Below are 60948 nucleotides of genomic sequence, written 5' to 3'. Positions count from 1 at the left end.
GAAATATAAAACATCCTACTCTCCTACTTTCTAAATTAAAAGACAGTATGAAACTCCACTCGCTAAATACCCTGAAGTTAATTGCATGGGTTCAAATTCTACTTCTGCCACTTATTAGCTATGTGATCCTGGGATTAGTAACAATCTCCCTATGCATCAGTTTCTTTATTTGTAAAAGGAAATTAATAAACACAGTACCTGACAAATGACAGGTGTTGCATAAACATTACCTGTATTTATGATTATTCTTACATAGGTATCACATTATGGCCAGTTAATGTCTGACTGATTATGTTAATAACTTAGGTTTATACACCACTGTAGTCTACAGTACCCTTTCAATTATTTTATGACATCTGAACCATACCATAACCCTGTGAAAAACGACAACTATTATTATGTATAATTCAACTGTTGGAAGAAACTAGTAAGTAACCACACAGTATCACACAAATGGGAATAGAGCAAGAACTCAAACCTGGATTTCACTCTCCACCCCAACTGCCTAATTCTGTGTTTCTACTATATTAGACTGGTTAAAACAGAGAAAAAAGATTATTTTGGAAGACGGGAAATAGGCTATGTGATGAGCACTTTAGTGCTCTGCTACTCACAGGATTGTCTTCTGACCAGAATAATATGCAGAACTTGGGAGTTTGTTAAAACTGTAGAATCTCATGCTCCACCAAGGCTTACTAAATCAAAATCTGCATTCTGAAAAAAATCCTTAGGTGATTCACATACACACTAGCTTGAGCAGCACCGTTTCACTAATTGCTCTATGACACTCATTCTGGTCACTTAAACAGTATACATTAGCCCATTCATCACAGGCCTATTTCAGTTAATAGGTAATACTTTATTTTAACAAGAAAGAACTTGCTGCTTTTCTTTTCTTTTAATGTATATTTTAAAAACAAGCTTATATTTCTATTTAATTCTTTTAAATATCCACTTCGTTAAGTTAGAAAGGAATGTTAGAAAACTTTAAACAAGTCAGCACTTACCTTTATCCCATTTATTCATTTATTTATTGCCGTTCTTTATTCCTGAATGTCGTACTACCCTTTGCCTGAAGGACACACTAGAGAGCAAAACCACCATCTCCGTATTTTACACAAGGAAGATTAAAACAGGCCAATTCTATCTTTCTATTTCTGCCCCCCCCCTTATTTCAGTTGAGACCCCAAACTCTGATCTCTTGAGTTTTGCCAATTTTGTGGATCTGGAAAGTGAAACAGAGCAAAAAGAAGAAAAAGATATTTAGTCTATTCCCGTACCTCAATCTTGGCGGACCGTGAGAGGCAAATAAATACCCCGCCCCTATCTCCCCATCCTTCATGTTAATTCATAGTTGCATTTGATTTCCAGCCTGCTGTAATTCTGGGAAGGGCTACATGGGCCCACTCTTTTCAGTACTGACCTTCTAGGTCAGAAACGCGCTACATTCCGGCACGTGAGAGCGGTGATCAGCGGTCCACCAGGTTCTACTTAAAATGACTGTTACCATTTCGAAAGGTGCCTCCTCCTACTGGTTAACCAGCCCACACGGGCAAGCGAGTAAATACCGCTCACCTGCTTCACCGAAAACTTCAAAAGCCCGGATCAAGCATGACTAAAGGTATCTAGTAATTAGACCGTGGTACCGCCCACCGCACATTCCTGATTGGGTGCGTGAGAGACCGATGTGTCGGCGCGCGCTCTAACCAGTCGGGGGAATTCCATTTCCTCTCCCTCCCACCAGCATGACCATTCAGGGGCGGTGCTTCCAGGACACGGCCCGCCCCAACTCGAGCCGGCTCCTACAGCATCTCGCGAGAATTTGTGGGTTTGGGGGCGGGCCCCCATCCGGAAGAGCGCACAAAACTGCCCTTAAGTCATTGCAGAGTTATAGCTCCTGTTAGCCAGCCACGAGGTTCTCGCGAGATCCGCCGCCTCAATACCAAGTGAGGAAATTGGGGGACGCTGCTGGGAGGGGCCTGGGTCTCGACCGCGCAGCTGCCGCTTCCATTACCTTCCTCCCATGGTCTCCTTCCGGTTCTCGATGCTTCTCTGAGGCTGAGGGTTTCCGCCGCTCGTCCACCCTTCCCCCCCAAGCCCATGACCCGCCTCCGGCCCCCGCCCTCCCAGTCCAATCTCCGATCTATTTAGTAAGAAGGTGCTGTTCCGAAAAGGAGGAAAGGGGGGTAGCACGGATAACCTCGGCCGTGGACATAGGAAGTAAACCGTCCCCCTTCACCCTTAGATTCGTCCTGTGCTCGCGACGGCGGCGTTGGCGGACTGATACGCGGCGGTGAAGAGGCAGGAGGAGGGGGGAGGGGCGGAGCGTGGCAGCTGGCAGTAGTTCCGTCAGAGCGGACATCTTGTGGCTGTGTCGTGCGCGTGAGCCCCGTAGGGCCGGGGAGGCACCAGCTGCCGCGCGGGGAGGAGGCCGAGGCCGCAGCTTGAGGGAGGCCCCGGCCCCTCTGTACGCGTGGGTGTGGACGGCTAGGGGAAGGGAAGGGGGGGCCGGCCCACTGGCCGGCCGGGTAAGAGGGGAAATACAGGCCTGGGGTGGCTTGAGTGACCAGCTTGTTGGGTGGGGTGGGGTGGGAAGGCTGGGGAAGCCAGGGCCTCTCCTGTTTGAGGGGGTGGGGGAATGGGCGCGTCCTCGCGCCTAAGCCGGAGCCTCAGGGGCAGCACGGGCGCGTGGTGGCGGTGGCTGGGCGGGCGCGTGCGGGAGCGCGCTGGAAGGCGGAGTGTACGGTGGCGTCAGGGACCGACACAGAATAGCTCTAGTTGCGGGGACAGCAACATACATCAAGTCTCTTTATTATTTCTCTTCCCTTCCTGGCCGCACCTTTGAGCAGAAACCGAAAGAAGCCCGGCGTCAGTCCGGAGTCTCCTGTTTCCCCCTCCCCCCCCCAGCCTTTCTTTGCCCTAGTGACGCCGGCATAGCGCCGACTAGGCCCCGGCTCCTCCTCTGCTGGGCTCCGGACCCTGCCCCGCACCCACCCCTTTCTCCTACGCCTCTTCCTCTCCCACCCGGGTCTCTTCCTTTCGAGAGGCCGGGAAGTCAAACTTGTAGCCGCCCCTCTGCTCTTCCCGTCACCCTCGCCTCCTCTTCGGGCCGAAGCACGGCATAGAGGCTGTTGGTGGCTTTGCCACGCCACCCCACCCACCCCGGATCGCGACCGTTTTAAGGGACCTGGATTCATCAGGGTCTCTCCGGGGCCCTTGCGAGTGCTGATCTGCTCCGTTTTTGCAAAAGGCGCCTGTGTCTGGCAGAGCCGGTGTGAGACGAAGAGACAATCCTTCCCTGCCGCCCGGATAATCAAGAGTTTTGGCCGGACCTTTGAGCACACACCGAGAGAGTGAGGAGCCAGACGAAAAGCACAGACTATGGCGCTGAAACGGATTAATAAGGTAACCCGTGGGGCTGAAGGGAATGGGGTCGTGGGAGGAATGCAAGGCTCAGTTTCGGAGGAAAGCGTGGGGGTGGGGAGGAAGTATAATTATGAAAACGTCTCTCCTTGGGTCACTTCTGTTGGGGGATGGGAAACGCAGATGTACTTTAAAGAAATGATGCTTAAAGCTAGCAACAGAACACTTGTGGCAAGTGGGATGTTATCTTGAGTGTGTTTCACTGGAATCGGTTCAAATTAGGGGTGGGGGAGAGTGATTTCAGGCGGTTTGGTTCTGCTTCTGAAAGAAGATTTAGTCTTGTTTGAGGGTCAAATTTGTCGAGAACGCTCCAGCAAATGTCATGGCGCTCCCTAGTCTCGATGTTTAAAAACTTCAGTTGTAAGAGCAAGGCTCTTGGGTTTTCTAGGGGGAAGAACCATGGGAAACTCATAGGGGGAGAAGATCATTGATATTTGTCGGGTCCCGAACTTAATTGGGGGTCGGTGTAGAAGTCTCTTGGCGGCTAAAGAGTAGTCAATGAGCCTAGTCAAACTTCATCGACTTTGGGCAGGTTACACAAGAAAAAGTGGGTTTGGGAGGAGATGGGCTGACACTATGTTACCACTTCCTATGTTTTGTAGTTGAGACTTCTCACCCGAAAGTATTTATCAGAGGGACACTGGGAACTGATGTAAAAGGCTTCTGGAAGCTCCCTTCTTTTGGGGGGAGGGAGGACTAGGGGTGTGATGGCAGTAAGGGGAGGTTCAGTGTACGTATTTTTGCCTCATCTCATTTAATAACACTCTCGGAGAAGATTGTTTCGCTACTTAAAACGTGGTTTGATACTGAACTATCGATAGAAGTTGAAAAAATGGGATTTTTCGAGGCTCGAAGTAGGAGTGGGGTGAGCGGAACCTCCACCTCCGGTGGTTTAGTCTCATTTTCTTGCTCTAACTTCTATCCCGCATTTTAAGATGGCGGCTGCTTTAACTGGTTCAGGCTTTTTCCGGCATCTCCTTTCGTAATAATATGAAATAAAGTTCTTTGTTAAATGTTAACTTTGACATCAGATTGTATACAGCTCTTAAGACGTCATGCTCAAGACTTTATATTCAAACACTGAGACTATTTCCCTTTTTTGTAACTTGTGTATGTGTGGTGTGTTTGGTTCTTGCACAATCGAGGAGGGTGGAGTATTTACAGCTAACTTGAAAAAAATGTCATGGAATAAATTCGGCCTTACTAAAACTAGGAGACAGAGGAGGTTGTGGGTTAGAAACTTCGGCTTGGATGGATTACTTTTTTAAAAGGGGTTCTACGTGGAAGGAATGGCAAAGACTTGGCTTTACTAAGTAGACCTGATGGTGCCTAATTTTATTTAATACCTGTAACTTTGGAGTGTATTTGACCAAACTGGTATTATGAAAGATGATGGTTTAGATCTTCAGGCAATGGGGGGTATAGCTCAGGGGTAGAGCATTTGACTGCAGATCTTCAGGTGATGTGTTGAGGCTGAAATCTTGAACTTTGATTTAGTTCATCATTGCTTTGTCATTGTGTGTTTATGTGAAATATAAAAAATCTTTGTTTTTGAGAGAATGGGAAAGGAGAGGTACAAATTTTTAGGAGTTAAGATTTTAAGTCAAAAGGATTAAGCATCTCTGACCACTTCTGAGGCCAGCAATACAATTGGAGAAGCGTAGTCCTATTTTACAGTATAGTTAATATAAAGAATATAACATTTAGTACTGATCAAAATCTTTTATATATGAGAATTAGTTCAAGAAACTAAGATGTGGCGTAATCTCAAATCCATAGCTTTTTATGCGTGTGGAACAGCACACTTCAAAGGAAGGTCTCATTGATTTTTTTTTTCTTTTATAGGTGATACCCAGCTGCTGTGACACCACTTAATGATTTAAAAGCTCTAGAGAGGCAATATAATAGTTAAGAATGTGAACTTTGGGGTAGAAATGCCCCAGTTAGAGTTCTAGGAGTGGGCAAATTATTTGTATGCCTCTATGAAACAAATACTTGTTATGTATGAACAATGGTTGAGTGCCTAGTATGTTCTAGACACTAGGGATGCAGCAGTGAGCAAAAACGGGTTTAGGTTTCTAGATTTTGTTTATTTTAGGATTAAAGAGGTTAACCTGTGGCTTTGAACAGGCCCCTGGCACATGGCACTCAGATTATTATTACTGCTATTTTATATCACTATTTTTAATCTTCAGAAACTTTAAAGAACTTTCCTGGTTTAGTTGTTTTCATTAGTACCAGATTGACTTCTGTTGGAAATATTTTGAAGGTATGTGTAATACAGAAACTGGACATAATACTTTACAAATTGGAAGAACCAGTGTTTATGTGGGACGGTTCATTCAACCTATACAAAGTTTTTGAAAGGCATATGGCTTGGTGCTTAGCTGTTAATATCAGAATCACATGATGAAACTTGGGGGGAAAAATCCAAGATCCAAACAGAATTTCAGTGAGTAGATAGTTAATGGGAGATGGCTCTTTTAGGATCCTGTGTTCTAGAAATACAAGGTCAAGTAGGCATTGATGTTAGTGTGGTATTTCTTGTGTCATGTACCTGTTTGGATTTTTGCGTTTTTTTGTTTTGTTTTGTTTTTTTTAAGATTTTATTTATTTATTTGACAGAGAGATCACAAGGTAGGCAGAGAGGCAGGCGAGGGGGGGGGGACAGGCTCCCCACCGAGCAGAGAGCCCGATGCGATGCGGGGCTCGATCCCAGGACCCTGAGATCATGACTGGAGGTGAAGGCAGAGGCTTAACCCCCTGAGCCACGCAGGTGCCCCTGCCTGTTTGTTTTTAATTTACAGTCTGAAGCCCCCAAATTCCAAATACTAAGATATCTGTATTCCTTGTTGATACTTTATTGAAATGGTAGCGTTGGGATATTTTTAGCCATTAGTAGTTTATTTGATCAAGGCTCTGGATTTGTTTTTTTCTAAAGCTACATTATAATATTTTGAGTATTTCTTAGACCAGGCAGCCTTATCATATAATCTTAACTTGGTTTTCTTCTGTATTATTTATTTAATAAGTTGTAGTATGGTTTTACGGGGCTGTTTATTAAACAACAAGAATAAAAAATGGGAACTCCCAAGTTGATTAGTGGTTGAGGACCACAGACAATTTTACTACTGTTATTAAAATAACTATAGTGCTTGTGTTTTGGGGACGTTTAGAAAGAACTACATAAAATATGTGAGCCAAGCCTAGAAGAATAACTAATGTTTTGAGTGTTTGCAATGTGTCAGAACTATTTGAGACACCTGCATTAACTCATTTAATATTACAACAACTCCAGGAAGTAGTTACAATTAAATTGTTATCCCCATTTGAGATTAGAAACCTGAGGCACAGAAAGGCAGAACTGGGATTAGAACCTGGACAGTGTGGCTCCACAATGTGTCTTAACTGTTACATCATCCTTTCGGTTTTTGGTAATCAAAAAGGTTTTCTTGTGCATTATTGTACTGCTAATAGTAGCTAGGACTTAGCATTTACTATATACCCAGCACTGTTCATAAGCCCTTTATAAGAATCAGTTCATTTAATCCTCACAATTCTCTTGAGACAGAGTCACTTTATCACTCAGTGATACGTAAAGAAACAGGCACAGAGAGGTTAAGTTCCTTATCCAGTCGCACAGTTAGTAAGAGACTGAGATTCAGATCAGATAATCTGCCTCGGGAGCTTACACTCTTAAACATCATACTGTTCTGCTATTTCGAATCATTTCAGTTTCTGTCTTATCCAGTGAATGTTACTTGGTCTTGCTATCTGGAATAAGCTGTTCTCCTCTCCCAGGCCACATTTAAATAATTGGGATTTGACTTTACTCTTACATGCAGGTTATAGTTAATTTGTGAACTAAGCTGTTCACGAACCTAAGTTTTGAAAGCAGGAGTGAGTTCCTTTTTGATTAGTCTCTTCAAAGACTCTGGGAACTACCATGTGCCAACTAATTGTTAGGGTAGGGGTATCTTAAAATACACTTGTCCCCAAAGAGCCTATAGGCCAGATTCATGGTTTTGCAGGTGTTTCTTTAAGATTCCCAAGGTGCTTCTGTAGCCAGCTAAATTTGTGTGATGGTTGTGTGACTCTTGGATGCTGATCATGGTGACCTTGGTGTTTAATTTTATTAAGAGTGACTTACTTTGACATTGCTTTCATCATCCTGCTTATCTGCAGTATTCTAGTTGTCGTTACTTCTAGGAATACAAAGTTGAATACTCTTACTAGCACTAGAGGAAAACTACTTACAAGGTAGCTTATATGTTATTTAACTCAAGGATTCAGTACCCCTTGTTAGTTTTAAGGTACAGTCAGTACTTGAAGATTTTCCAAATCCTTTGGACTATAATGATCCCTTTCTAGTAAAGAAGATAATAGGTTCCTACTACTGACGTGAAAGTTTTCAGATTGAAATCTCAAGTCTTAGATTGGGTTTTGCCTTCTATAGAATATGTTACGGTTTGTGGGGTTCTGTGTTTTTTTTTTTTTTTTAAGATTTTATTTATTTATTTGACAGAGATCACAAGCAGGCAGAGAGAGAGGGAAGCAGGCTCCCCGCTGAGCAGAGAGCCCGATATGGGGCTCGATCCTAGGACTCTGGGATCATGACCTGAGCGAAAGGCAGAGGCTTTAACCCACTGAGCCACCCAGGCGCCCCTGGTTTGTGGGTTTTGACATGAGTTGCATTTATATATCAGGATATTGAGCAGAGATCTTAAAGAATATGGTATATGGGAACTAAGCATATTTATGGAATCATTTTCTCTGGGATCAGGCATAATTTTGAAATTACCCAGATGATTCTGAGGCCTCCCTCTGGTTAAGATCCACAGACCTAGCGATAATCATTTAATCAATACTTACTGAGGTTTTACTCTGTTTGGCACAGTAGTCTAGTCCCAGGAGATAAAAAAAATGAGGAAGCCTTGTCATTACCCATGAGAGTCTCTGCTTTGAGTGGAAGAAACAAGTATATAAACACACAAATAGGTGTTTGTCACGTTGTGCAACTTACCTTTTAAGAACATAAATCAAGTATGAGAAACACCTGTTGAAAAGAAAGAAAGGGAAATCTTTATTCATATATCAGATTTACCCATTATTATTGAAGATAGTTTATCTAAATATTTTACCTATACTATGTTTTGTCATCTCAAGGTGGTTTTTCTAACTGTAGTTAATTCTCAGTGTCAAAATTTTGAAATTAGCAAAGTTAAAGGATTTTCATTCTTTAACTGGAAAATTTTGTATTCTTTTTGGTTTTGCTACAATAGCAATGATCTTATTTGAAAATTGAATAGTGTAATTAAGAACAGATGAATTTACTGAATAACTTACTAGCCAAGTTAACCTTGGTATGTAAGAGTCTCAAAACTACCCTCTGCCTTTGGGGAAAGGAAAAATTCAATGAAGTGTTTCATACTTTCCCTTAACATCTGATTTTTATCTCTAACGATACCTTCAGCGTAATTTTGTTTCATTCAGGCTTTCAACTTTTCATTGCTGGATTTGTCATATTTGGCCTTGTAGGTTTCAGTTGTCAATCAGTACTTGGTTACTGGTTCATTTTTAGAATGGAGTACTTGTTCACATTCACCTGAGCCTTGTTATCATTTCAAAGCTAATTTATAATTGGATGTGTTCCACCACTGGACTGCTGTTGATTTTGGTTTTTATGTCTATGAAATGTCTTGTATGCTTTTATATATCAAAGCTGAGAACCTAAATTTGGCTGGTTTTGCTCATTTAGATAGTGCTTACAGAAGAATAGCTTTGAATAATTTTAAGTGACTTAAGTGGTGATTTAAAGAAAGAAAATTGTAGTATTATTCAACCCGTTCTTTATATCTTGTCTAATTAGGCAAACTAGCACACTGTCTAACCTGTAATTACAACTAAACAGGAAATTAATGTAGTGTCAGTGATACAATGAGACATGGTTTGTAGCACCTACCTACCTGTTAATCCTTAAGGTAAAAGAAATTTTAAGGATTTCTCAAATTCTGAATTCCAAGCTATAATGATTTTAAAGTGACTATTCCTTCTTATGAGTCTATAGCTCCATGAAATTGTTCAGATCCCAAAATATTTTGCTAAGCTTCCTTGTTAAATACCTTATGGTAAGGATACCTCTCTGAAATGTATGCTGTTTCCTTCCTTACCATTTGTGTCTACACATGGTATGTAAAAATTTCAGAGCATTAAATGTAATATAAATTTTTACTTCATGGTAAACCTGATCTTTATAAGAACAACTAGAGCAGTTCTCATCTGCCTAATTAGGCAATTAATTGTACTGTATTTCATCCTGACACTGGTCTGAATATGTATCTTTATATTTTGCTAGGTTGTAAAGGCTCCTTGAGGGTGATTCTTACCTCAAAATTTCTTGTAAAGGCTCTCTTCTTGCCTTCCACCTCATGGCCTCATCTCATCCAGCCCCCAAGGTAGTATTTTCTGTTGCTCAGTATAGGTTTTAAAAGGCAAGGACTGTATGACACTGATTCGCATAGTTACACACATCTTGTCTTTAAGTCAGAAGTTTTTAAAGAAATGGACTCTTCAATACAAGAAATTACCTTGCGGTAATGGCATGAACTTCTCAGTTTTCCCAAAAGTGATCATGGGAATTGTATTTATGATACTACTATCGTTGTGACCTTTGTGTAATAATGTGCAAGATGAATGGTGGAGTGTGGGATAACAAATGGTTGTGAACATGGTGGTCCTAATTACTCAAGGATGGAACCTGTGAACTTGGTGTTACTATAGCAATCATCTTTGTTTTCATAAATGCTGACTTTGGTTATGTTAATCTAACATAAGTAGAGGCTATCATTGGAAGAACGATTAGCAGAATGCTTGAACAATTATTCCTAGAGGTATTAACTTACTGGACACTGATCTGACATGGCTACTGTATCGCTTCATCATTCATAAATAGTTCTTACATTTCCAATTTATAAGTTCATTAAAGGCAGAGACCATGTTTTATATGTCTCTATCACTTCTATATACCTTTGTGTTTAATACCTTGGTTTCCTGTTTTTCATAGTCTGTGGTTCGTCCTTTCACTTCTTTGAAGTGAGCAACACGTAATGAGAGAAGCAAGAAGCAAATATTTAGCAGTATGCTTAGACTTCTAAGCCAGTGTCTTAGCCTTTTCATGATTTACTGCTAACAGTCAACTGTCAAAGAGATCTGTGTGCTATAATGATCAAAGCAAAGATCTTACTCAAGATAAACTGTAGACTTTCTCTTATGAGTCCCAGAAAAGGAATGGTCAGACTCTTTACTGTTTAATTACATACTTCCAGATGAGAACGCTCAGTGGCTTAAGCTGTACCTTTTGGTTTCCTTACAGAGAGATTTGCTTGACTCCTTACGAGTCTGTTTAGGCTTTTAAATGGGAAGGAGAAGCGTATTTCTAAGTGAGAAGAGGCCTGGAATCTCATGCTAGCCAGGTGTTGTGCAGGAAGGTTTTAGGAGAAGCAGTTCATAGGAAGATGATCCAAAAGGAAAATACCCTCCAGAAGAACACACCATGGCAAAGAGATGTCTAACTTTGGTGAGGTTTTATTTTTCTTTATGTCCTTGTATGCCCTTGGTCAGTTTTAGTGTCGCTTCACTGTGAGTGGAGCCATTAGCAACTCCTCGTGTGTGCCAGTCTCCCTGCCAGCCTCTTTGCTATTTTAGTGGTCTTAATAGTTGGCCAAGAGACAACCTTAGTAATGCTGTTCTTGGGGGAAAGGGATGGTCAACAGTATGAACACTTTATAGGTACTGTATGTGAGCTGTTCTCTTTGGTCCTTGCCACTGTCCCTCCCTGCTAGGAAGCAAAGAGCTAATGGTTTCAGTTCTTCATATAATTTTACAAACTGTTTTTGTCCCTAAAGCCTATGAAAATTTAGGGTTTAAAGTCATTTCATAAAGTTAAAACCAAGACAAAATTACTTTTGAATAATCTTTGAGTAGGTGCTTCATTGAAAATTTATCTTAAGTCCAATAAATATACCTTGAGTAGAATAGAGACTTGAGTTGGTACAGTTGAAATTTTTTTTTTCAGTTTTCCAAATGCCGTATCAAATTTTTAAACTACCTTTTTGATGTAAGGACACCCTTTTGAAAAAGCAGCCATTTGGAAATCCATCCTTAGACCTCTAATTTTCAAGTGTCTAGTAGATACACCAAAGCATAGTATGTCCTACGCTTTGAATGCATTCTTTTCTCTAGTAAGGGGTTCTGATGTAAAGTAGAAATAAGGCCTATTTCTATAAGGTTGTTTTAAAAATAAAATGCTTGTTATTTAATTTATCATCCTCAGTGACTTAGTTCTCATGTTGTTCTGTCACCTGAATTACTGCTATAGCTTCCTTAATGTAGTTATCTACTTGTCTGTCCTCTGTATTAGGGATTCCTACAAAATGGGGATGGTCTTTGATAACCCACAAATTAAAATTTTGTGCAAGTATGTGTGTATTTGGGGGGATAGAAGGGCAGTAGTTAATCAGTCTTAGAAGTCCTTATTATAAAGTGTTAAGAGCCAATGTTCTGAATAGTATATATATGTAGATATAGGTCTTTGTGTAGATTCATAGTTTTTTATCTCTTAAAATTTGAAAACCTGCAAAACAATGCTATGTGTGAAAAGATACTTACCTAGTAGAGTGTAAAAATGTGGAGAAATAGTGGAAGCCAAATTTGGGATAATCTGTTACCTCCTGTGGGAGAAAGGAAATGGAATTTGAGGATCATCAATTATATCTGCAACATTTTCTTTTTTTTAAATATGGAAGAAGTAGTAAAAATGTTAAGCTTTGCTTAACAGGTAGGGTACACAGATTTATGGGTACTTTCAGGATATGACCTAGTAAGTTAAAAAATTGAAAGAATCCCTCCTAGTCTACTATTTGTCCATACATATAAAAAAATAGTAAAAACCAAATTTGATTGATCTTATTCTTGCTTAAAAACTATCCATGTTCAGGGCACCTGGGTGGCTCAGTTGGGCTTCTGACTCTTGGTTTCAGCTTGGGTCATGATCTCATGAGTTGGTGAGATTGAGCCCCATGTAGGGTGCCCTCTGCATGGCCCCCCATCGTGCTTGCTCTCTCAAGTAAGTAAATCTTTAAAACTAAAACTGTCTGTTTCCCATTGCCTTTGGGATAGTCTGACATACTCAGACTCATGGAAGATCCTAGCCATGGTTAACCTTTCTGGCCACATGTGTTACTTCCTTACCTATACCCTGTTGTGTTTCTGGTATGTAAGACTATAAGCAAATTTTTACAGCCTTGTGTTCTTTCACACCCTCAACTTTGAATGAGTTTCTCTGTTTGGAATGCTTATCCCTCTCCATCAAGACCCAGCTCAGTTGTCACTGTTTTTAAACCCAAGCAAGGTTAGTGGTTACCTTTTTAAGATTCACAAAGTATTTGAATGCCTTTATTTTAAGCACTTAAGTTGTTGAAATGTAGTTTTTTGTTTTTGTATTGTGCTTATTTTATATTACCTCAGTCTGTTGGGAAAGTCATTCATGTTTTATCTTGGTATTATTCAAACCTAACCTGCTGGATACCAAAAATGCAGCCTTCCTATAAGTGAATAAATGTTTTGATAGTGAAACTTTAGTAGATATTGCACTTTTCATTTTAGAAATGGATTTAAATTAACCTCTGGGTTCTGTGATTAGACTAAAAGTTGCTAGACAGGACACATAACTGCTCCTTCTAGCTTAATTTTAAGACTGCTTCACTTAGATTTCTTTCTTACATGTTTTTTCAAGAAAACAAGACTTGAGCATTACATTGTGCTTTAGTGGATAAAGTCTGTGTGGGTCCCAGTAGCTCTCTGCTTAGAATGGGTCTCCTCACTCTTGGGGTTTTTCCCCCTTTAGATTTATTAGAAGGAAAACTGGAGTGGTTAACAATCAAAGGAAATAGCTATAGGAACCCAGAACAAGCTACAACCCTCGGACTAAAATTGCATGTGTATATGCCAAGTCAGCTCTTATTATCTCCACTGCTCAGTGTGATCTCTTTTTCTTTGGATTCACGATGTAATTTCAGGGCACATGGCTGCCAACAGCTCTAGGTCACAACCATACAGCTTCTGATTTAGAGAAGGAAAAAGTGTTCCAGCTTCAGTTTGAAAAACCAGGCAGAGATGGATGGACTTGATTAGGTCAGGTCCTGGCTTGGGTTGCTTTGCAACCCTTTGAGCTAATCACAGGCCGAAGGAACAAAATTCTGTGATTAGCCCTGTCTGAGTAACAGGTGATTGTCAGCCACCGTTAACCAAACACTACAATCACAAGTTTGGAGGGAAAAACATTTTCATGAAAGTGGGGTAAGATTATGGAGTAGACAAAATGTTTCATATATATAGAACGTCTAAAATGACTTGTTACTATGCTTTCTCTCGTATTTTTTCCTTGCTAAGTTATTATTCTGTAATCTTATTTGTTTATGCTATAGGCATAATAATGTCACGAGAATTACTTGTTATCTTAGAGTTGAGGGCTGGTACATGATTTAAAAGACCTGTTTGGTTTTTTTTTTTAAGATTTTATTTATTTGATAGAGAAATCACAAGTAGGCAGAGAGGCAGGCAGAGAAAAAGAGGGAGAAGCAGGCTCCCTGCTGAGCAGAGAGCCCCATGCGGGGCTTGATCCCAAGACCCTGAGATCATGACCTGAGCCGAAGACAGAGGCTTAACCCACTGAGCCACCCAGGTGCCCCTAAAAGACCTGTTTTGATCCTTAAAATAAGTTAGGTCATTTTTTCAGTGTTGCATTTAAAGTAGATTTTATAGTACGTAAAGTAATTGGCCTAATTTTAGATCTCGGATGATTACTTCAGAGGTGTCTCGGTCATGGATAACTTGAAAAATAAGGCACTTTGAAATTATTTGAGAATAAGATTCTGAAATTATGGGAGGGAAAAGCTGAAATTAGACCTTCACTGTAGAGTAATAATGCCAGTATATAAAGGCTTAATGATTTATAAATACTGTGCCTAAAAACTTGTTATTCTATAAGAAATATTTTCTTAAATTCTTCATAATTAAAATGTAATTTTCAAATCAGTGTTGATGTATTCTAGATCAACTTTATAGATTCCTGCAGTTGTATTTAGAATGAAGTTGTTTCAAGGTCACTTGGGTATTTTGTTAGATCAACCAACAGTAGATTGGTTTTTATTTTAAAATAACAGATTTCTTTTCAGGTTTAAACAAGTACATAATTTGGGGTAGATCACTGTAAGAAACTAGGAGGTAAATCTTTGTGGAAAAAAGGGGGGGTAACTTGGAACAGGTAAGTTGTGGGGGTTTTTTGGAGGGATTTTTTGTTTGTTTTGAACCCTTATGTTCTGAAGGAAAGAGGGAATTTGACTCCATAAATTAACTTTTGGTATCTTTTTTCTGATGGGCCAGTTAAACAAAAGAACTTATTATATAAGCTCTGGAACATGGGAGAATTGTCTATTCACATCAGTTAAACTAGACTATTTAATTTTTTTTTTTTTAAGATTAATTTATTTGACAGAGATCACAAGTAGGCAGAGAGGCAGGCAGAGAGAGAGAGGAGGAAGCAGGCTCCCTGCAGAGCAGAGAGCCCGATGTAGGGCTCGATCCCAAGACCCTGAGATCATGACCTGAGCTGAAGGCAGAGGCTTTAACCCACTGAGCCACCCAGGCGTAGACTATTTAATTCTTATGTACAGTAAAATTTTTATGCCTTGAGATGGTGTTAGATTTCCATTATAATAAAAGTGGCTGATTATGGGATCCAAGTAAATTCCATATGAAAACTTACCTGGCCTATGAAAAAGTAATTTGCTTCATAATGGATAGTTCAAGTTGTAAGTACATTTCTTTTTTTTTTTTTTTTTTAAGATTTTATTTACTTACTTGACAGAGATCACAAGTAGGCAGAGAGGCAGGCAGAGAGAGGGGGGAAGCAGGCTCCCTGCTGAGCAGAGAGTCCGATTCAGGGCTCGATCCAAGGACCCTGGGATCATGACCTGAGCCAGAGGCAGAGGCTTTTTAACCCACTGAACCACCCAGGTGCCCCTACATTTCTATTTTTATTCAAAAAAGGAATAGTTTTCAAAAACTTACTGTGGTTCAGAATCATTTGATACTTTGTAAGGGTGTTTGTTTTTATTTTTAAGCCAAAACCATACATAGTTTCCTTTAACCATTTGTTTAATTTCTGGTCAAGAGTTTCTGTAATTCCTATTATCAGGATCAAAAGTGGTCAAAATGAATTTTCTCCCATTTTTACATATGCTGAACACGTGAAGGTATATTTAAAAGGCAAGCAGAAATTATCTGATCTTCCGTTATCCTGAGATTGTGAATCTTGGCATATCTGGCTGTTTTGATAATCTTAAAAGCAAAGGTGGTATGAGTTTTCAGAAGCAAGATAGAGTATATCAGAGCAACCCTCCCACCCCAGTTTTATTGAAATATAATTGACTTGTAATGTTTTTAGTTTTAGATACAACATAATGTTCTGATATTTCGTGAAATGATTACCACAAGGACAATTCTTCTGCATTGATTTTTCATTGATTTTTTTTTTTTAAATGGAGTGAAATCTAGATTGATCACTCCCGAACAATTGGTCATTTCCTAAAGTGCATTTTGACCGTATAACAGAGGCAGATACTTGCTCTCGTTATCTTCCTGCAGCATTGTGTATTCCCTTTTTTTTTTTTTTTTTTTTAGAAGCCCACTATTACCTCATGGGTCTGTCTGTAAATCCCTATAAAGATGTATATATAGGTGTATATGTATATAGATAAAGTTCCATCATCTTAAATTTTTAAACAGTGAAGAAACTATTTTCTTACTGCATTATCCATATGTGTTACATACAAGTCGTGGAAGAGCTAAGTATATGTTTGTAAATACAAGGTGAGGTGGACTTTTGGAAACTGCATGTTTTTACCATGAGCAAATTTCAGGTTCTTCCAGAGTTGTAATTTTACTCAGCATTGTCTAAAAGACATGGTTGAGTTGCAGGAATAAGATCAAACAAAAAAGAATACCTACCTAGCCCCATGAGAGATTTTTCAAGTGGAAAATGAGGTCTGTGGAGAGTGTGGTTTGGAAATAGCAGGATTTGAGATGGTAGAAACTCTGAGATGTCAAGGAAGTTCATCAGACAACATGAGTATTGAGAATATTGAGAACTGCTTTGTCTAAGTTCTTAAGCCATGAAAGTATCTGATAGAACTTTTTTGGTTTGCACAGCTTTTGTTGGTGTAACAAAAATTTTCATATTTATACCTGCTGTGTCCCAGGATCTGGACTGGCTACTTATGCTTTCTCTCTTTTACTAGAACGTATTAATGTGAACTGATTGTATGTTCCTTAAAGAATGGGGTGAAAATAAACAGTTGACTTTCTTTGCTTGCTTATGTTTTTTATTATGGTTACATGACCCATCATTTTCTGTTTTGGTGTAGGAACTTAGTGATTTGGCCCGTGACCCTCCAGCACAATGTTCTGCAGGTCCAGTTGGGGATGATAGTAAGTAACTCTCAAGTTGATTTTAATGGCTAATTTCAAAAAAACTTGTATGTGTTTAGATAACAACAGTTTTGTTTTGTATTTCCCTAGTGTTTCATTGGCAAGCCACAATTATGGGACCTGTAAGTATTAAGAATTAAAACATTCTGCTTTTAATTAAAGGTTCAGCATTGACCGAGTTGTATTTAACTTAGTCTTATGTTTATTTTATTACATTGTAGTACTTTTTTGGAATTACCATAGTTGTACTGTTCTTGAAAGGCATAACAATTCAATGAATAGTAATTTGTTACATGTGCTATGTGTCTGTCTGTGTACTCAGGTTCTAGAATATAGCATCTCTGGCCTATCAGATACTTTTTCACTTTATCCTAGTTTTCTTTCATAGGAATGTAAAGCGTTGTCATAGAGCTTCCTTTTACTTATAGAGCCAATTAATTTAACTGGCTCTACCATGGTGTTACTCAAAGATCTTATTCCTGTTGCTGCTGAAAATCTAAGTTTTTATTGTATTATTTTGATACTTGATTCTTCCTTAGTTTTTTACAAAATTTGAATATTTTTAGGTAGAAAGTGGTATTTTGAATACAGCAAAATTCCTTTCTATCCTGGGTAGATAAGAAACTGTATATGCTGGATAATTGAATATTCAGAATTATGGATACCATCTAAGAATTTCACAGAATTAGAGCGCAGTAAAACAACCTGGGGTAAGACTGTATCTTGCACAATACTTAATATTTTTTTGACTTGGAAGGCACTTTAAGATTTCTGTTCTAAGGTATATGTATGTCTTAATCTGCACCCCTCCCTTTGGTGGTTTAATCTCAGCATAAATGTCAATAATGTTCTTGGTGAGTTAGTGATCTATAGATAGATGTCTGTCATTCTTAAAGGAGAAATGCTCTTGGAAAAGTTAGTAAGTTTTTATTCCGTAGTTCTGAGTTTGATAACTATAATCTTCATTGTGATCCCTCACTGTGTGCCAGCCATTAAGGATAGACATGGTCCCTCTCATTCTTTAGGGAACTTACCTACTGGGAGAGACAGACAGTTAAAACAGGTGTGATAACGTGGGAAGTAAGTGATACATAAATGAAGTGCTTAGTGGGAGAAATTTTATGGGAAATCCATAGCAGGAATGATTGAATTAGAGTAATTATGATGTTAGGACTTAAAGGTAAGGAGATTGTGAATCATAGTTAAACTTGGTGTAGTGTTAGTGGGGGATATTTGGGATATTTAGCTTCTTAATTTGAAATCTGCCTATATTCTAATTTAAGAAACTATTCAAAGTCAGAATTGTTCATTTCCAATTGTTTCAAGGCCTGTTTTTACTGTTGTAAATCTTACTTTGCTTTAAAAATGCTTCCTTTTATTTGGTAACAATTGTGATTTATCTTTTTTAAATACACATAGTTAACTCAGTGTGACTTTTAACCAATTTGGTCCTCAGAACATTTTAAATGTTGGCTAACTTCACATAAAAAGCCAGACTAGACCTTCATTCCACAGCAGTAATGGCTTGGGATGGAGTAGCAGCTACCTCCCTTTTTTATATGGAGCTTGTGTCTCAACACTATTTCTATCCACTCATTTTGCCTACCTTTTAGGCACTTGCATTTGTAATTTCTAGAATTTTCTCATTATAGATAACCCATTTTCAAAGCGTACGCAATAAAATATCCTAAAATTTGCACCAAATAAAAGCTCATCTTTGATCCAGATGGTGCTTTAAAATGACCTCATTATTAAAATTAGTTGTAAGGATTAATAAAGCACTAAAGTGTCTGCTTTCGGCTCAGGTCTTGATCCCAGGGTCCTGGGAATGAGTCCCACATCAGCTCCTTGTTCCTCAGGGAGCCTGCTTCTCCCTCTGCCTGCTATTCCCCTTGCTTACGTGTGCTCTGTTTGAGAAGTAAATAAATACAAATCTTATAAAAAGTAAATATTCCCTGATTAACAAAAGCAAAAACTATATTTAAGTAAGCACGTTTAGATGCCAGTTTGCGAATAGTTAATAGTTATCCTTGTAGAGTCAGTCATCAATGAAATAAATCATTCTTAGTTTGGCTTTTGATTGCATTTTGTGATAAAACATTACAGTTTGATTACATCACTAATTGCTTTATTTTGTTAGTATGTGACGTGAGCTAAAACATAAGGCCATTGGTCGTATAACAATCCATATATTTGCAGATTTGCTGAAAGAATAAATGGTGACAAAAGTACTTTTGCTTTGGAGTACTTCTTAGGTCAGTAAGAGTGATTGGCAGTGCCACATAAGTAAAGGTTCCTGACTAAGGACTGGAACATCTAATTTAAGTTTTGTACAGAGTCAACTATTGGATTTTAGCATTTTGTAGTCTCGAAATGTTCCCGATCATTAAATTTATGAGGCAGAATGCTTCTTTCTAATAACTGTTTGAACTGGCTTATTCTTTCCGAAGGTAGGGTACTTTGGAAGCACAAATACTAATAAAAATTAAACCTTCGAAGGAATTGACAGAGCACTGCTGGCTGTGGGGTTTTTAAACTGGTGGTTTTTAAGTTTTTGGTTTTTTGTCTTAAGGGCAGTTCCCACTTACAATTGATGCAGTTAGGAGAAATTAACTCCTTATGTGATAGTTAAAACACTTGATGTTTCTTTAATTGGAAATGGAACTGGCAGAAAGATAATTTGAAGTTACTTGGAGAACCACCCTGACTTCCACCTAATCTTTGATACACCCGTGGAAGAAGGTACCATTTTTGGGTAATATAACGTAACCAGCCAGAGGAGAATCACTTGCAAAAACCATCTGGTCAAATAATTGGTTCATAGGTATTGTCTTACTGGTCCATAAGGGTTATTTTTCAACTTATTTTAAGTGTATTATGTCAGTTCCTGCAGAGGCTAATGATGTGTGAAAACTTCCCCTTTCAGTACCTTTTTAAGGAACTTTGTAGTCTAGAGGAAGAGGAAAATATAAGTTATATAAGTATGTTGGGTACTGATAACTTGTATAGAAAGATATAGAAGAAGGGCAACAAGCATATTGAACTAAATAAAGAGTAGGCTGTATTATCTTTTTAAGGATATTTAAACTTGAGATGGATGGTACAGTGTAGGTTCAGTCCTAGAGATGAAGAAGATAAGGATACAGATAAGAATATCTCAAGTGGGAGAAAAAGGAGATGTGTGAATTATTTTAAGTCCAGTAGGGAGAACATATTCAGGAGAAGAGGTGGAAGATGAGACCAACTATATTGGTGGGAAGGAGACCATAAAGCACCTTTTGTGCTTAGGAGTTTGCACTTTATCTTGAAAGCTGTGCTAGATTTCAAGCAGGAATGTAACTTGTGTTTTAGGACAACTTCAGCATTAGGGTATGGGATAAATTAGGAAAAAAAAAAAAAAACCAGAGTGAAGGCAGGAATATCAAAAGTAAGCCATTGCTATAACATAAACAAAAGATTGTAAGATCTTGAACGAAGGGAGGTAGTGGCAGGCAGTGGGCATAAAAGAGAGGAAGCTAGTTTAAGAGATTTTAAGGATCTTTAAGATTAATAACTACTTTGATCAGTGATGAGTTACTGGTTTGTGGTTTGAGTTTTGGACACAGGAGACATCTAAGGATAAATATTTATAGGCATTTGTGTATATATGTCCTGGAATTAATAACTAGAGAATTAAATTAATAACTAAAGAAAAATTCAAGATTTAACCAAAATAAGTATGAGTCAGGAGATAGAAGCAAAAGATGGATCTGGGGGAATACCAAGACTTAATGATTGCCCTGGGGGAGGAATACTGACACCGAGAAGGAATGACTTTGGACTGATTGGAGTTAAAACCAGTAGAAGGTGTCTAAAGAGATCCGGTATAAATTGTGGATTTCTAAGACTTGGGTGAGGTTACAGATTAAAGTATTCTTCTTTGTTTTTCTTTTGTTGTTTTCTGTTTGCTTTCAGTTTATACTAAATATGATAATAGAGCTTCAGTTTTTTAGACAGCATACTTTGGTTTGGTTACCTCTGGATCTTGTGGTTTTACCAGTTTTTCCTCTTTGAGTTGATGAAATTGTAGTGTTAAATTGTAACACTGAAATATTTTCATCCCTGCGTTCTTTTTTGAATAAGTGAAATGAAATTTGGCTTTCCCTAAATCTTACCATCAGATTGCCTTTATTCAGAAGCAGTCAGATACGGTCCTTCTGATTATATGAAACTTGGAATGAAAACTCAGAACTTTGGTAATTTGGTTTTATAAAAACTTTTACTGTTTAGGAGTACCCTAAATGGTTCATTATACATTGTGTAAACATTTTCCATATTAGTCTGTTTTGTAAAACTATGCCATTTGAAGCATCTATTCCCAGTTAATGTAGCTGTTAACAAAGGAATGTTATTTAATTCAGATCATATTCTGTGCTTTATTTTTTCTATACTTTTTTTTTTTTTTTTTTTTAAGATTTTATTTATTTATTTGTCAGAGAGAGAGCGAGCGAGCACAGGCAGACAGAGGCAGAGAGAGAAGCAGGCTCCCTGCCGAGCAAGGAGCCCAATGTGGGACTCGATCCCAAGATGCCGGGATCATGACCTGAGCCGAAGGCAGCCGCTTAACCAACTGAGCCACCCAGGCGTCCCAACTGAGCCACCCAGGCGTCCCATATTTTTTCTATACTTTTTATATGCTGCTTTGCAGTCTTAGTTTTTTTAATTTAAATTTTGTAGGCAATATGAAAAGACTTTGGAGTAAGAAGGACTCAAGTTGTAGTTCTTTGAACTTCATTCTTAATCAGTAAATTGACATTTTTCCTTCAAGTTGCTGGTATGCCCTGTTCATTTTTCATAATGTTTGCAACATTTTATTGCACATCTCTTCACCAGAACACTTACCCATCAGTATAAGAAATTGTTCTCTGTGTCCCTTATACATACCTGATCTGTAGAACAATTAAGGTCTTTTTTTTTTTAAGATTTTATTTATCTGTTAGAATGAGCCAGCACGAGCAGGGTGAGGGACAGAGGGAGAAAAAAGCAGGCTCTCTGATGAGCAGGGAACCCGACGCAGGGCTCTCAGGGCTCCATTCCAGCACTCTAGGATCATGACCTGAGCCAAAAAGACGCTTACCAGACTGAGCCACCCAGGCGTCCTAAGAACTGAGTTAGATTAATTCAGTTATTGTTTAACAGTTTTACAGAGGGCTGGGAATTAAATGATCTGTATTAAAGTGTTAGATCTGGAAAAGTTTACTTTCCTGACATCCAGAATGGGCATAATAAAAGGCTTATAATTAGCACTATGTACATACTGTCTGTAATGGAGAGGAGTGGATGTTGGTAATAACTGAATTACTGTAAATTTTAAAAGACATCACCAGGTGGCTTCTTTGCATATCCAGAAGCAGGTATACAGTTATTATGTTTTACCCTAAAGGTTTTAATGAGGTCACTGTCTTTTGTCATCATTCACTGATCCATATTGACCAGTGATCTTCAAAAGACCTGGGTTCCAGTCTTGGTTCTTATACCACAAATTATTCAAGTCCCATTTGTATCTAGCTGTAAAATGGGAATACAATGTTACCTTTTTCCTGGTATTGGTTAAATTAAGTGTAAAATTCTAGCAAGTTACTTATGTACTAACATTGTATAATATTTATTAAGAGAGTTCTTCATACTCAGATTATATGATCAAAACAACAAAGGAGGAAGAGTGATGTGTTATAGCTTGAAAATTTCTGTTCTCTGTTGAAGTGGGAGAGCAGTCCACATTATTTTCCAAATTTGTAATCTTGTTTATTAATTTGTTGTGGAGAATTCAGTATGGTTTTGAAAAAAAATCTTCCATTGTTTTGGGGGCGCCTGGGTGACAATAGCTTGAACATCCAGCTCTTGGTTTCAGCTCAGGTAGTGATCTCAGGGTCGTGGGATCAAGTCCTCAGTCAGGCTTCATGCTCAGCAGTCTGCTTAAGACTCTTCCCTCCCTCCTGCGCTTGCATGCGCATACACACACTCACTCTCTCTCTCTCTCTCTCTCTCTCAAAACTTCAAAAAAAAATTGTGGCTTTTTTTTTTTTTTTTAAGATTTTATTTATTTATTTGACAGACAGATCACAAGTAGGCAGGCAGGCAGAGAGAGAGGGGAGGAAGCAGGCTCCCTGCCGAGCAGAGAACCCAATGTGGGACTCGATCCCAGGACCCCGGGACCATGACCTGAGCCGAAGACAGAGGCTTTAACCCACTGAGCCACCCAGGCGCCCAAATTGTGGTTTTAAATGAGAATTTTGAGGGATGGCTGGCTGAATCAGTTGGAAGAACATGTGACTCTCGATCTCAGCGTCATGAGTTTGAGCCCCATGCTGGGTGTAGAGATGATTTAAATAAATGTTTTTAAAAATGAAGCTTTTGAGGAGCCAGTTGGGAATTAAACTTGTTAAAAACCTATCTGGGGGCGCCTGGGTAGCTTAGTCGTTAAGCGTCTGCCTTCGGCTCAGGTCACATGTTTGTGTTCCCTCTCTCACTGTGTCTCTCTCTGTCAGATAAATAAACAAAAACAAACAAAATTATTTTGTTTCTGTTTTGCTTCTCCTGTTGAAGGTAGTTACAGGTTAACCTGCAATAGCCAACATTTTGGTTTGCCAAAGTGACCAGAGTGGTGTGTTGAGGTGCAAAGCCATATATGTGTATATGGCTGTCATTATCAGAAATAAATATAAGACCTTTTTTTCAAATTCAGGTATAATATATAATACTGTATGTAGACCTTATTGCTAAGTATACTTCTCCTTTGTGAAAATAAAGATCTAGAACATTTGGTTTCTAGTTAATTTTTCAGTTCTCTGGTCACTTAAATAAAATGGGATCTAAGTAAATAAGGGTTCATTGTTCTATAAGAAATTTTGATTGTGGTGTTTTAGTAATGTGAACTGAATTATAGAATGATTTGTATTCTCTCTTGCAGCATAAACAGGTAATCTTGTTTCATGTTAAAGAAATGCTTAGAAAATAGAAATATTGCATGCATTATTTAGCATTAGTATCTTAAATATCAGAGTTAAGCAAATTTTTCTTTCCACCAGAATGACAGCCCATATCAAGGCGGTGTATTCTTTTTGACAATTCATTTTCCTACAGACTACCCCTTCAAACCACCTAAGGCAAGTATTTACCCCAAAATTCCATTAGTAAATAAGATCTGTGCAATATTTCAGAGGAGTAGAATATTGTTAAAAATCAAGGTTCTACATAAGTAAGGCTAAATTGGGGTATGTACATGTAGTGAATAGGAATAATTAAGGCTAAATATATATGTATTGAGTCGACTTAACCTTTAGTTAAGAGACCAGTTAGACCTGGGTTTGAACTTTGTAAATTTGAACTTTGTAAATGGAGATAAGAACTGACTTATCCTTAATGTTGCAGGACTCTGATACATTATGTGGAAGGTTTTTCCACTGTTTATTATGCTCATAGAGATTCGTATTATTAACCTTTGTCGTAGTAGGCTTCAAGTATTAGCTTCCTGTGCATTTGCCCATATTGTTGAAGCCTGTTCTGTGTTTGTTAGGGTTCACATGGTCGGTGTGTCAGGGGTTTGCATTTGCATATATGACAATAAATCTATCAAAACTTAGAGTTGCTTGATGCACTGAGGTGACTGGTCAACAGTTATTAAAAGCATAAGATCTTGACTTTCAGAACAGTTAACAGAAAGCAAAAGGTATATGAATTCAACAATAGAAATAAAACATTGGCACTTCAGCAATCTTTGCAATCCCATTATAGGTGCAATGTAATCGTTACTTCAGATGAAACACTTTCGCGGTCATTCAGATTTGTATTTTATGTACAGTGGAAATGCAGACTAAAACACATACTTTTGTAACTTGATACTTCTAAATGAGTTGGTCTGTAAATTTGGTCTACATTCTGAAGTTCCTTTATTTTTTAATGAATCTTGATTACCGTTCACTGTGTTCTTCTGATACTCCTGACATGGTAGAGCCAAAGTTAACCTTCAGAATATGCCATCATATCATTAAATAATAAAATTTTTGCCCCAAAGTTATATTTTCTATTTTAAGTAAAGAGAGGGAGGCCCTGGAAGATCTTGATCAGAATATACAAACCAGTTTCTGTAATTTTTAGTCTTCTTATATGTATAAAAGTAGGTTTTAGCCATTTGAGAGAGAGTGTGTGTGTGAGAGACACAGTATTGTAAGCCTTGCTCAAAAGTCTTCTGTTTCAGATTAGGATGCTTATTTTCACTTGGGAAAAATAACTAAACATTTTTACTTATTTTAGGTTGCATTTACAACAAGAATTTATCATCCAAATATTAACAGTAATGGCAGCATTTGTCTCGATATTCTAAGATCACAGTGGTCTCCTGCTTTAACTATTTCTAAAGGTAAAGTACTTTTAGAGAAACAGTCCTGAGCTCCTCTGATTTTCAAATTAAAGGAGTTTCATTGGGGCTCCTGGGTGGGTCAGTCAGTTGGGCATCTGCCTTGGGCTAGAGTTGGGGTCCTGGGATCAAGCACCATGACGGGCTTCTTGCTCATTGGGGAGCCTCCTCCTCTTGCTCCCCCTGCTTTTGTGCTCATGCTCCCTCCCTCACTGTTTCAGTCAAATAAATGAATAAAATCTTTAAAAAAATAAAGTTTCATTTTGGGGCCTACTTCCGTTTTATGCCAGTATTTTGGTAAGAGGTGGGGAAGGGAAAAAAAGTTACATCTATTTGTGCTTTTAGCAGTATTGATTAAAGACTTCGTGGGAAAAAGTTAAAATTCAAATTAGGATATAGGCATTATTTGCAAATAATAGTTAGGTTTCTTTAATAGATTTCTGTAGTATTTTTCAGTCCTAGGCCACTCACATCTCAACTCCCACTTCTGCATTTTACAAAATGATGGATCTGAAGTTGAACAGAGCTTTTAAATCTTGGTTTCCATTATAAGAAGATTCTGGTTTTGCATTCTTGTGTTTCTTACAGTATTTTTTAGGTAAAAAGGCTTTTAAGGCAACTTAGGTGGTGTGTTTAATAAATTGTTCCTACCTAGTAGTAAGCTAAAATTTAATTAGAGTCTTGGAAATGTCTCTAGAGTAATTCTGGTCTTCTACTTTTAATAAGGATCCATTAGGTGTCATCTCAAATAGGTTATCCAGTCTCCACATGAATATCCCAGATAAGAGATTGAGTGCCTTCATCTTTTCTTTATTTTGAATGACTATGGTGGCTTTTGTCACCCCCCCCCCACACACACACACACAAATGACCTACAACAAACTGCATAATGGGAAGTTTGCCTTCCAGTAAATTTTGTGTTTTGGTGTTGATGTAGCATTCCTTAGTACAAAAAATGAGGGTTTTTTACTGTTGCTAATTAGGACAGTGTTTTGGATATGTTTGTACAATGAATTTGAAATCACTCTTGGAGAAGAAAAAAAAAGTTTTGGTGAATGCTGCTGTAATTTCGAGTGTGACATAGTTTTAGATGTTTTTTCACCTTTTTGGGATACATTCCAGTTCCCTTGCAAATCAAGCTCTCAATACCACAGTACAGTACAGATACTATATAGATAGAATATCAAGAATATCTTAATACTAGGTTCCAGGTTTATCACTTTTGGGAATAAAACTCAACACTGTTTCTTTATATGTGCTCTCCTGCCTTTTGGGTTTAAAACTATATTTGCTGTAATACATTACATTAGTACTGTCTTTCATGTTAATGTTATCTTTGAAGATTTTTATAACCACTCTGAGCTTTTATATGTTAAAATTTTATAACATTTTGCAGTGTCTGGCACATAACAGGCGTACAGATTGAATTAGATACATGCTATGTGGTCCTTGCTATCTTTCCAAGTTCATATATTGAATAGGTCAAGGTAAGAACTAGAGTTGAGAAGGCTCACAGAGTTAATAGAGCTAGATCTCCACATTCATTTAATCAGTACTATTAGTTTATAAATTCAAGGAGACAAAACAGTGGAGCAGTTGGAGTTTTTGTGAAACTCCCCTGAGTGTAGGGCAGAGAATGGATTTTTCTTTTTTCTTCTTTTTAAATATTTAAGTAATTGCTGCTCTCTACATGGGGCTTGAACCCACAACCCCCAAGATGAAGAGTCACACACACTCCTGACTGAGCCATTTGGCTCCCAGAGAATGGATTTTTTCATCATGCCTAACAGCTGAGAGTAATACTGTGCAGGTGTTCTGCATGTGCTTTGCTAGATTTCCTCCCTTCATAGTACCAAGAAACTCCAGTTACTTAAATTTTAATGCCACTTTAAAAAAATGATTATTAATAAACTGATACAGCATCATTTGAATATCTGAGAACTGTTGAGTTGGGCAGAATTTTTTATAGCTAGGCAGTACTAAATTTGATCCCAACAAACTCTGTTTTTAGCATTCCTTATCTACTAGGAGTTTATCTCCTATGAAGCAAAATATCTATACAGACTTGTTTCATTGACATTAAGATATAGGCTAAAAAATCTTTTGAGGATTGAGGTTTTTTAATAATATGATTTTAAATATACTTTTATTTATCCAAATTCCCAATGCTGGGTAACATACTTTTTTTTTTTTAATTTGCAGTTCTTTTATCCATTTGTTCACTGCTATGTGATCCAAACCCAGATGACCCCCTAGTGCCAGAGATTGCACGGATCTATAAAACAGACAGAGATAAGTAAGTATATAGTAGTTTAAGGAAGTAATATAAAGAGTGATTTAATGAGCTAGGCTTACACTCTGTTGTAAGTTGTGGCAGTGCCAAGAAGATTTGATGATTTATTTCTGATAAGATAATAGTTAAAGTGTACAGTAAGGTAGTTTTTGAAATGGTTTTTTTTTTTTTTAATAGTTTTTAGTTTATGTGACAGTGAATAGCCTAAAACGTTCTATTTTTCTAACATGGTTGTTGCTTTGTCACTAAGTTTCTGGGAAGAACGCAAAAGTTTTCCTTACCCCAATTACATTTTTGAAACAAATACTGGTACTGTCATTAAAATTTATCTGAATTTCTCAAATATTTGAATTATCTTTGTGTACAACTCCACCATTATAACTTTGTTGTATGTTGTAATTAATGCTAAGTATACTTGTTCAATTAGGTACAATAGGTTAGCAAGAGAGTGGACAGAGAAATACGCTATGTTGTAGGGTAAGAGGATCTGCACTCTATGGTGCGCTTATTCATGGTACTGCCAGCACTTGAGTGCTGCATGTTTTAAGGCACTGTATTAACTAACAAAAGGTAACATGTGACAGTTTTTTGAAAATTGTACAGTTAACTGCTTGATCTCTGTTTAGTGTGAAAGTATACCCAGTAGTCATTGCTTGAGAAAATTTTTGCATGGCAAAGCAGTTACATATAGCAGTAGTAAGAAATTAAAGTTTAAGTAGTATCTTTTTCAAACTACCATGGTATTTACATTCTAAATTTGGTATATTTTAACCTTTATACCAGTACTATATGGAATGTGGTGATTTAGTTCAAATTTGGCCCAGAGATAATGATACAAGGGGAAAACACTTTTAATAAAGCCTCTAAGCATCTAAACTAAATGTTCATTACTGACAAGCATGCATTAATATCAGCTATACTTTGTGTGGCTTCGTGTATGCTAAATGAAACCTTTGTTTCAAAGTGCTGGCTTTTTGAGAGGGTGTCTTTAAATGAGGTAACCATGAATGATAGAAAGAACTTCTGTATGCCAAAGTTTAGAAAAATGATTGAACCATGTTTAGTTCTTGGTTTGAAATGAAGCTAGTTAATATTTTACAAAGTGTAAACCAGAAATACAAATCTAAAAGTTCTGTTGTGCCCTTTGATGTATATTTCTTAGAGTTCTCACTATAATTTTTGGTAAGTACCCTATGGCATGGATGTAATACAGGGAGAAATCGATAGCATTTGTCAATATTAGTGATGTTCTTCAGTAATAAATAACCTTGCTTGTGTGTGAATTATCTGTTGATCTTTTAAACAGATGCCCCCAAATTGTACCCCTAGTGGAAATTCCCATTTATCTGGTCTTAAGTGGGGCTTGTTAGCTCCAGTCACCACCCTTTCTAAAAGTAACACATAAAAGTGTTCTAATTAACACATACATACCAGTCCCACCCACATCCTTCTTGAAAATTGCTTTTTTTCACCCTCCCCAGTGTCTAATCTTTTACCTGTGCTTAACTCTCAAAGGTATTTTCTGATATTACTCAAGCTCTAATAATTTCTCAAGGTGTAAGATTCAGATAAAATTGTTTGGTTCCAGCTTTGATGGAAATTTTTATAGATGTTCAGAATCTCTGTTGCACTCTGACATAAGTCCACGATAAACTGTAAAATATTTTTTTAATGTTAACATTTGTTGGAATGGATACTTATTACAGAATTTCTAATAGAACATTTAACTCAGTGGTACAGGAGAGAAAACTGGTTTTTTATTTTTGTTAGCCTCCCCAATCTCAGTGCCACCTTATTGTGTCTATTAAAATATTTTCAGTGTATTGGAACATTGTACTAGAAGCATAAGGCTTCCATTTCCCACATTGCCTTTTTTTCCTAGTTGGCTTAATTCTAATCATAACCATGAGAGATGACTCCATGATGAGTCTAGAGGTAAAACAGAAATCTTTCCTTATAAGTATTAAGAATTCTTTAACTTTTTAAGTAACATCTTCTTTATTTACAGGTACAACAGAATATCTCGGGAATGGACTCAGAAGTATGCCATGTGATGCTACCTTAAAGTCAGAATAACCTGCATTATAGCTGGAATAAACTTTAAATTACTGTTCCTTTTTTGATTTTTCTTATCCGGCTGCTCCCCTATCAGACCTCATCTTTTTTAATTTTATTTTTTGTTTACCTCCCTCCATTCATTCACATGCTCATCTGAGAAGACTTAAGTTCTTCCAGCTTTGGACAATAACTGCTTTTAGAAACTGTAAAGTAGTTACAAGAGAACAGTTGCCCAAGATTCAGAATTTTTTTAAAAATGGAGCATGTGTATTATGTGGCCAATGTCTTCACTCTAACTTGGTTATGAGACTAAAACCATTCCTCACTGCTCTAACATGCTGAAGAAATCATCTGAGGGGGAGGGAGATGGATGCTCAGTTGTCACATCAAAGGAAGCAGCATTATTCTAGCATCCAGTCTTTTTTTAAGCCTTCCACTGTTAGAGATTTGAGGTTACATGATATACTTTATGCTCATAACTGATGTGGCTGGAGAATTGGTATTGAATTTATAGCATCAGCAGAACAGAAAATGTGATGTATTTTATGCATGTCAATAAAGGAATGACCTGTTCTTGTTCTACAGAGAATGGAAATTGGAAGTCAAACACCCTTTGTATTCCAAAATAGGGTCTCAAACATTTTGTAATTCTCATTTAAATTGTTAGGAGGCTTGGAGCTATTAGTTAATCTATCTTCCAATACACTGTTTAATATAGCACTGAATAAATGATGCAAGTTGTCAATGGATGAGTGATCAACTAATAGCTCTGCTAGTAATTGATTTATTTTTCTTCAATAAAGTTGCATAAACCAATGAGTTAGCTGCCTGAATTAATCAGTATGGGAAACAATCTTTTGTAAATGCAAAGCTGTTTTTGTATATACTGTTGGGATTTGCTTCATTGTTTGACATCAAATGATGATGTAAAGTTCAAAAGAGTGAATATTTTGCCATGTTCAGTTAAAAGTGCACAGTCTGTTACAGGTTGACACATTGATTGACCTGATTTATGCAGAATTAATAAGCTATTCGGATAGTGTAGCTTTAGTATGCTGCACATGATACTGGCAGCCCTGGAGTTCATAGATGGACTTGGGACCCAGCAGTTTTGAAACATGTATGTGGAGTTTGAGAAATTTATTTTCCAGGTGCAACCCCCATCTAACTAAATTTTTTTCTTCACCTTGTACACTTGACAGCTGAAAAAAACATAACATGGGAGTAATAATGGGTCAAAATTTACAAAATAAAGTACTGTTTTGGTGTGGGAGTTGTCATGAGGCTGTGTTGAAGTGACTTAACTATGTGGGATATTGAATATCCATTGAAATGGATTTGTTCAGCCATTTACATTAATGAGCATTTAAATGCAACAGATATCATTTCAGGTGACTTAACATGAATGAATAAAAGTCAATGCTATTGGATTATTTTTTTGTTTGACAAGTGCTATCTGTGCCACTAATTTAACTTCTGTAGTAACAAGGGCATTATCATTCTTCACCCTTCCTAATCCTGACCCTATAGTTTTACTTTTTTCCTAGTTACTTTGATTTGTCCATTGCTTTTTTAAAATCTTGTATTTATTTCTAGCACATCTGTGACTTTTCTCACTTCCACATTTTTGCACTGCTTACATTTATGTGCATTCTTACTCCTTGTCTGCATACAGATGTGGAAAGCTAGATAAAATAAATGTTAAAGCTTGATTTTTTTTATAAACATTTTAATACATAGTTTGGACATGGTTTATTAAGGTTTTTCTCTAAACTGCAAGTGAAATGCATGCCTTCCGAAGATGTTCTGGCTTTGTTAATTCTGTAATTTAAGCATTTCATTGAGAAATATCAACCCAGCTATACAATTTTCCAATGAGTGAATTTTTTTCATTTCATCTTATACTTAAAAATTACTACTTAAAGGTAGATGTCATACTGTTAAAGCTATTTCGGACTCAAAATACAAATGCAAAATTAGTAGCCTACTGCTCCGTAAGGTAAGAAATACTGTTCTTTTGCTCTATTTTCAAAATAATTACTTCTGATTCTATACTCAAAATAATAGCTTTAGTAGGCATATCACTGAAAGCCAGCTGTGAATAAACAGTTTGTCAGAGCTTCTGAATTCCTTTTCAAGTTGATCTTTCTTTTTAGCCATAGACAACCTTTAAGTATACATAGAGATAACTTAAACCATTGATTGTCATAATAATTACTAGGTGTGTCCAGTTCTCTGTATCTTTGATTTGATGCTTTCTATGACATTTCTTATGTCACTTCTAAGGGAATAAGCCATAAAGGCTTCTCCAGGTTTAAGAGAACAAACAGTAAAGTACCTGGAAAACCAACATTTCTGAATGTATGGACACTGAACTTGAGATATCTCCAATGAAACCTTCAAAAGAATCCAAGAATTTGCCCTTTCCCCCGTATATATTACTAGTGCCATGTGTAGGACTGGATGCATATTAGAAGATTAAAAACTGATTTTGGTTCTTATATTTCCTAGGTCTTTTTCACGCATAAAGTCAAATTTTTAATAGTTTCTCAATCTATGGGAATTACAGTCTAGCTGACCTGTTAATGGTAAATTATATTTTAAGTGACTCATCTTTCCTGGGCAAGTTTGCAATGTGATACCAGATTTTTTAAAAAGCTTGTTAGTTTGCTTTTTTGTGTGGGTGTACTCACAATTTTTTAAAGTATGAACCACAGTTATCTAGTGGTCTCAGGGGTAGTGAAACACTCACTTTTTTTTTTTTTTTAATGACTTAGTTAAAATATGCTTCAGTTACTGATCATGCTGTGTTAGTGATTTTGGAGGTGACTCAAATTAGCTGTGTTTTGTGTTGGCATAACAAAACTGTTAAATGATTGTTGATTACACTTTTAAGTGAATTTGTCTTCTATTTTATGAGGAAACCAGTACAAGTCACTAAATATTGTCTTAATAGTGACATCTGCATAACACTTGTAATAGCTAAGGTTAATTGAGCTTAAAGGAATTGTTACCATTAAAGTCTGTGTTTAAAGACACTTTGGTCTCAGTAATTCCAGCTAACATGAAATCCACACTTTAATACCGTGTCTGTTTTGAACCTCTTAAAATAGCAGTTACAAAACTGGTTTATAAAGAATTAAGACTGGTTCTCAAAGTGTGGTTCCAAGACCTAGTAATCAGTATCATTTGGGAAGTTCTTCAAAATGGAAATTATCAGACCACACTCCAGGTCTACAGATTGAGAAAACAAGAGAAACCCAGTGGTTTGTTTAAAAAGCCATCCAGGTGATTCTGAAGTCTGCTTCTAGATCTGACAGCCCACAGCAGCAGTCCTTGAGCCTTATCAGTAGTTACTTGACACGTCTTGCTGTTTCATAGGGATAAGAGAACTTCTCTTGGATGCCCAAATACATTTCCATCTTATTTATATCTGACAAGTTTATAGCACTTCGAATTACAAATAATGTAGATTGTTCTACATTTACTTAATATATTAACATCATACAGTTAGCCTAACCTAGCGACTTTGAAATTTATGACAAGATAAAACTGTTTATAACTCAACCAATGGCCAAGTAGTACTTAAAGAGTAACCAGGTACAAAAGTTGGCTAAGTGTTGGTTGAAAGTGGAAGCAAAGATTTGAACACTGGTCTCATTCTGTGGCCTTCACATTGCTTAGTTTTTTATTTTTTTTTTCCTTGGGTGAGGTGAGTGAAAAGGTAAAATCTGATGTTTAGGGTGTTTGCAGTATTCACCGGATTTAACGTATTAAACATACTCGAAAGTAGCTATAAAAGATTTCAACAGTCCCAATGTAATATAAATAAATTGTAAAGGTATTTGAAAATAGAATTTTAAAGCATGACCACCTCTGAACCCAACCCCCCCCCAAAAAGAGTTAATGGAAGAACTGTAAAAGATCAGAACTGTGGTTTTCTAGAAAGGCTAGGAAGATTGTTTTTAGTTCTCCAGTAATTACAATTTTGCATTCTTTCCTGTTACCTTAAAACTATTTGATCATTTTTTGCCTCATTTTGAAGAATTTATGATTTTTAGCTCTGGCACACTTTCTAGTAATTGCTCTTTTACATGGAATTTTAGTTAAGATCCCATTGTCTAGCCAAATTGTTCACTTTCTGGATGAAATATTTTAAATTTGAAGAGCCCTCAGTTTTCCTGTACTGAAAATGGTTTAATGAAATAATTCATTTTCATTGTGCATACTATATTGTGTGAGCCACTTAAATAATTCAGTACCTTGTTATATTAAATTTGAATAGTGTCAAGTAAGACCAAACTGGAGTTTCGTGCTCTTGTTGCTTAAGAGAACATAGTTAAATGTTGTCATTTGCTGACCTCCCAGCTCTCTTTCCTAAACTCCTGCATAGCTCCTTATAATCCACCTGGCTAACTGAAAGGTACCTTCAAAGTGTCTAAAACCGACTTGATTTCTACACAGATGCACACACCACTAGCTCTTCTTGGCCTCAGTAAATATTTTTTGAGTTGCACTGGCCCAAAGCTTAGGCATCAGCCATGATTTCTCACACTTCCGCTTCCAAATTAAGTAGCAGTCCTTTCAGGTCCACTTTTAATTTTTACTCAATCTACCTATTCCCTGTATTTACTGCTGCCACCATGGTATAAAGCTTCATCACCTCTTGGGTTATTGCAGTAGCCTCCTCAGTGGTCCTCCCTGCTTTTTACTTGGCAGCAGTTTGTCCCACACGTAACACCCCAGATAATCAATCCTTTTAAACCTCATCACTTCACGTCATCACTGCAAACCTAAACATTACCCATCTCATTCAGAGTAAAAGCTGAAATACTAAGGTGAATCACAAGCTGTAATGACTTTTCCTACCACCTCTCTTCTCTAGTATACTCTACCACTCCCCAGTTCCTTCAGCTCAGTCACACAGACCTCTGCTAAGATTTGAATATGGGAACTTTTTTCACCTTAAGATGTCTGCCCTTGAGATTGTTTCCCTTTGCCTAGATTTATCTCAGATGCCATTTGGCTGTCTCTTTGTAAGTGTTCAAATGTCAAACTTCAGAGTGGTGATTCTTAACTATTTTACATAAAACACCAACAGCCCTGCCATTTTAGAGTGTGCCATGGCATATTCAATATTATCCTCCTTGCATGTAGTATTTGTTGTTTCTTCTTCAACCCTATCCCAGAATGTAAGCCGTTAGAACAGGGATTTTGTGTTTTGTTCTGCTATATTTGTCAGTGACTAGATGACTGCCTGGCACATTGTTAGGTGGCCAAATATTTAATAGATGATTATGAACTAAATGGTAGACTTCACCAAAAATATTCCTTGCTATATTTTTAACTCTAAACGTACAAAAAAGGGGCACCTGGGTGGCTCAGTGGGTTGAAGCCTCTGTCTTCGGCTCAGGTCATGATCCTAGGGTCCTGGGATCGAGCCCCGCATTGGGTTCTCTGCTCAGTGGAGAGCCTGCCTCCTCCTCTCTCTCTGCCTACTTGTGCTCTCTGTCTGTCAAATAAATAATAAATAAAATCTTTAAAAAAAAAAAGATAAAAGTACCAAAAAAAACCCCATAATACACTATAGAAAAAAATACAGTAGTTCTCCCTTACGCACAGTCTTAATTATTCATCATCACCTGTGGTCCAGAAGCAGATCATCATCCAGTCAGGAGGTCAATAGTAGCCTAAGTACATCACATTTATTTAATCCCATCACGCAGGCATTTTTTCTCATATCACAAGAAGGGTGAGCACAGTACAGTAAGATAATTTTCAGAGAAAGACCACATTCATGTAACTTTTTTTATAAGCTGTTTTAACAGTATATTGTTAAAGTTGTTTACTTTCGTTACTGTACCTAATTTGTAAATTAAACTTTATGGTAGGTCTGTATGTATTGGAAAATAAATAGTATATAGAGGGTTCAGTACTTCCAGCAGTTTGAGGCATCCACTGGAGGTCTTTGAACATATCCTCCACAGATAAGGGAGACTGATGAAATTAATGGAAATTTACGTACTCTTTGGCTACTGTAAGAAAAATAGCATCACAGTAGATGGAACAGTTCAGTTTCCATTAGTATGGATGATTATCTTGACCAACTCTCCTGTAAAAGAACTGCAGATACTGGGGAAAATACTTTTTTTAAAAAATATGTCTATAATCAAGAAAAGAGTACTCACAGGCCAAAACCAAATTGAAGCCAGGAGCCCAACTTTCACCTCAAAAACAGTTGAAAAACCAAGTGAACTATAATATTTGTGACGCTGGCAAAGCCCAGAATTCACCCAAAGAGTGGTGTCAAGTGAGAGAATACCCTCAATGCATACAGTGAGGAGTCTGCATATTCTGGAACTTGGTGCTCTGTGGCAGGAGAATATTTTCTCAGAATCTATAAAAATAGTTTGGTCTTTGTGAAGATTTGCAGCCCTGAATCTTACTACATAGGTGATCCCAGAAGGAAAAGATTTAATTTTTTTAGAAAGAAAATTTTAAATAGTTCCAAGTGAGAGCAGCCAAGTACTGGCAGAAGCAAACACTGCAGGGACTCAGTAAGTAATAGCTCACAGTTACATATTAGAAAGAAAAAAATATATATACAAAGGAACATAGCACCATGAGTGGGAGCCATGTGACCTGCAAAAATTTCAGATACTAAAAATACCAGATCATCAAAAGTTGGAAAGAAGTAAAACTATATTCACAGATGACATAGAAAATCCTAAAGAATAATAGTTTAAAAAATTATTAGAGCTGAAAATGGAATTCATCATTGCAGCGTACAAATATCACAAAAATCAATTGGTTGTAGTTCTATAAACAGCAATGAACAATCTGAGAATGTAATTTAAAATTCCATTTACAATAACATCAAAAAGAATAAAATAGGAATACATTTAACCAAGCAAGTGTAAAACTTGTACACTGAAAACTACAAAACATTTCTGAAAAAAAAAAAGTCCTAAATAAATGGAAAGACTTCCTGTGTTTGTGGATTAGATTTATTATTGTGAAGATTACAAGGATCCTCAAAGCAATCTACATCTTCAATGCAATCCCTATCAAAATCCTAATGACTTTTTGCAGAAATGGAAGATTTTAAAATTCATAGAGAATTGTAAAAGAGCACAAAGAGCCAAACAATCTTGAAAAAGAACAAAGTTTGAGGACTCATACTTCCTGTTTCAAAATTTACTGCAAAGTTACAGTGAGAGTATGGTCCTAGCATACAGATAAAACATATAGACCAATGAAATAGAACTGGGAATACAAAAATAAAACCATACACATCTGCAGTCAATTGATTTTCAACAAGGGTGCTAAGACCTTTCTATGTGGAAAGAATAGTCTTCAACAATTAGTTCTAAGACAACTGAACATTCACATTTAAAAAAAAAGATTTAATACAAAAATTAACTCAAAATGGATCAAAATCCTAAATGTAAGATCTACAGCCATAAAACTCTTAGGAGGCGTAAATTTTATGACTCTAGATTTGGCAATAAATTCTTAGATATGATACCAAAAACAAAAGCAATGAAAGAAAAAATAAGTTGGACTTATCAAAATTATAAACTTCTATATGTCCAAAGACAGTACCAAAGTGAAAAGATAACCTACAGGGTGGGAGAAAATATTTCCAAATCATATATCTGACAAAGGTCTAGTTTGCAGAATATATTAAGGATCTTTAAAACTCAGCAAAAAGAAAAGTGACCCAACTTAAAAATGGGCAAAAGCTTTTAATATTTCTCTGAAAAAGTTCTACAAATGGCCAGCAAACCTATGAAAAAGATGCTCAACACCATTAGTTATTAGAGAAATGCAAGTCAAAACCACAATAAGATACCACTTTGTATTCACTAGGGTGTCTATAACTTTTTTTAATGGAAAATAAGTGAGGATGTGGAGAAATTTAGAGCCATTTCACATTGCTGGTGGAAATGTAAGATGATGCAGCTTCTATGGAAACCAGGTTGACAGTTCCTTAAAAAGTTAAACATAGAATTACCACATGACCCAGCAATTCCATTCCTAGATACATACTCCAAATAACTGAAAAGAGAAATTCAAACAAATGTTTGTACATGAATGTTCATAGCAGCATTATTCACAATAGCCAAAGGTGGAAAAAATGGATGAATGAAATTGTCATATATTCATATTATGGCATATTATTTTGCCATAAAAAGGAAGGTAGTACTGATGCATGATACAATGTGGATGGACCTTAAAGACACACTAAGTGAAAGAAGTCAGGAGAGTTCAATATTGACTTCTGAGGAAGATGGCAGAATAGGAGGAACCTAAGCACATCTTGTACCATGGATACAACTAGATAACCTCCACATCAGTGTAAATAACCAAGAAAATGACTTTAAGACTGGCAGAACAACTCTCCACAGCTAAATGTGGAAAGGTGGCCCATCAAAGAGGGTAGGAAGGGTGGAGACCAAATTGGGAGCTAAATGGACCCACAGAACTGTCTGCAGGAGAGAGGGATGCCACAGGCACAGAAAGGGGAGAAGAACAAACAGACCCCACAGCAGGCACCCCAGGCATGGAGGACCCACACTGGGAAGATGAATCCTCATACCATTCAGCCTTGAAAACCTAAGGGTCAAATTTCACAAGTCCTCACAATCAGTGAAACTTAAAACTTGGAACTTAAAAAAAATCAGCAGGCCAGTGTGAAACCTGGGAGAGCAGGAGGAAACTGAGTCCCAACCCTTCAAGAGATAGCACAATAAACAGTCTCACAGACATATAGCATAGAAGCAATTTGAAAAATGTTTGGGGTACACAAGAGGGAGATTTGTTTACTAATCTCAGAGCATGTGCTGGAGGGGCAGGGACATCTGAGAATTCTCCAGGAACAAAGGAGCTGGAGGGCACCATTTCCCTCCCTCATCCTCCCTCCATAAACACACAGGCCCCCTGCAGGAACCAGCATGTTGTTAACACTCACTACCTAGCTTGTCTGAACCCTTCCCTCATCAGAAGTACTGCATCTCTGGCAAATGCCTGGTCTGACTCAAGCCCAAGGCAGCCCCAGACTGGCCCACCAACAACACGAAGACCAAACCCTGCCCAAAACAAGCAAGGGGAGCCATTGCTGATAACTGGACTGAAGGCAAAAACAGCTCAATCACAACAGCTGGGTGCATGCAACACACACAGGTGACACCCCTGAAGTGCCAGGTTCTGGTAAACAGGGGATATTGCACTGCAGGGCACTATAGAACCTATTCTTTATAAGGCCACTACTGTCACGAGCAGGAGACATAACTGACTTTCCTAATACATAGAAACAGACACAGACAAAATGAGAAGACAGAGAAGTACACTCTAAATGAAAGAACAAGACAAAATCGCAGCAAAAACCTAAATGAAATGGAGATAAGTAATAGGCCTGATGGATAACATATAGTAATGGTAATAAAGATACTCACTGGCCTTGAGATAAGAGTAAAGGACCTCAGGGAAACCCTTAACAAAGAGATAGAAAACATTAAAAAAAAAATGAACCAGTGATGAAGAACTCAATAAATGAAATTTAAAATACATTAGATGGAATAAATAGTAGACTAGAGGAGGAAGAAGAATGGACTAGTGACCTGAACAAAAGTGTAATGGAAAACAATCAAGCTGAACATAAGAGGAAAAAAAATAAAGAGGGTTAGGGAACTTTGCAATATCCTCAAACTTGGTAACATTCATATTATAGGGATTCCAGAAGAAGAAGAGAGAGAAAAGGGGGAAGAAATTTTATTTGAAGAAATAACAGCTGAAAACTTCCTGAATCTGGGGAAGGAAAGAAGAATCCAGATCCAGGAGTGACAGAGAGCCCCAGATAAAATCAACCCAAGGAGGTTCACATCAAGACATATAGTAAATAAATGGTAAAAAGTAATGATAGAGAATTTTATTTTATTTTATTTTATTTTTTTGAGAGAATTTTAAAATCAGCAAGAGAAAAGAAAATAGTTACATACAAGGGAAACCCTATAAGGCTACCAGTGGATTTTACAGCAGAATTTTACAGGCCAGAAGAGAGTGAAATACAAAGGATTATAAGAGAATATTATGGGGGCGCCTGGGTGGCTCAGTGGGTTAAAGCCTCTGCCTTCGGCTCAGGTCATGATCCCAGTGGGGTCTTGGGATCGAGTCCCACATCGGGCTCTCTGCTCAGCGGGGAGCCTGCTTCCTCCCCTCTCTCTGCCTGCTTCTCTGCCTACTTGTGAACTGTCTGTCAAATAAATAAATAAAATCTTTAAAAAAAAAAAAAGAGAATATTATGAAAAATTACACGCAAACAAATTGGACAACCTAGAAGAATTGGATAAATTCCTAGAAACATAACCTACCAAAACTGAAACAGGAAGAAATAGAAAATTTGAACAGACCAATTACCAGCAATGAAATTGAATCAGTAATCAAAAAACTTCTAACAATTGGGGTGCCTGGGTGGCTCAGTGGGTTAAAGCCTTTGCCTTTGGCTCAGGTCATGATCCCAGGGTCCTGGGATCAAGCCCCGCATCGGGCTCACTGCTTGGCAGGGAGCCTGCTTCCTCCTCTCTCTCTGCCTACTTGTGATCTTCATCTGTCAAATAAATAAATACAATCTTAAAAAACAAAAAACAAAAAAAAACTTCTAACTATTAAAAGTACAGGACCAAATGGCTTCACAGGGAAATTCTACCAAACATTTTACAAATAGTCAATATCAATTTTTCTCAGACTATTCCAAAAAGTAAAGAGGAAAGAAAGCAGCCAAATTCATTCTATGAGGCCACGATTACCCTGATACCAAAACCAGAGGAAGACACTACAATAAAAGAGAACCATAGGCCAATATCTCTGATAAACATAGATGAAAAATCATCGATAAAATATTAGCAAACCAAATCCAATAATACATTTTTAAAAATCATTCACCACACTCAACTGGGATTTAATCCTGGGTTGCAAGTATGATTCAATATTTGCAAATCAATCAATGGTACATTACATCAATTAAAAAAAGGATAAAAACAATATAATCATTTCAATAGATGAAAGAAAAAAAGGATTTGACAAAGTACAACATCCATTCATGCTAAAAACCCTCAACAAAGAAGGTTTAAAGGGATCATACTTCAACATAATAAAGACCATATGTGAAAAACCCACAGCTAACAACATCCTCAGTGGTGAAAAACTGAAAGCTTTTTGACTAAGATCCTGAACAAGATAAGATGTCCACTTTTATTTAACATAGTGCTCTAAGTCCTAGCCATAATAGCCAGACAAGAAAAAGGAATACAAGACATCTTAATAGGAAAGGAAGAAGTAAAACTTTCACTATTTGCAAATGACATACTATATATAGAAAACCCTAAAAACTCCACCAAAAAACTACTAGAACTGATAAATGATTTCAGTAAAAAAATTAACCTCAAAATGGATTAAGGAGCTAAATGTGAGACCAGAAACCATAAAAATCCTAGAAGAGAGCACAGGCAGTAATTTCTCTGATATGGGCCATATCAGCATTTTTCTAGATATGTCTCTGGTGGCAAGGTAAACAAAAGCAAAAATAGACTACTGGAAACTACATCAAAATTAAAAGCTTCTGGGGCCCCTGGGTGGCTCAGTCAGTTAAGTGACCAGCTCTTGGTTTTGTCTCAGGTCATGATCCCATGAGTCATGGTATCGAGCTTGACTTTGGGCTCTGCACTTAGCAGAGTGTGCTTGGGATTCTCTCTCTCTCTCCCCTCTTCCTCTGTCCCTCCCCCTGCTCTCTATCAAATTAAAAAAAAATAAAATAAAAACCATCTACATAGTGGAGGAAACAATAAAAACTAAAAGACAGCTTACTGAATGGGCGAAGACATTCGCAAATTACATATCTGATAAAGGGTTAGTACCCAAAATATATAAAGAGCTGATACAACTCAACACCAGAAAATAAATAATTGAATTAAAAAATGAGCAGAACACATTAACAGACATATTACACATTAACAGACAACACATTAATAGCCAATATATATGGAATATATATATATGTTGGATATATATATGTGTGTGTATATATATACACACACATATATATATATCCAACAGACATATGAAAAGATGCTCAACATCACTAATTATCAAGAAAATGAAAAGCAACACTACAACTAGATATCACCTCACACCTGTCAGAATGGCTAAAATAAAAAACAAAGAACAGTTGTTGGCAAGGATGTGGAGAAAAGGGAACCCTGTGCACTGTTGGTGGGAATGCAATCTGGAACAACTACTGTGGAAGACAGTATGGAGGTTCCTCAAAAAATTAAAAATAGAGCTACCTTTTTGACCAGCAATTGTGCTACTGGGTATTTACCCAAAGAATATGAAAACACTAATTTGAAAAGATATATGTTTATTGCACCTCTATGTTTATTGCAGCATTAATTACAATAGCCAAAGTATGGAAACAGCCTAAGTGTCCATCAATTGATGAATGGATAAAGAAGTGGTATATACACAATGGAATGTTACTCAGCCATAAAAGACAATGAAATCTTGCCATTTGCAACAACAGGGATGGATCTAAAGAGTATAATGCTGGTCAAAAATCAGTCAGAGAAAGAGAAATACCATATGATTTCACTCATATAAGGAATTTAAGAAACAAAACAAAGAAAAAACACCATAAAGAGACAAAAACAAACAAACGAAAAACAAAAAACAAAAAACCCCCACACCTCAACTATGGAGAGCAAACTGATGGTTACCAGAGAGGAGGTGGATGGGGGAATAGGTAAAATAGGTGAAGGGGATTAAGAGTCACTTATCATGATGAACACTGAGTATAGAATTGTTGGATCACGGGGCGCCTGAGTGGCTCAGTGGGTTAAAGCCTCTGCCTTCGGCTCAGCTCATGATCCCAGGGTCCTGGGATTGAGCCCCGCATCGGGCTCTCTGCTCAGCGGGGAGCCTGCTTCCTCCTCCCTGCCTGCCTCTCTGCCTACTTGTGATCTCTGTCTGTCAAATAAATGAATAAAAATCTTAAAAAAAAAAAAAAGAATTGTTGTATCACTATACTGTACACCTGAAACTAACACTAGATTAACTGTACTAGAATTAAATTTTTTAAAAAAATAAACATATGAGGAAACAAACAAATCACATATTGTATGATTCCACTTATATGAATACCCAGAATAATGACATCTATACAGATAAAAGCAGACTAATGTGGGGATTAGGGTGGAGAATGGATATAGGGTTTTTCTTGTGAGTGATAAAAATTAATTGGAACTGGATAGAGGTGATGGATGCACAAATTGTAAACGTATTAAAAGCTGCTGAAGTATACATTTTGAAATTGTTTATATTATGTGAGTTTTGCCTCAATTATACACACACACACATATACACACACATTTTATATATATATATATATATATATATATAAAATATAAGGAATAGATATTAACCAACACTTATGTAATACTAGAAGTCCTAGTCTCAGCAATCAGGTAACAAAAAGAAATAAATGGCATCCGAATTTAGGGTATATTTTGGTCTGTTAGAAGAAACTGTATCTCAAAATTTTAAAGAAAGAAAAACTTATATATATACAAAAAATAAGGTTAAATACAATGAAGGGATAGAATATGACTGTAAAAATGAAAATTTAAAAATATTTTAAAAAAGGAATTGATGGGGCACCTGGGTGGCTCAGTGGGTTAAGCCTCTGCCTTCAGCTCAGGTCATGATCTCAGGATCCTGGGATCGGCCCGCTTTGGGCTTTCTGCCTGCAGAGAGCCTGCTTCCCCCTCTCTCTCTGCCTGCCTCTCTGCCTACCCGTGATCTCTGTAAAATAAATACATAAAATCTTAAAAAAAAAAAAAAAAGGAATTGATAAGGTAAGATGTTGCTTGAAAAAGGAGAGAAAAAAAAATTAAAAATAGAAAAAGAGGGTGCCTGGGTGGCTCAGTGGGTTAAAGCCTCTGCCTTTGGCTAGGGTCATGATCCCAGAGTCCTGGGATTGAGCCCCGCATCGGGCTCTCTGCTCTGCGGGGAGCCTGCTTCCTCCTCTCTCTGCCTACTTGTGATCTCTGTCTGTCAAATAAATAAATAAAATCTTAAAAAAAATAAATAGAAAAAGAAAAAAATTAAGAAAATTTTAAAAATTCCGCCCAAGGCAGAATTGCACCATGCTTGCCAGGGGCCAGGCTATGTAATCTGTTCGGGTTTGCTCTTGGTAGCTTTTGTTCCCTGAACACTTTCTGTACCACTTTGGAGGACGAGAATGAAGATGGTGGCCTCCCAATCTCCACCCCAGAGGAGCCAAGAGCTTGGTGGCCACCCCTTCAGTGAGCCCTCAGAGAAAAGCAGTCAATCACACCTGTCTTCCTGGTCTCTGACCATTCTCTGTGCTCACCTGGCCTGTGACCGAGTGTTTCTATCTCTGGCACGTGGCCCCACTTACAGTTTCCAAACCCAGCAGTTTCCTGCAGCACACTCCCATGCCACTCTTCCCCGAGGAGGAAGGGGGGGGGCCCTGCTCAAAAAATAATGGCCTGGGGCACCTGGGTGGCTCAGTGGGTTAAGCCTCTGCCTTCAGCTCAGGTCATGGTCTCAGGGTCCTGGGATCGAGCCCTGCATCAGGCTCTCTGCTCAGCAGGAGCCTGCTTCCCCCTCTCTCTTTCTGCCTGCCTCTCTACCTACTTGTGATCTCTCCCACTGTCAAAAAAAAAAAAAAAAAAAAAAAAGTAGTGGCCTGACTGTGCTGCGTATCATGGTTTTTAGCAACCCTGAGCTGAGAGACCCCTCCTCAGCTCTATCTTTGCAGCTGGCCTCCCCACTCTGATACCTGAGAGCTCTGCCACACTTAGGCACCCCTGGTCTATCAGTGACCCTGAGGGTCCTGAGACCACACTGTCTCAGTGAGGGCTCCACCCTCTGCTTAGCCACTGGAGCAATGACCCTCTGTGGAGCAGACCTCTAAAAATTCTGATTTTGTGCTCCACCGCTCTATCACTTGCCAGTAGCTGGCTGACGGAGGTTCCCTCCCACCACGGATTATCTTCCCATATATCGCCTGGGATTCACTTCTCCTACCTTCCAGACAGTGATTGCTTTTCTATTCATAGAATTCCTGCTATTTTTCTCTTTGGTCTCCTGTTGAGTTTTTAGGTGTTCAGAATGGTATGATAACTATCTAGCTGAATTTCTGGGACCAGACAAAATTTAGGTTTTCTACTCCTCTGCCATCTTGCTCCTCTCTCCAAACATATACCTATTTTCAAACTAATATATTTATATTATTATCTCTGCTATATGAATGAGGAAGCTAAGTGAAAAAGAAGCTAAATGACTTACCCAGGGTTACTCAGCTAATAACAGAAATTGGGATTTAGGTCCAGGTAATCAAATTCTAGAGTCTTACCTCTTAAATATTATGCCAGAAATAAAAGAAGTTTGAAGTATAAAGACCAAGAGACTATAAAAATGACAGGTCAGACTTGGAAAATAACCAGAAGCAGTATTTTCAGAAAAAAAAAAAAAAAAAGAGTAATTGAAATTTCAACTCTTAGAATAGGTTTAATACCCAGTAGACACAGCTGAAGCAAGAATTAGAGCAGTGGTAAACATAAAGAAATTCTGAATGTAGCACAGAGAAATGTAAAATATGAGAGTCTATGAAACATAGAAAGAAACATGAGTAAGTCTAATGTCTAATTGAAGCTTGAGTTCAATTTATTGCCTCTAGGTTCCAAAAGCACTTTTCAACATACAAGCATACCTCATTTTATTGCTTCACAGATATGGTATTTTTTACAAATTTTTTACAAATTGAAATTGTGGCAACTGTGCATTGAGCCAGTCCATCAGCTCTATTTCTAGCATTTACTCACTTTGTATCTCTGTGTCACAGTTTGGTAATTCTTTCTTTTTTTTTTTAAATTAAATTAAATTAAAATAAATTTTTAATTTTTTTCTTTTAGTGTTCCAAGATTCATTGTTTATGCACCACACCCAGTGCTCCATGCAGTATGTGCCCTGCTTAATACCCACAACCAGGCTCACCCATCCCCCACCCCCTCCCCTCCAAAACCCTCAGTTTGTTTAGTTTGTTTCTCAGAGTCCACAGTCTCTCATGTTTTATCTCCCCCTCTGATTTCCCCCAACTCACTTCTCCTCTCCATCTCCCAATGTCTTCAGTGTTATTCCTTATGCTCCACAAGTAAGTGAAACCATATGATAATTGACTTTCTTTGCTTGACTTATTTCACTCCACGTAATCTCCAGTCCTGTCCATGTTGATACAAAAGTTGGGTATTCATTCTTTCTGATGGAGGCATAATCCTCCATTGTATATATGGACCATATCTTCTTTATCCATTCGTCCATTGAAGGGCATCTTGGTTCTTTCCACAGTTTGGTGATTGTGGACATTGCTGCTATGAACATTGGGGTATAGGTGGCCCTTCTTTTCACTACATATGTATCTTCGGGGTAAATACCCAGTAGTGCAATTACAGGGTCATAAGGAAGCTCTATTTTTAATTTCTTAAGGGATCTCCACTGTTTTCCAAAGTGACTGCACCAACTTGCATTCCCACCAACAGTGTAAGAGGGTTCCCCTTTCTCCACATCCTCTCCAACACTTGTTGTTCACTGTCTTGTTAATTTTGGCCATTCTGACTGGTGTAAGGTGGTATTTCAATGTGGTTTTGATTTGAATTTCCCTGATGGCTAATGATGATGAACATTTTTTCATGTGTCTGTTAGCCATTTGTATGTCTTCTTTGGAGAAGTGTCAGTTCATGTCTTCTGCCCATTTTTTGATGTGATTATCTGTTTTGTGTGTGTTGAGTTTGAGGGGTTCTTTATAGATCTTGGATATCAGCCCTTTGTCTGTAGTGTCATTTGCGAATATCTTCTCCCATTCTGTTGGTTGCCTCTTTGTTTCGTTGATTGTTTCCTTTGCTGTGCAGAAGCTTTTGATCTTGATGAAGTCCCCAAAGTTCATTTTCGCTTTTGTTTCCTTTGCCTTTGGAGATGTGTCTTGAAAGAAGTTGCTCTGGCCCAGTCGAAGAGGTTACTGCCTATGTTCTCCTCTAGGACTTTGACAGATTCCTGCCTCACGTTGAGGTCTTTTATCCACTGTGAGTTTATCTTTGTATATGGGCAGTTTGGTAATTCTTACAATATTTCAATTTTTTTCATTATTATATTTGTTATGGTGATCTGCAATCAGTGATAATGGCTTGCTGAAAATTCAGATAATGGTTAGTATTTAAAAAAATTTTTTAAATAAGATTTTATTTATTTGACAAACATAGATCACACGTAGGCAGAGAGGCAGGCAGAAAGAGAGAGAGAGGGAGAAGCAGGCTCCCTGCTGAGCAGAGAGCCCCATGCAGGGCTTAATCCCAGGACCCTGAGATCATGACCTGAGCTGAAGGCAGAGGCTTAACCCACTGAGCCACCCAGGTACCCCAATGGTTAGTATTTTTAAATTTAGGTACATGCGTGGCCTTTTTGGACATAACAGTGTTGCACACTTAATAGACTACAGCATAGTGTAAACATAACTTTTACATGCACTGAGAAACCAAAAAAATAATTTGATTCACTTTATTGCAATACTAACATTATTGTGGTGGTCTGGAACCAAATCGACAATGTCTCTGAGGTATGCCTGTATCCTTTATGAGAAACACCTGAATTCCTTTAAGCATTTCTTATGAGCATAATGTTAAGCTTTCTCAGTAGAGGGTAATGGGGGGATACTGAAGGAAAAGAAAAAGTTTTCTAGCAGCTCATGGTGTGGACTGGTGTTTGCCTGGTATGGTCTAAAGACATTCAGTAAATGTCCACAGGCCTACAACACAATTCATATGAGACTTTGCCGCCTTGGCCAGGTGATCATCTTTTTGCAGCCCCCTTGACATGGAAACCAATGTTCCTGTATGACCTATACACAGCTTCCTGTGTCCTGGAGTGTCTTAACACCAGAACCCACTTCTACAAGCCTCAACACAGCCTGTGTGCCTCCCACTTGTAGTCCAGAGGTCCATATAGAGCTGTCACTTCTTCTGCAAATAAAGAAGGTTACCTGCAAAGAAACAATAAGTAGATCAACTCAAGAACAAAAATGAAATATTTCTCAATAAATCCTGGAAACAGAAGATAGTAGAATATTATCTTCAATGCACTGAGGAAAAATAACTATCACCCTGGAATACTATACCAAGAAAAAGATCTTTCAAGAATAAGGATGAATGACATGGATAAATGTGAAGAACATTATACTGAAAAAGAGAAGTAAAAAAACACAGTGTGCGAGTCCCTTTGCAGGGCATTCAAGAAGAGACAAAATTAAACTATGGTGATAAAAATCAGAAATGTGGTTACCTGGGATGGGGATAATTTGATTAGAAAGAAGCACAAGGAAACTTTCTAGGATTAAATGTCCTATATCTTAATGGGGTTAGTGATTACACAAGTATATACATTTGCCAAACTCACTGAACTGTACATTGTGATGGATGATTTTTTGTGTTAACTTGACTAGGACACAAGATGCCCAGATAAGTGGTGATACATTTCTGGGTGTGTCTGTGAAGATGCTCCCAGAAGAGATTAGCATTTGAATGGTAGGCTAAGTAAATCAGATTGTCCTCCCAGTTGTGACTCAGCATCCTCTAATCTGCTGAGGACCTAAATAGAACAAAAAGGCATTGGAAGGGAAAGTTTGCTCTCTGCCTGACTGCCTAAACTAAGACATGGGTGGGTGTTCTTCCAAGGCTGTTTGAAATACAAATATCCTTTACAAGATAGTGCAGAATAAAAGTATCCAGGGCCTCTGCTTACAAGATGTTCAGAAATATGAGATCCATGGGGAATTGTGCCCCGATATTTCAGAACAAATTGGGTATGTGAATATTTTTCACTGTAAAATGTATGATATTGAATACAGATCCAAAGTTACCATCCAAATTGAGATGTGCTGTAAGTATAAAATTTACAATAGATTTTGAAACCTTGTATTAAAGAATGTAAAATATCTCAATAATTACATTGAATATGTTAAAATGATAGTATTTTTTATATATTGGTTTAGATAAAATGTATTAAAATTTATTTCACCTGTTTCCTTTTACTCTTCTTTTTTTTAAAAAGATTTTATTTATTTATTTGACAGAGAAAGAGATTACAAGTAGGCAGAGAGGCAGGCAGAGAGAGGGGGAAGCATGCTCCCCGCTTAGCAGAGAGCCTGATGTGGGGCTCAATCCTAGGACCCCGAGATCATGACCTGAGCCAAAGGCAGAGGCCCCAACCCACTGAGCCACCCAGGTGCTCCGCTCTTTTTTTTTTTTTTTTTTTTCTTTTTAAGGAATCTCCATGTCCCATGTGGGCCTGGAAGTCATGGCCCTGAGATCAGGAGTCACATGCTCTCCTGACTGAGCCAACAAGGTGCTCCTTTTTACTTTTAAAAATGTGATTACTAGATATTGTCAAACTTATGAGTCATGCATTATATTTCTAATGAATAGCTCTGGAAGTCTAATTTTTATTGGACAGCCTAAATGATCAAGTAAGCTAATGAATAGAAATTGAGAGAGAAGATTTTCTTTGTTGGAATGCCCTAGCAAAGAGAGATGGAGGCAAAGTTTAATTGTTAATGTTTTCTTTGGGAGGTAAGATCCCAGAATAGTGAGAGTGTAGGAAAAGAGAAGTGAGTCAGAGAAAGTAGGAAAGCACCTTTGGGCAGTTGCTAGGAAAGTCTGATTCTAGCTTTTGTGGCATGCTGCCTCATCTGAGATTTAAAGTGATGATAGCAGCCAGAATAACCATAGGACTGATTGGGTAGGCCTGGGTCCTGGGGCTACTGAGGCCCATGTGGATTGCATGTTGGGCTGTTTTGATTTTATTGGGTTATGTTGATTGTAATTTCCCATTGACAGTTAACACTGGACATGGAAGTGGTTAGAGATGTTCCACTGACTCCCCAAGTTTCTGAACCTAATCCTCCTTTCGTTCATTAGGCTGTAGCAACTCCAGCTTCACCTGGCTATCAGAATTCATTACCCAACAAGTACATCAACTCTATGTTTTTACCTGTTTGTCCAATAGCATGAGGAACCCAAAGTGACTCCAAAATATTAGTCACAACTTCCAATTGGGTGGAACCCTGTATCTTTCCCACCCTTGGAATTAAGACTTCTGACCTAACAGAGTCAACAGTTTCAGGAATAGGAAAGACAAATTCCATTAGTGAGTCACTGACAATGATGATGAGAGAAGCAACAGCCACTTCTACATCTTGGTTCTTATACCTCAGTTTTCTAGTTCTGGGAGACACAGCACAAAAACTAGCCAGAGAATCAGTGTATATACTGCATCCTGAAGGAAAGGACTTCAACCTCACAAGATACTGTCCTCTAGCTGACACCTAAGCTGAAATTTTCACTGTTTCACTGTTTGTTTTGTTTTGTTCTGGATGGCTGCTCCTGGCTGATAAGGTACTTGGTAAAATTAGTGATTCTTAAGATCATGAGGCCTTTTTCACATTTCTTTTGACATTGAGTGGGTCTATTTTCTAAGGCAATGTCATAGGGATACCATTTCAAAAGAAAGAATTCTATAACTTTAGGATGGTGCTAGGGAGACACTGCAGTCAGGGAAGGTAGAACATTTTCAGACGTTGTATTAATTCCAGTAAATCAATAGGATGGCCCCAACAGGGGGCAAAGGGTTGAGAGTAATCAATCTGCCAACAGGTGGTTGGCTGGTACCATTATCTAGAACTCAGCATCAGTCTCTGCTTCTGGCTGGTTGGGCAACCAGCAAAGGCAGTAAGTAAGATCATCTTTCGTGAGAGAAATCCCATGTTGTTGGGTCTGCTTGGCTTTCATCTTTGCTCCTATGATCACTTCCTTCATGCGTTCAATGTCAAGTACTGGAGTGGTGCACAGAGAAACTGGCTAAAATCCATAGGAGTGGGCTTTCTGTGTACTTGATTTTCCAGACCCCCCTCTGTGGTACATGTTCTTTTTTGAGCATTAATGTGAGACACAACAAAACTGCATGTGTTGTGCCCACTCCTATAGCATCCATCCACATATTATCTACCCAGACCTCCATGTCACCCATTTTCCATCCTCATTTAAGGTGCCCCCCCCTTTTTAAAGATTTATTTATTTTAGAGAGAGAGCACGAGAGAGAGAGAGAGAGAGAGCACAAACATGGGAAGGGGCAGAAGGAGAGGGAGAAAAGCAGACTCCCTGCTGAGCGTGGAACTCAACATGGGGCTCCAACTTATGATCCAAGGTCATGACCTGAGCTGAAATCAAGAGTCAGACACTCAACCAACTGAGCCACCCAGGCACTTCTTTCTCTTTTACGGCTCTTTTAAGGCCCCAACCAAACAAGACTTTTGGCTCAGCTCAGATGTTCAATATATAACTATAGCTCAGGCTACCTTTCCTATCACATGAAGTAAAAAATCAAACACAGGTCTCACAACTTTGTGTAATGAGATTTCCTCTCACCAGTGTCATGGAGGGCCATTCCTGAATGGTGTTGTAATGTGGCTGGCAGCTATACTTTTACAGCCAGTTCCAATATATTGTACCAGCAGCCTACATGTGAATCAGGCCTGTGTTAGTTGGTCATAAGGAACTCCCCATGAGGTCATCGGTATAGCAGAGTAAGTGACATGGAAGACTAGACCATCTATTCTTACAGTTTACTTGAGTCCCTTGGGCTTTGCTTGAGCCTGAATATATCACTTCCTACATACAATGGGACATTGATGCTTCTGCCCAGCTTTATGACTTGGTTGCTGTGATAATCCTCTGCTCAGGCTGCATAGTCCTTTAATGTACCATGGTCAGATGTTTGGTATTTGGTAAGACCCAGTAGCATACTAGGACATATTTTTCAGAGTAGTTTTTTATGGTGAAGTGCATAGCTTTGTTATAGAATATAAGGATCTACACCATGACTCTTCTATTGGAGCTTGTCCCAAACTCTATATATCTTCCATGGATAAATCTCCAGCACTATCAGATTTGTTGGATCACATGATGTAAGTGTAATTTTTCAGGCCTGACCATAGGCAATTACAAAGGTCTTACCTGACAGGCCTCGTGGGAAAAAGCTATCCATCCCCTCATATCAGACTTGGTATACAGTCAAGTATTACAGTCTCTAAAGGGAGTTGCTGTGAAGGACTGATGTCCTCTGGCTGTTCATGTTCTTCACATATTTACATTCCCAGCCCCTATAACTTCATTCCTAGGTCTCTTTATCTGAGGTCTTGGGCAGAGGTCTTCTTCAGCTAACTCTGCCATATCTCTTTATGGGGCAGGACAAACGGGAAACCTTAATCACCTTTATCCCTACTTAGACTCACTACCCAGTAATTTTCCACTGTTAGCCCTTCCTCTCCTCCCTCCCTCTAGGGTTCATAAAGCAGCCAGAACCTTTTGTTCAAGGTTCCCTCAACAGTGGGACAATGCCCATATCTCTGCTGATCCACCTGACCCTCAATTTGTATGCCATTTCATGGGGGAAATGAAGCAGGGGGGAGTTGGCATCTTCGATTTCAGCCTTTTGTTTATACTATCACAGTAAGTGATTAAAGTCTTCACTGTTACTTTCATTTTGGCCCCTTGTTGGTTTGATTGGCCGTTCCAACACCTGGTAGCTCAGCTCTCTCCCAACTCTGCTGAGCTCCTGATAGGGTAGTGTTCAATTTTGTTTGGCTTATTCAATATTGTCTCAGTTATTCTGGGCCTTTTGCCTCTTCTTATAAACTTGAGAATAGGTTTATCAAAATCTACAAAATAACTAGCTGGGATTTTAATTGGAATTCCATTGAATCTATAAATAATGTTGGAGTTAGTATTTCCCTTCTTCCAGATAGGTTAGACCCTGATAAAACCCCAGAGGTTTAAGCTTTGGTTAAATGGTTTCTCTTGATGACAGGTCTTATTAAGAAGATCAGAATGGTCTGATGTATTTCAAAATGGTTCCTTTCCTCCGCCTCCTGCTGAAGTATCAGGGAGTTATTCTCTAATCTTCAGTGTGAGAACTTGGTTGCGCTCCAGAAAGCAAAACCCACAAAAGCCTGGGTGACCCCCTAAGCCTGGGCCCCTATAGTTTTTAACTCTCAGCCTCCAGCAGTTCATCATTTATAGTGTAGGTTTTCCTACACTAAATGCTGGTTCCCGAGGAGCATGGGTTTCTGCTGTAGTAAGCTGTGATTCTCTGTATCCACCTGTCTCTCGTTTTGGGGGTAGTGTTTTGCCATCACCTGAATTCTCTGATGGAGCTAAGAAGAGTTAGTGATTTTCAGTTCAGCATTTTGCTTATTTTTAGGATGCAGTGATGACTTTCAAGATCTTTACACAACAAATCATTAACTGGAAGTCTTCTTTCTTTGACCCACAGAATTTCTAGAAATATATATTTTAACACACTATTTTTAGAGCAATTTCAAGTTAAAAGCATAATTGAATGAAAAATACAAAGATCTCCCATACATTCCCTGCTCCCACACATACACAGCCTCCCCCATTATCACATCCCCCACTAGAGTGGTACATTTTGTTACCACTGACGAACCTATGTTATCACCCAAAGTCTATAGTTGATGCTGTAGTTCACTCACGGTGTGGCGCCTTCTATGGGTTTTGACAAATGTATAGCAATATATACCCACCATTATGGTTATACAGAATAGTTTCCCTGCCCTAAAAGTCCTCTGTGCTCTATATATTCAACACTCCCTAGCCCCTGGCATCTTTCTACTACTCATCTTTTTTACTGTCTTCATAGTAACATTTTCCAGAGTGTCATATACTTGGAATCATATTTTTTTTTTTTTTAAAGATTTTATTTATTTATTTGACAGACAGATCACAAGTAGGCAGAGAGGCAGGCAGAGGAGAAGGGAGGAAGCAGGCTCCCTGCTGAGCAGAGAGCCCGATGCGGGGCTCGATCCCAGGACGCTGGGATCATGACCTGAGCCGAAGGCAGCGGCCTTAACCCACTGAGCCACCCAGGCGCCCCGGAATCATATTTTTTTTATAGCCTTTTCAGAATGGCTTCTTTTACTTTGTAATATGCATTTAAGCTTCTTCCCTGTCTTTTCACGGCTTGATAGTTTCTTTTTTTGTTTTGTTTTTTTCAAGATTAGTTTATTAGTTTTAAAATGCAATCAAAGGGGTGCCTGGGTGTTTCAGTTAGTTAAGCGACTGTCTTTGGCTCTGATCATGATCCCAGGGTCCTGGGATCAATGCCCACATCGGGCTCCCTACTCAGTGGGGAGCCTGCTTCTCCCTCTCCCTCTGCTGCTCTGCCTGCTTGTGCTCTCTCAGTATCTCTGTCAAATAAATAAATAAATAAATAAAACCTTTAAAAAAGTGCAATAGAAATAACAAATACCATTTTTGTATCATAATTTTATAAGTAATAAGTAGTAATACACTGTTATATGATATCTTTTTTGGTCATAAGATTTTGCTGACTCACTTCTCTCCAAATTTCTTTTCTTCTTCTTCTTTTTTAATATTCAGTTAGCCAACATATGTACATCATTAGTTGTTTTTTTTTTTTAAAGACTTTTATTTATTTATTTGATAGAGATCACAAGTAGGCAGAGAGGCAGGCAGAGAGAGAGAGGAGGAAGCAGGCTCCCTGCGGAGCAGAGAGCCTAATGTGGGGCTCGACCCAAAGACCCTGGGATCATGACCTGAGCCAAAGGCAGAGGCTTTAACCCACTGAGCCACCCAGGTGCCCCCATCATTAGTTTTTGATATAGTGTTCAAAGATTCATTAGTTGCACATAATACCCAGTGCTCATAGTTCATTTCTTTTTAGCACTGAATAATATTCCATTGTCTAGACATACCACAGTTTATTTATCCATTCACTTACTGATGTCGACATCTTGGTTGCTTCCAGGTTTTAACAGTTACTAATAAAACTACTATAGACATCCATATGCCTTTTTTTTTTTTTTTTTAACAGCGAGAGCAAGCATGCATGCATTCACTCATGAGTAGGGGAAGGAGGCAGAGGGGCAGAGGGAAAGAGAATCTTAAGCAAGCTCCATACCCAGCCTTGATCTCATGACCCTGAGATCATGACCTGAGCCGAAATCAAGAATCAGATGGTTAATCGACTGAGTCACTCAGGTGCTCCTGCATATTTTTGTATGGACATAAGTTTTTAACTCCTTTGGGTAAATATCAAGCATTGTGTTTGCTGGATCATAAGGTAAGTACATATTTAATTCTGTAACAAACCACCAAAGTATCTTCCAAAGTGGTTTTTATCATTCTGCATTCACATCAACAAAGAATGAGAGTTCTTGCTTCTCCACATCCTTGCCAACATTTGGTGTTGTCAGTATTTTGAATTTTGGTCATTCTAACAAGTGTGTAGTGGTATCTCATTGTTGTTTTAATTTGCATTTGCTTGATGATAAATGATGTGGAACATCTTTTCATATGTTTATTTGCCATCTGTATATCTTCTTAGGTGACTTGCCTGCTAAGGTCTCTGGTCCATTTCTTAGCCAGGTTATTTGTGAACTTATTGTTGAGTTTAAGAGTTCTTTGTATAACTTTCTAGGGAGATACTTCTGGCCTATTGTCCCTAGCTTTGGGGATTAAGCAGACACTGAGTCATTTTTCTTCCCCTCATTATAATTTATGTAATTATCTCGTGGGACTGAAACATCCTTGGCCTTGGTATACCTTAGTGTTCTAATCTAATGAGTTTACCAACTTCATATATTTAGAGATGATGGAAGCATTGTCATGTGAGCCAAAAAGCCCTCAATGGTCTTCTGTAGCAGGATGCTGACCCTGCATATCATTTAATTTCTATAAGCCTTGTCTTTTTAAACCAGGAAACTATCATTTGATTTAAACAGTCTGAATTTTGGAAAACATCAAATGAGAAGATTTCAAAGTGAAGAAATCCATGTCATGCCATGTTTGTGTCCTGGTGCGTATTCTTCTTTTTTTCTTAAAATAGATTCCTTAAACTATTTCATTTTTTTCCCCCAAAGATTTTATTTATTTATTTATTTGAGAGAGAGCGAGAGAGCATGAGGGCCTGTGTGAGCAGGTGCGGGGTGAGGAGAAGCAGGCTCTTCTCTGAGCAGAAGCCCTATTTGGGGCTTGATTCCAGAACCCTGAGATCATGACTTGGGCTGCAAGCAGATGCTTAGCTGACTGAGTCACCCAGGTGCCCCTTTAAACTATTTCTTAATAGAATAACAGAATATATCCAAATATACTGGCTGGGATGAGTTTTCCTTTGACTGGGTTTAATGGAATCTCTGAGATTTATGAAAAAATTCCTTTGCTACTCTTGCTGTCATGTTGTAATTAGTTTTGAACAGACCAAGGCTAACTATTTATTGCATTGAGTTATGGCATATTATTTGAATTGAGAGCTTTGTTCCTATCAAAAGTAAGAATGCTGCTGAAGTGTGGAAGGCTCTGAGCCAACCAGAGCCTTCTCAATATCAGTAGTCTCTACTACAGGGAGACTAAGTCAGAACTGGAGAATTTTGGTTCTGTTTGCCACTGTATGACAGGCAAGTCACCTGACCTCTTTGGACTCTGTTCCCTCAGCTGCAAAACCAGAGGCTTGGACTGGATAATCCATGATACCCCCAAAGCCAAGACACTAGGCTTGTGAAAAAATAATGCCTCTGTAACAGTAAAATACTGTCCTGTGTCTACAGGTTCAGGCACTTCCAGGGTCATTATAAATAGCCAAAACAAAGCTCAGATTTGATGAGGGGAGAACCCTTCACAAGCTTCCTCCTAAATATGGAAACAAGGGAGATAATATCAGCACAGGAATAAATCCATTTCATGCAATGTAAAATTCCGTGTCACCTTCCTAGGATCAGTGTTACATCCTAATGCAAAATGGGACTTAAGTAGATCACGTGACAATGAAACCTGAAATAAGCCTGTGCTATTCCTTGGGTACCCCTGCGCTGTTAGGAACAGCCATACATGTTAACTCCTTCTATGCGTATAACAACCTGAAAAAATCGCACTGTCTACATTTTTGAGTTCAGGAAACTTCCCAGTTCAATTCTCACCCTCTCTGAGCGGTGGAGGATTTTAAATTTGCCTGCACATTTAGTGCACATTTCTGGAACCTCAGGAAGCCTCCTCCGTGAGGCTTTTCAAAACAGAGGGTCGTAGTCCACTAACATTAACTAACTTGCTGTTTTTTTCTGGGCCAGGCCCTAGGCTCCACGCGGTACACGGATTTTCTCAGCCCTCAAAATGACCCTACGAATCAGGTAATTTTAGTCGCTGTTTCGTCTCTGAAGGGTGGGAGTGCGCTCTGAGACCCACCTGTGGAGCTGCAGGAGGTGAGCGTTACTGCCGCCGGACAGGCCTGTGAAGTGTGGATGAGGATCCCGGGAAATCTGGGGGAGCTGAGGCGGCGAGTGTCTCCGTGTTTCGGTTGTCTGAAGCGGTTGGGAGCCTCTCTCGCTGTGTCTCATCATCCTACTGTCCGTCCTTGAGCTCCCTGAGGCTTTGAGCGCCACTTTGTGCCCAGGGATCTGTGTGTCCCAATTGCCCCGCACTGTTCTCGCCTTCTGCTCAGACACCGGAGCAGCAGGAATAAGCGCTGAAAATTGCCCAGACTGCCGAGGTACCCCCCAGCACCAGATTCTGCCCATCCACCAGAGCTCTGCGCTCCCCGCCAGCCCGCCCCGCGGCGGGAGCCCGGGCAGTCCCAGCCGCTCAGCTGACCTGGGGGCGGAGCCGGGGGCGGGGCCCGGGCGGGGAGCGCTAGAGCCCCGGCGGCTTCCGAGGAACTCGCGCTTCCGCGGCCACAGGCGCGGGTGGCGCGGCACCCGCTGTAGGTATGCGCCTCCGCCTGCTTTTCCTGCTCACCCTGTGCGGAGCGGGCCCCACCGCCTTGGGGCGCACCCTCAGCTTGCTGGGAAGCTGGAGGATCCGCAGCGGGAACGGCTCCCTGGAGCTGCCGGGGAGGGTCCCCGGTTGCGTGCACAGCGCCCTGTTCCAGCGGGGCCTCATCCAGGTACTGTGTGCGGACGACCCGCCGCAACCTGCACCCGCGTGCCCCTTGTGCTGAGAGGGGCGCAGGAACGGCTTAGCAGCCCCCGAGCCTTAGGGCTGTGTTCCTGGGTTTGGCCCTAACTTTTCCTTTGGGTCTTGTGGTATGGGGCGGGGAAATGTTGAAGCAGTTAAACTACTGTTGGCGGAGCGTACCGCTGGGGTCCGGGCTTGGTGCAGGCGGCCGGACCCAGTCTGGGACATCACTAATTATGGAAAGCGGAAGTTCATACTGGGCGCGTACTGTTTCTACTGGCGGTTTTCCTATTGCTATAGTTCTCCACTGAAGAGTATAGAAAGGACTTATTACCGACAAAGCGTAAGGTGGGGGTTTACTGTTTTACTATATGGACCCTTTAGGGGACAATAGTTTCGCTAAGCGTTAGCTATATTCAGCAATGTCTTAGTTTTTCCCTTTAGCTTGTAGACCTCAGGGAGTCGGGTTGGGATTGATGCAACCGTCCTAGGGTAAGGAGAATGAGACATACAAGTGTAAGGTTAGTATTATTAGTGCTAGTGTAAAGGCTAAATAATTTTTAAGGCTGATTGGGATATGAAGAAAGATGCCGTTTCTTAAGGCACATTGTGTGTGTGTGTGTGTGTGTGTGTGTTAACAGATCTTCCAATTTATAGATTCCTTGTGGAGGACGGTTTCCTCTTTGGCTGCCTGTGTGCAGAGAAATTGAGAGCTTTTCCAGACTTTTCCACCTTCCACTGTTTTTGTGCACTGTTCCATCAGCTGCCTGTGGCTTTCCCATTCTTCAGTCGTTCTTGCCTGGGACAAGATGTTTTTGATACATTTTACCAGCCCCAAGAACATCTCTACAAGAGTAGATCTACTTATCAGCGTTTTACGGATGATACGGAGTTAGGGAGCCCAGAGAAGGTAGAGAATTTACTCAAGATCACACAGCAACTAAGTGGCAGAAGTGGAATTCTAGCCCAGGCTGGCCAGACTCCATTCCATAGCCTGGGTTCTTAGCTGTACTACGCTTACCGTGGTGTTGTGAAAAATTATGATATTCCTGTGGTTGCCAATGGGGAATATCATTCACAGTTTACTTAAATGACAGCATCATCAAGTAGGGTTATGCAGAATTTCTGATCTGGTACACATTAGCTTTTTTTCAAGAATTATGTATCAGAAAGGAAGTAAATCTTGTAAATGACACTGACCATACCCACCACCAGGCTCACCCAACCCCCCCCCCCCTCTTAAACCCTCAGTTTGTTTCTCAGAGTCCACAGTCTCTCATGGTTCATCTCCCCCTCTGATTTCCCCCAATTCACTTTTCAAAGATATGGGTTTTATTTTTTTATTTTTAATTTTTAAAAAAAATTTTAAAAGATTTTTATTTATTTATTTGACAGAGGATCACAAGTAGGCAGAGAGGCAGGCAGAGTGAGGGGGAAGCAGGCTCCCTGCCGAGCAGAGAGCCCAACGCAGGGCTCAATCCCAGGACCCTGAGAACAGGACCTGAGCTGAAGGCAGAGGCTTAACCTACGGAGCCACCCAGATGCCCCAAGATGTAGGTTTTAAATGGTAGTGCAGTGAGAGGTCGGGGGCAGGCTTTTGGGGATTGGGGAACTCTGGGCCTAATCATCAGCACATCAGTATTATTGAGTTAATATGCTGCTGTTATTCCACTTGCTTTATTACAACTTCCCTTTTGGTGTCGGCCTCAGGAAATCTTCTATCGTTTAGAGCAGATATGGCCGAATACTGTGTTTACACAAGAACTTGAAACATATCTTGGCCAAAGTTATTTACTTACTCATTCCCCTAATTATCTTGTAAGTATTCCGTACTTCCAATGTAGCAGACACTATTTAAAGTGCTTGAAATTGAGTGGTGAGGAAAACAAACTCTTTGTACCAATAGACATTCCAGTGGAGGAGATAGACAATAAACAAATTAATAAATAATATAATGGCAGGTGGTGCATGGAAAAGAAATAAAGTCGATTAGAGGAAGCGGGGGTAGAAGGCTGGTGGGGAAGAACTGCTATTAGAATAAAGTGACTAGGGGCGCCTGGGTGGCTCAGTGGGTTAAGCCTCTGCCTTCAGCTCAGGTCATGGTCTCCGGGTGGTGGGATCAAGCCCCGCATCAGGCTCTCTGCTCAGCAGGGAACCTGCTTCCCCCTCTCTCTGTTCTCGCCTCTCTGCCTACTTGTGATCTCTCTTTCTCTGTCAAATAAATAAATAAATCTTAAAAAAAAAATAAAGTGGTTAAAGATAGCCATCTTGATAAAGTAACTTTAAGCAGAGATCTTTTCGATAAGGTCAGTTTTAAAAAGAAAAAAGACGGATGGGACGCCTGGGCTCAGTTGGTTAAGCGGCTGCCTTCGGCTCTGGGATCGAGTCCCACATCGGGCTCCTTGCTCGGCGGGGAGCCTGCTTCTCCCTCTGCCTCTGCCTACCACTCTGTCTGCCTGTGCTCACTCGCTCTCTCTCTCTAACAAATAAATAAATTAAAAAACAAAAAAAAGAAAAAAGACGGAGAGGGGAGAGGCCTTGAGGCGGGAATGTGCTGGAGAAGTTGTAGGAATCGTAAGCTGGCTAGTGTGACTGGGGCCCTGTGAGCCCTTGGGCAAGGGAATGTGTTCAAAGAGGGCATCTGCTGCAGATCTTGTAGGGCTTGTAAGCCATGGGAAGCACGTTGGTTTATTCTGCATGTAATGGGAAAGCTGTTGGGAGTTTGGAGCATAGAGTTGCATGAATGGAGCTGCCTAAGTTCTTAGATAAGGGGACTCTTGTTAGAATGTTTTTAGCTTTCCTTTGCAATTCCTCAGTGGTGCAAGTTTGAAAAGCTTTTTTTTTTTTTAATTTTAAAAAAGATTTTATGTATTTATCTGTCAGAGAGAGAGAGAGAGAGGGAGGGAGGGAGAATAAGCAGGTAGAATGGCAGGCAGAGGGAGAAGCAGACTCCCTGTAGAGAGCATGGAGCTGGATGTGGGACTCGATTCCAGTACCCTGGGATCGTGACCTGAGCCAAAGGCAGATGCCCAACTGACTGAGCCACCCAGGTGTCCCGCATTTTTCTTTTTTTTAGATAAAGGTATTCTCAGTGTGCCAAAATTAGAAAATATATGTGAGAA

At 38.9% G+C, this 60948-nt stretch overlaps 3 protein-coding genes across 13 annotated transcripts in view; 2 read left to right on the top strand and 1 right to left on the bottom strand.

Moving 5' to 3' along the window:
* The first annotated feature begins 1930 nt into the window (after positions 1-1930).
* Positions 1931-30990, top strand: UBE2D3 (ubiquitin conjugating enzyme E2 D3). Of its 11 annotated transcripts, XM_080796201.1 has the most exons (10): positions 1931-2158; positions 2246-2467; positions 3251-3405; positions 16908-16971; positions 17062-17093; positions 24039-24116; positions 25264-25369; positions 27569-27662; positions 28087-28136; positions 29668-30990. In XM_080796201.1, the coding sequence occupies exons 3-9, from the start codon at positions 3382-3384 to the stop codon at positions 28133-28135; spliced, it is 447 nt and encodes a 148-aa protein (XP_080652327.1). In that variant the 5' UTR covers positions 1931-2158; positions 2246-2467; positions 3251-3381; the 3' UTR covers position 28136; positions 29668-30990. The 11 variants fall into 11 exon arrangements, with proteins under 11 accessions (XP_080652327.1, XP_080652325.1, XP_080652332.1 ...); XM_080796199.1 differs by lacking the exon at positions 28087-28136 and having other exon boundaries at positions 1972-2158; positions 2246-2301; XM_080796206.1 differs by lacking the exon at positions 28087-28136 and having other exon boundaries at positions 1972-2158.
* A 15582-nt stretch (positions 30991-46572) lies between these two features.
* On the bottom strand, positions 46573-57484 carry LOC308338413 (uncharacterized protein). The gene is made up of 2 exons (XM_080796405.1): positions 57119-57484; positions 46573-47829 (listed from the first exon to the last, which is right to left on the bottom strand). Exons 1-2 carry the CDS (start codon positions 57448-57450, stop codon positions 47826-47828), a joined length of 336 nt encoding a protein of 111 aa, XP_080652531.1. The 5' UTR covers positions 57451-57484; the 3' UTR covers positions 46573-47825.
* A 115-nt stretch (positions 57485-57599) lies between these two features.
* MANBA (mannosidase beta) overlaps positions 57600-60948 on the top strand; it is a 115022-nt gene continuing 111673 nt past the window's right edge. The window contains exon 1 of the mRNA XM_080796398.1: positions 57600-57815. Coding sequence (XP_080652524.1) covers positions 57639-57815 — 177 coding nt within the window. The 5' untranslated portion in view covers positions 57600-57638. The remainder of the gene's footprint in view (positions 57816-60948) is intronic.

Source organism: Martes martes, assembly GCF_963455335.1.
Source record: "Martes martes genome assembly, chromosome: 2".
Lineage (NCBI taxonomy): Eukaryota > Metazoa > Chordata > Mammalia > Carnivora > Mustelidae > Martes > Martes martes.
Note: the sequence above shows the minus strand (reverse complement) of the source record. Positions and strands in the feature narration are given on the sequence as shown.

What these genes read in the sequence shown, in the direction of transcription:
- LOC308338413 (XM_080796405.1), bottom strand. Translation starts at nt 57,450, where the DNA reads ATGGGCAGAATCTGGTGCTGGGGGGTACCTCGGCAGTCTGGGCAATTT.
- UBE2D3 (XM_080796198.1), top strand. Translation starts at nt 3,382, where the DNA reads ATGGCGCTGAAACGGATTAATAAG. An exon ending in CGCTGAAACGGATTAATAAG is followed by an intron (nt 3,406 to 16,907) that starts GTAACCCGTGGG and finishes GTTTTGGTGTAG; the next exon opens with GAACTTAGTGATTTGGCCCG. An exon ending in AAGCCACAATTATGGGACCT is followed by an intron (nt 17,094 to 24,038) that starts GTAAGTATTAAG and finishes TCTTTCCACCAG; the next exon opens with AATGACAGCCCATATCAAGG.